The sequence below is a fragment of the Silene latifolia genome, chromosome 10 (genome assembly GCF_048544455.1).
Source record: "Silene latifolia isolate original U9 population chromosome 10, ASM4854445v1, whole genome shotgun sequence".
In the NCBI taxonomy this organism is placed as follows: Eukaryota; Viridiplantae; Streptophyta; class Magnoliopsida; order Caryophyllales; family Caryophyllaceae; genus Silene; species Silene latifolia.
In genome coordinates, this window is record NC_133535.1 from 43872316 (window position 1) to 43944404 (window position 72089).

A 72089-nucleotide genomic window follows, 5' to 3' on the forward strand; every position below is an offset into this window, starting at 1 on the left:
GGCAATCCAGCGGGTAATTCATCGGGAAACACATCTCCAAACTCTTCAAGCAACTCGTCAATTGGGTTATGTTCCTGCAAAACAACATTAGCACTCGAATTTTCTTTAGCAACAAGCAAATAAACTTGTTCTCCATCATCAATGGCACGCTCCACATCCCGTTCTCCAATCAACATAGCAAAGATGGGCTTTTGCTTTCGGTTTTGAACCCAAAGCACGGACAGCTTGTGGTGACATTGGTTTAAGCACAATCCGTTTCCCCTTGTCCTTCAACTCATACTCATTACTCCTCCCTCTATGCAATACATCCCGGTCATATTGCCATGGTCGTCCCAACAAAATATGACAAGCATCCATGGGAATAACGTCACACAACACCTCATCGACATAGGAACCCATAACCAAACCAACCCGGGCCTGTTTTGTCACTTTAACGCTACTACCATCATCTAGCCAATGTAATGCATATGGGTGTGGATGTTTAGTAGTCACAAGACCCAATTTTGACACCATTTCAGTGGAGGCCGCGTTGGTACAACTACCCCCATCGATAATTAGACTACACCACTTATCATTTACCCGACACTTGGTATGAAATAATTGATTTCTTTGTTCCGAATCAGTAGGTAAAGTCTTTACTTGCAAGGTTCGCAAAACCAGATTAGTGTCGTAAATTGGTGCCTCATAGTCCTCTACTAACTCGTCCTCTTCCTCACCTTCATTGAAATTAAACAGTTCACCCAACTGTTCTTCCTCGGCCAACAACTCGTCCCTACATTCTACCGCCTCTCTTAAGGTCACGACTCTTTTGTTTGGACACGTACTTTGGTAATGTCCGAAACCTTGACATTTGAAACAACGGACTTTGGACAGATTAGTTTCTTTGGCCGTGGTCCTAAGGGTAGCATTTGAAGATGTCGTGGCTTTGTTAGGACTCACAAATGAGCTACTAGGTGTTTCGGTTTTGGGGTTTGTTTCAGTTTTGGTCCATGATTTCTTCTTTCCCGAATCTGAACTCGACCCTCCCCCATATTTAGACTTCCCTTGTGACTCCACTTTCAAACAAAGACCACAAAGAGTATCAAAATCAGAATATGGGTATAACTCAACGGAACTAGCAATATTATAATTCAATCCACGCAAAAATCTCGACATTTTTTGTTCTTCTACTTCCTCTAATTCTCCCATCAAACATAAGTTTTCAAATTCATCAATATATTCACTAACACTTAATTTTCCTTGTCTCAAATCAGCAATCTTACGATATGTAGCTAACCTATGGGTCGTTGGCACATACCTTTTACGAAGTTTACGTTTCAGAGACTCCCAAGAATCAATCTTTTCCTTCCCCGCGCGCACCCTCTTGGCCTTCAACCCTTCAAACCAAAGAGATGCTCCTTTGCTTAATTTCAGAATTGCGTACTTTCACCTTTTCTCATCATCCAATTCTTTGAAATCAAACATACGATCTATCTTCCGTTCCCATTCCAAATAGGCCTCGGGATCAGCCCCTCCAACGAACTCAGGTAGTTCGTTCACCTTGAATGGTTCAGCCACCCTTTCAAAACGCCTTGGTTGCCACCTATCATCCCTTTCTTGCACGTTTTTCAAGGCCTCACGAAGTTGCTGCAAAAAGTTAGGATTATCAAAATCCATCGATAAATAAGGATCAAGAGTCAAGCTCGATACCACAAATGATACGAATTGAGCAGCGGCGGATTTTAGAACGTTTTGGACAAAGTCAGAGGACTGTTCGTACTAGGTACACGCAGACCTGAACTGGAACGATTTTGAGAACAAAAGAATAAAAATTAGCGGACTGTTTTTGGGCGAACCGAACGTACTAGGTACGACCAGTTCTGGATTTTGTATATAAGGGATAGTGTTTTGAACAAGTAAGACCTATTACTTGATCAAAGTGAGTGAGACCAAGACCTATTGATCAACAACTCGAGAATTTTAATTAGAATCGCGTCCTAATCAAAACCAGTTTTGTTTCTACGCAAGAAACGATTTTGTAAACACAAGTTTTCTGAAATTTCCTAGATAATTTTATTCAAGCAAATGAAGGCATTATATAGCCCCATTGAGCCGTGCAAGCCTAGCAAAGTGAAGAGTTTATCATGTACTCTTCACTTAATTACAATCATTAAACTCCTAATACAATGAACTTAGACAACCACAAATTAGACTAACATTTTATTGTAAGACATAATCTGAAATGTAACACTAAAAACGTGAATTGGTCCGTCCTCCTTGGATTGCGTGCCATCCCCATCAGCTCTTAAATTCCACACTTAGCAAATTAACAAGAGAAGGAAAATTGTAGCTTAAAGGCTGAAACTTACGGACCAACATCAGACCCTCCTCTTGAGTGTTCATAACCAACTCGTCCAGCCCATCAACTAACTCCGAGACATTAGCTTGGTCCTTAGCTTGGTTCGCATCAGTGTTTCGGTGATAATATTTGGTTAATTATATTATGGAAGGTATTTTAAAGCCTTTCATTTCATTTCTTTACATTTTGAAGGGTATTTTAAAGACTTTCTCATTTCTTTACATTTTCAAAACAAATCTATTAGTCATCAACACAAAGTCATCCTTGGTTCCACATACCATGTCGGATTTTAACCCGAGTACGATGATGAATATTGACCAATTAAAAACAAATGAATTTAAAACAATTATTTCATAATTATTTTCAAAACTATTCATGTCAAGTTTGCAAAACCGAACCCGGCATCGAATATTGTCAAAACAATGACGATTATTCAAGTCTCGTTCTTCAAATCAACACAAAAGCGGCCTAAACGGTCTTTTCAAACCAAGACGGGTTTAAATACCCATTTTTCAATACGTTTTACAAACCCTTTCAATGGTCAGAACACGTCTTCCATCGTTTGCTGACCCGCGCCTAAACAGGCCTCTCATTTTTCTATTTTCAAACCAGAGGAGACCTCCTTGCATCGCCAGCAGGCTCGCGCCTCTTCTGGCTGCCTGATGCAGGGCCTGTTTGCCTTCCAGCATTCGTCCAGGACGATCCCGACTTCGGTTAACCCAAATATACGACGGATCAGATGACGAATCTGCTCACTTTACATTATATTTGCAAAACGTCTTATTAAGACAAATGCATCACGTTATGCACCATAAACCTAATTCGGTAAATGGATGTTTAATTTCCGTCTTGCATGCAAATCAACATTAAATCCAACTTGACATCTTATACTTGATACTTGGATTAAACAAACCAACATAGAAAGCTCACATGTTAGGTTCAAACTAGTGGATGCGCATTCATGCATTTATCCGTTTTATCAATTTTTGCATTTAACCAACCAAGATCGATCAGTAGAGGTCGCTACCGCGGGCGGGATTGGGTGTCTGATTAAAGGGTTTTCCAATACGTACCTTCACCTCTTACTCATAAACTTTGGATAGTGGACGACCTTATCCAGGGCGTACGAGAGTCATTCTAGAGATAGGATGCTAAAGAGGGACGATTCCTTATCTTTAGTACCTATGTCAAACCCTGCTTTGTTCTTCGTTTGACCGAGGTATAAAGTGGATTCGAACGGGTTCCAAGCATCCCACAAATGCTTGGTGGTGACTCCAAACATCTCTTGCATCGTTTTGAGACCCTTGTTGAGACGAAACCGACCGATCTAAAACGATCCGGTCGAAAGCATTCTTACGCCGCCGAGTGTGGCTTTCAAAAAGACCGATGCCGTTGTCCACAGATTGGCTGGGCATACGCAGGTGAGCGCACGTCCACAGTTATATTACCTTAGTTGAAGATTAATTAGATAGAACAAGGCAAGAGTGAAATCCAAGAGCAAATTCAACCAAAAATCACCCAAGTGTGTTTTTGAGAGAAATTTTGAAGAATTTTTGTATAAAAGTGAAGTTGTGAGGCGGAAATAAGAGTTAAAGGGGTTGTAGGGTTTTCCGGAAATAGAACAAGTTGGACCGCAAATTTTGAGTACTCGGCCGAGTAGTCTCTACTCGGTCGAGTATTTGGTCTACCCGGTCGATTACTCAGAGATCAGTAGTTGGTTTAAATCACCATTCTGAGTACTCAGCCGAGTGCCTTTTTACTCGGCTAAATATGGCCTATTCGGTCGAGTATCAAATTTACTCGGCCGAGTTCAAATGAACAGTGACGGAATCTGAAGATTCAAAGAGTATTTCCCTGCAAAAAAAAAAACATTGTTCGGAGTTCCACTTAATCGGGGCTCGTCACATTTAGACCCTACTCCTAACATACACAAGGCAACTTTGAGTTATACTTATTCATTACGATTCACCTACGTAACACTGTTGGAGCTAGTGTCCTCCACTGTTAGTGTGATAACGTATATAAATCTCTTATAGGTTCACAGGGTATACTTAGTATTTTATCAGTTGATTAACGTTTATTAATAACGGTTGGCTTGCTAGAAGTTTGACGTTATTATCATACCGATGGCGGTGATCAACTGGTCCCAAAAAGTCACACCTAAAGAATGTATTTGAGAGATGTGACTATATGAAAATATAATCACATTGATGCCTTATATGACTAAAAGGTTAGTCCATGTATTTGACTAAAAAGTTAGTCAATGTGATGATGAGACGATTATTTAATACAATTAAATAATATCAGCTGAGACGAATTAATTGATTCGGAAATTGAATATAAACTGTTATATTTAATTAATGTATATAATGTTAGCTTAAACGAATTAAGTTGTTAATTCGTAATTAAACATAAACGGTTATATTTAATAAGCAAATTATAAATATGCGATATTTATAGTTAATGTATGTATTATACGAAATTGTCATAATAAATGATGACAGACCGGTATTAATAAATCGACTACAAACTGTTGTGTGTGGACTTATTAATACAGGACGACATAAATGACAATTGATAAATAATACACATTTTATACATTTTTGACAACAACCTAAAATAAGAAGATTTCCTCCTTATTTTGGTGGGAGGTCACACGGTCAAAGAGAAAAAAAAAAAGGAAGAAAAATATCTTCCCTATTTTCTCTCATTGGGACGGTTAAAAGAAAGAGAAAAGGGGGATCATTTTCTCACTTGATTTTTGACCTAATTCTCTCATCACAAAAACCCTAAAATATAATTAGAAATTAGGGTTCTTATTCTAGCAAAAAGAGAGGCATTTCTCGGAGCATTTTGGGTGCAACGATTAGGAGAATATCGATCTCGATATTTGTTCTTAGGCCAAATTGCTAGGACTGAAGGTTAATTCTAATCTCTATTCTTTTGTTTATACAATTCGTTTATGACTAGCAATTTCATATTTCATAATTTCGTTATAATCCGAATTTTCTTGATGAGATATACCGATATTTCACACAAGTGGTATCAGAGCATAGGCCACGAAATTATTTTATATGATTTTCATAAATGGATTAAAACAAAAAAAAATTGAAAGAAAAAAAAAACCTTTCGGCCAAATCATTTTTTTTTTGCCGAGAGGAATTCGTTTTTTTTATGCCTTATTTCCATTTTGATTTATTGATATTGTTGTTTTAACATGTTAAGATGATAATATGATAAATTTGTAGATGTTTTGATTTAATAAGAATTAAATTAAAATGTAAATGGAAATCGTTTTGATTGATGATGTTCATTTGTTTTTGCTATATAGTTTTGGCATACATGTTTTTTAAATTGTTGTTTAGAATCATGATTCATTAATTTAATAATGTTCAAATCAATTGTGATGAATCAAATATTCGGATAATCGATTTAATCATAATTTAGATATTCATTTTAAGAGGTTAAATTGAATCATCTAGTTTAAATCTATGTTTAAATTAAAAGTTGATGATTATGTCAATCTTGTTATAGTGGCAACATTAAACAAATTGTTCACATAAAAAGTTTTTTTTTTCGTGAAGAAGAAAAACAAAACTGTTTTTTTCGAAATTTTGGGCAAAATGCCGCAAACAATAAAAAAAAATAAAAAAAATAAAAATTGTTTTTTTTTTGTTTTAAGGGCTGAATGCCGGAAAAAAAAAAAAAAAAAAAAAAGGATTTTCGGTTTTTTTTTTGTTTTTTTTTGGCCAATAATTATTATACATTATATCAATAATGTATGATTGTTTTATTGTGAAAAGGTTCACAAATTAAAGATACCCATTTATTTTAAAGTGGTTTAAAATAAAGTTGGATTAATTCATATTACAAGTTAGTGTGTATTAAAATTGAAATTATTGTGAGTAATTGAGGAATTGTCACATAATTTTGATTATTTTAAAATAGGTGGTTTGGATAAATTACTCTACATAATTAAGGAATTATGTCTTGAATGGTTAATTTATAGTTGATGTATTTTATTTAGTTGTATGAATTGTTGAATGGTTTATTTACGTATTTTTGCAATCGGTTGTAATTTTGTATTACCTAGTGTGGCCTTAGTTGATTATGTTTTCGTAATGATGGAAACATAGTCTTGATGTAATTTTGAGATCTCGAATCTCCTTTGGTTTTCTTTAGTATTATGGTTTTGAAATTAGAATGTAAATAGGTTTATTTTGTAATTTTTATTTGTAATTTTGAGAAGACTAAATATGGAGATTGGATTGCTCACTTCCGCTACATGGACCAAGATGGAACATCAAGACAAGCTTCTCGGGTCCTAGGAAGGATTCCAAAGTTGTATTTATGTTCATTTTGGTAGATAGGCCACACTAGGACTTTGTTTTTGTTTTCGTTTTTCCATTCTCATTGCTTTTCTTCGCTTGATAATTAGTGCATCATATTCCGCCTAAACCAAACCACCTACTTATATGCATGAAAATTGACTCATATAGTTTGGATGTTAGTTATCATGGACATAAAGATGTCACACAATTTTAAGCCATCATCTTAGTTTATTCATTCTCGAATGCTAGATATTAGTTCACTTAAAATGAATTAAAATAAAGTTGTTGGGATCTTCCTCTAAAACTAAAATTGAGACTAGTCTTTATAGGCCAAACAACTATGAATCTCTTCTTCGTCGGTACGCATATAGGACCTTACTCTCCATGTGACCCCTTCTACGTTGGGTAAGTAGTTTGTGTTGACTTATTTTACCTCAACATTATAATCCGAAGAGTTTCTCGTGATTATGATGGACTATAGATAGAATTTACATAAATTTATCAACCAAGAATTCTAAAAGTAGAATTAGCCAAGAGGTTGGCTTATCAATTTACAGATAATTGAGTCTTGGGATCATTTATATAATTCTTGAGGGAGGTTAATTATATAAATGCTTGAGTCTTCGCATTATAACAGTTTTTGCATTAGACTTAAATCATAACGATGAGTATGCTTATTATTTTTTTCTTCTTCTTTTCGCAGTGTAGAATTCGTTTTATATTGATAATACTGCTTATAACAAATGGTTGGAAATAATGATATCCCTATGCCAAGTGCCACACTTGCACGCGAGTCCTGGCTCAAAACTTTCATGGACCACATGAATCAGTCCACACGACTGAAGAATGACGGGTCCAACTTTGCGGACTGGGAGGCATCATTACGGAATGCTGCCATTGCTGATGGTAAGCTCAAGTACTTAACTGAGCCAATACCGCCAAACCCAGCCCCAATGCAAAAGCTAACGAGTCACTTGCTTATAGTGACTTCGTCATGGAAGCGGGTGCGATAAAGAACGTACTCATTTTTGCAATGGAAACCAATTTGCAAAGACGCTTCATTGCCCAAGGTGCAAACAAGATTCTCACCACGCTCACTAATGAGTTCTCAAAAGCACCGAGAATCGTTACTTATGAGCATACCTGTCGCTTCTTTGATGCGAAACTCCAGAAGGGCCAACCGGTTAGCCCACACATTCTTAACATGATCGAGAATGTCGAGAAACTGGAGGCACTTGATTGCAAAATCAGTGAGAGCATAGTCATTGACCGTATGCTTCATTCACTTCATGATGGTTTTGCCCTCTTCAGGGAAAATTACTACATGAATGACATGAAGAAAAGTCCTCATGAGCTACACTCACTTCTCGTACAGACCGAGAAGTATATGAAATTGAGAGGGAGCATGAAGCAAGATGTTCTCATGATTTCCAACAAGAATAAGGGTAAGGGCAAAGCTCACGACGACCTAACTGTAAGAAAGCCAAAGTTTAAGAAGTCAGGAAACGGTAAGAGTGGGCCTGGTGAGACTAGTGGCTCACAAGGCAAGGAAAAGAGCAAGGGCGGTAACGTTGAGTGCCACCATTGTCACAAGACTGGGCATTGGAGGAGGAACTGTCCCGTGTATCGTGAGGACATAAAAGCAGGCCGCGTCACTCCTGTTGGTATGTCATCTTATATTCATATGATTGAGATTAACCATGCAAGTTTCGGAACTTGGGTACTTAATAATGGTTGTGGTTCTCATCTGTGTAATCATTTGCAGGGCCTAAAAAACATCACACCCCTCGCAAAGGGTGATGTGGACCTGCGAGTCGGGAATGGAGCAAGAGTTGCTGCAGTCTCAAAGGGAACATACGTAATCCAGCTCCCGAGTGGTTTTGAGTTATATTTATATAACTGTTACTATGTACCCAGTTTATCTAAGAATATTATTTCTGTTTCCGAACTTGATAAAGACGGTTTTTCATTTTCAATAAAGGACAATAGCTGTATTTTCTCTTTTAATGAAATGGTTTATGGCAAAGCAGTTTCCATGAATGGAATTTATATCTTAGATCAAACCACAGAGATATTACATATGAATAATAAGAAATTAAAGGTTGGTGACAAAGATCAAACTTATCTATGGCATTGTCGAATGGGACACATAAATGAAAAACGTGTAAAGAAACTCATTGAGAATGGGACTATCCCCACATTTTATTTCTCATCATTTGGCACGTGTGAATCATGTCTTATCGGCAAAATGACTCGAATTTCCTTCAAAGATGTTGGAATGCGCGCTAATGACCTATTAGGACTCATACATACTGATGTATGTGGACCTATGTCAATCACCGCAAGAGACGGCTATAGATATTTTATCACTTTCACGGATGATTTGAGTAGATACGGATATGTCTACTTAATGAAGCATAAAAGTGAGTCTTTTGAAAAATTCAAGGAATACCAGAATAAGGTTGAGAACCAACTGGGTAGAAAGGTTAAAGCACTCCGTTCAGATCGTGGTGGCGAATATCTTTCAAATGAGTTTGATCAACACCTTAAAGACTGTGGAATTGTTTTAGAGTTAACTCCACCTGGAACACCTCAATTAAATGGTGTGTCCGAACGGAGAAATCGAACACTACTTGATATGGTTCGATCCATGATGAGTCACACGGTAGTACCTGATTCATTATGGGGTTTTGCTCTTTTGTCACCGCTCTTATACTTAACCAAGTCCGTCTAAAGTCACTGTCGACAAGACTCCGTATGAAATATGGAAGGGAACGGTCCCTAACTTGTCTTTTATTCGGGTTTGGGGCTGCGAGGCTTATGTCAAGTGGAGACACGAGGATAAGCTCGGCCCGCGATCGGTCAAGACATACTTTATTGGTTATCCAAAAGGAATGTTTGGTCATTACTTCTATTCGCCTACCGAACATCGAGTTTTTGTTGCGGCTAGTGCAAAGTTCTTAGAGAAAGAATTTCTCGAGAACAAGTCAAGTAATAGAACCTTCGAGCTGTCGGAGATTCAAGAACCAACAACCGAGGAACAGTTGGAGGAAGATGTTCCTTCAACTAATGATACGGTTAATATTCCTCAGGAACCTAGGAGGTCGGGTAGAGTCTCTAATCCTCCAGACAGATACATTGGTATGGTCGAGGAAAATGACGTTTTGCTCCTAGAGAGTAATGAACCCGATACCTATAAAGGTGCCATGACCTGTTCCGACTCTAAGATATAGCTTGAAGTCATGCAATCTGAGATGGACTCCATGTATGAGAATGACGTATGGGATCTTGTTGATTTACCTAACAAGGTACGACCTCTTCAGTGCAAATGGCTTTACAAAATAAAGCATTCTGTAGACGGGCAACCAGATACCTATAAGGCACGACTAGTGGCAAAAGGTTTCACTCAAGTGCACGGATTGCATTATGATGAAATTTTTGCACCCGTAGTTATGCTGCGTTCCATTCGGATAATCTTAGCGATTACCGCTTTTCATGACTATAAAATTTGGCAGATGGATGTGAAAACCGCCTTCTTAAACGGTTATTTGGAGGAGGAATTGTACATGGTAAAACCTGAAGGTTTCATAGATCCTGAAAATCCTAAGAAAGTGTGCAAGCTTAAACGTTCCATTTATGGACTTAAGCAAGCTTCTCGAAGTTGGAATCATCGTTTCGACCAGGTGATAAAAGAGTATGGTTTCACTCGATCGGTCGAGGAACCATGCTTATATATCAAGTCGAGTGGGAGCAAGATTGTTTTCTTGATATTGTATGTCGATGACATACTTGATTGGGAATGACATTCCTCTCTTATCTTCGGTAAAAGGATGGTTGAAGAACCATTTTCAGATGAAAGATCTGGGTGAGGCACAACGCATATTGGGAATCCGTATCTATCGAGATATATCACGACGGATGTTATCACTGAGTCAGGAGTCTTATTTAGATAAGATTCTTGAAAGGTTCAGCATGACCAACTCCAAGAAGGGGAACCTTCCAATGACTTCTGGGATGCATTTGAGCAAGTCTCAGTCACCCAAGACACCTGAAGGGGTCGAGCGCATGAGTCGCGTTCCTTATGCATCAGCCATAGGATCAATCATGTATGCCATGATATGCACACGTCCAGACGTGGCATATGCATTGAGTATGACAAGTCGGTACCAAGGCAATCCAGGTGAAACACACTGGATAGGTGTTAAAAACATCCTTAAGTACCTACGGAGAACTAAGGATTGGGCATTGACTTATGGAGGAGATACTAAGCTATGTGCAATCGGTTACACAGATGCTAGCTTCCAAATGGATCGAGATGATTCAAAATCTCAGTCTAGATTCGTCTTTACTCTTAATGGTGTTGCGGTCAGCTGGAAAAGTTCCAAACAGGAAGTTGTAGCAGATTCTACCGCTGAATCCGAGTACTATGCCGCTTCAGAAGCAGCAAAGGAAGCTATATGGATGCGTCAATTCTTACAAGGACTAACCATAGTTCCTAGTTCGAATGACCCAATCACCATCTATTGTGACAATAGAGGTGCCATCTTCCAGGACAAGGAGCCTAAGTCTAGCAACACGTCTAGACATGTACATCGGAAGGCTCACCTGATCCGTGATTACGTGGAGCAAGAGAAGATAGTGATTGACAAGATTGCTTCGGATGACAACATCGCGGATCCTCTCACTAAACCATTGAAATATGATAAGCATGAAGGGCACGTTATTTCCATGGGAATTAAATGTGTTCCTGAGTTGTAGTAGTTGATTATGGATTCGATACATTTTCCTTTTCATATGCTATGTATAACTTCATCGTATTATTTCATATTTTGTTTTTCATGTGGATTGTACGACAACATTGAACGCCACAAAGTGAAATGAATTACATTATATTTGTTTTGGTCCGTAATCGCCTACATGAGCTGATAACTCTGGCTATTATATTATGAAGTTGATTGATGGTGGGTTCAACGAGCCATAAGTCAAACGGTTGGCTGATCGATCACAGATGCGAGTTATAACGATACCTCGTAGGACATTGTGACAACGTAATGGAGTCCTAAATGTTTAAAAACATTCGGTGCCAGGTCGTGGATTGGACGTCCATTGTGTTCCTGGAGTCGATTCTTTTGACTATCGACTGTCTCTTGAGATTAAGGCAGTTTTTGGGTGACTTTGGTTTCTTTCTCATGGTCGACCGTAACAGGAGGCTAAGCAGATTTTTACTGGGTCATTTCATACTGTGCTTGTATCTGCAGGATTCGAGTTGAAGAAAATATCCATCCTTTATCAGGTTTAGTCATTTCTCAGGGCCACTCGAGGAGTTGTAACTGAAATGCATGGCCATGCTCGAATGATGATTCGTTTATCAGTTAAGTTACTCTCTAGTCGGGAAAACCACTCTTGATATTGATCACTTGTAAAATACGACCTTTATGAATACGGATTTTGCAAATTGTTTTACATTGAGTGGGAGAAATTAAGGATATGAGAATCGGTTATCGCACATACACTTGTGAGGACAAGTGGGAGATTGTTGGAGCTAGTGTCCTCCACAGTTAGTGTGATAACGTATATAAATCTCTTATAGGTTCACAGGGTATACTTAGTATTTTATCAGTTGATTAACGTTTATTAACAACGGTTGGCTTGCTAGAAGTTTGACGTTATTATCATTACTGATGGCGGTGATCAACTGGTCCCTAAAAGTCACACATAAAGGATGTATTTGAGAGATATGACTATATGAAAATATAATCACACTGATGCCTTATATGACTAAAAGGTTAGTCCATGTATTTGACTAAAAAGTTAGTCAATGTGATGATGAGACGATTATTTAATACAATTAAATAATATCAGCTGAGACGAATTAATTGTTGATTCATAAATTGAATATAAACTGTTATATTTAATTAATGTATATAATGTTAGCTTAAACGAATTAAGATGTTAATTCGTAATTAAACATAAACGGTTATATTTAATAAGCAAATTATAAATATGCGATATTTATAGTTAATATATATATTACACGAAATTGTCATAATAAATGATGGCAGACCGGTATTAATAAATCGATTACAAACTGTTGTGTGTGGACTTATTAATACAGGAAGACATAAATGACAATTGATAAATAATACACATTTTATACATTTTTGACAACAACCTAAAATAAGAAGATTTCCTCCTTATTTTGGTGGGAGGTCACACGGTCAAAGAGAGAAAAAAAAAAGGAAGAAAAATATCTTCCCTATTTTCTCTCATTGGGACGGTTAAAAGAAAGAGAAAAGGGGGATCATTTTCTCACTTGATTTTTGACCTAATTCTCTCATCACAAAAACCCTAAAATATAATTAGAAATTAGGGTTCTTATTCTAGCAAAAAGAGAGGCATTTCTCGGAGCATTTTGGGTGCAACGATTAGGAGAATATCGATCTCGATATTTGTTCTTAGGCCAAATTGCTAGGACTGAAGGTTAATTCTAATCTCTATTCTTTTGTTTATACAATTCGTTTATGACTAGCAATTTCATATTTCATAATTTCGTTATAATCCGAATTTTCTTGATGAGATATACCGATATTTCACACAAACACATGTTATACTTCACATAACCTGTTAATACAACAATTCATGTCACAAGCACATATATCGCGTTCACTTAATTATATACCCAGCAGTACATAGGCATATCGAATTAACTCTATTTACGAACATACATGCACACCACTCTACCAGTATTTATTTCATCTAAGCACACACCTCCAATCCAAACATTCACGTTCTTGCCCTTCCGTGTCATGTCATAATACTACCATCGTTCATCCCTCTTTCGTCATACACCACTATGCATAAAACTTTAGACTCATTACTCTACTCATTCATACGTGTATACACCATATCCTTATATTTACAGTTCATCTATAACAACTGTTAACACGCATTTAGGACTTAACACGTTCCACACTCAACACACTATCACATAGACATCTACATACATGCATACTTGACATACACACTTGCCTAGATACACTCCTATACGTCTACCCATCCATGGTGGCTGGCTTAACCATGATGGGGCTGGGATTCTGAGATGAGGGCGCCTTCTCACCCAAAACCGGCATAAGGGGCTCCCAACACATATACACCAGGTTCATTTTAGTTTGACACCCTACATTCATTTGGTTCATTGGTTCAGGTTCCAAAATCGTCGCTCTAATACCACTTTGTAACACCCTCATATACCAAGGTGACTTACCAAGGACCACCCCAGTATATAAAGGTGCTGCCATCTCGGTTGCTCGAGGTAAGTAGATCAAATAAATAATAACAGAACGTTTATTAAATAACTTTATACTTTACATCATAAACCAACGTGAGAAAGATAAAACATATACAACTGGAAGAACTACTAGACATGAGTGACAGCGGCATCTATTTGGTAGCGTGATGACTCGATTCTCTTCCATGTCCCGCAAACATCAAGACTAGATATACCTGCTAAACCAACTGCTCACCATCCCCGAATGGATCACCACAGTTTTACAAAATAACAACGGGGTCAGTTCACTGAGTAATAAAGATAAGCAATGTACAAGACAATGATAACAACAACTCCACAACATTTCCCACTTCCAATCATGTCTCATAACTGACTACATACTTAAGTGTGTAATCCTGCCAGATTACTGTCTCGACAGATAATCCACACCGCCAGTGGGGGACTGCAGCCCTGCCCATCTAAGCCCCGCTTATCGCAACGAGCGACAACCCATGTTCCTTAATATGCACATCCCCTCTTGTGGCGGGTTCCAAAAGGGGTGAATCAAGGGAGTGAAGCCACTCCCGCAAGTGACCCCACTCAGTCGAGGACGCACCTCACCAACATAGTCAATCCACCACAATTCCAATCATCAAGAATACAAATCAACAACAATACTTATCATGCCAATTAAATCACAATCATCACATCTTAAATTAATTATGCAATCAACTGAGTAGGGAAACCCTACCTTTTCGCTATTCCATGAAAGTGCATCCAACAAACAAGCCAAGCAAGACTCCGATATGAATCCTTGAGGCGTAGACCGATGCCGGCAACGGCGACAACCCGACTCGATGACTTCAAGCATGAACCATCTCTCTTCTTGGGTTAGTGTCAAGGCCATGTGAGAGTGTAGGGTGATGGGGGATAAATGGGAGAGAGAGGGGGGGGAGAGAGAGAGAGAGAGAGAGAGAGAGAGAGAGAGAGAGAGAGAGAAAGAGAGAGAGATTAGGGTTAGAAATAGAAATAAACCGTCGAAAATAAAATGAGGTTTACGATCTCGCTTTTATAATAACGCGTTAACAGACATGATACTCGGTCGAGTATAGGCATACTCGGTCGAGTAAGCCCTACTCGGTCGAGTATTCACACTACTCGGCCGAGTGACCTTAACTAGGTCGAGCAACTAGTAACGTTGGTCTCCTAACCTCTCCCATATCCCTTACTACGGGTCTCCTTTGGTCAAAAGGTCAGTCAATAGGTCCTTAAACAGGGCGGGTATTATAGAATGTGTGTCTCGGAGATGTGAATTGGTTGTTAAGTATTTGCATATCTTGATTGTTATTATTATTGTAGTTGTATTCATGTTGTTTAGATATTCATACTCAACCGTTTGGTTGACAGTGTATTCTGTAAACACATGTAATGAACCAATTATTGGGGAGTAGATTGACTGACAGGTACTAGAGAATAGCTGACTGCGAGCTTGGGACGTGAGGATAGATGACGATAGACCATTTAGAAGTCTAGCTCAGTTTGACATTTTATTTAGGTACTTTACTTATTTTATTTCCGCTGTGAGATTGTATTAATTATTTCTATTCAGTTATTTGGTTAAATAAATTGTAATGAGACCATTAAACATTTATTTATTTAAAGTATTGTGGTTTGTTTTACTTTGTTATTCACTACCTCGGACAATCTGAGATGGTAACAGGTCCTTTTATCTAGAAATGCCTAGTTAAGGCTCTTAGATAAATGGGGATGTTATATCAATTATGTACATATTATGTACGTAAAAGAGCTTAACCTTATACTTACAGCAGGGTCGGTTGATTCAAGTCATTTGGGGGTTCAAGCTAGCTTTCCAAACGTACTATTATTATTATTAGCTCATTTTTGGCTCTTTTTTTCGGCTAAAAAGAGCTGAATTGAACTGAACTGAACTTAATTGAGCTAAACTGAACTGGAGTAAGTTAACTTCTAAATAGATGAGCTAAACTGAACTAAATTGAAAGGAGTTGAATTGAATTGAACTGAACTGAAATGAACAAAGTCCAAAAGAACTGAAAATTTGTGTTCTAGTCACCCCATATCAAGTCATGTTCAAGAGGAGTCATGAATCTTATTAGTCAAGTTTGATCATGTCATGACTGCTACACTATTCTTAGTTTTTAGGGAAAAAAATATCTAATGAGTAATTAAAATTCTGATTATTTAATATATTAATTAAAATCGAAACATTTTGAATCAATCCAGGTTATCTCAGTTCAAATTACTATAGAATCGGTTGGAATTATGTAGATCGCTTGAGAATTGGGTAACTTATGTCGAGTATAAGAAAGTTATGGCTAGGTTATATATTAATTTGGTACGTATCTAATTTGAGTGTTAAAATCCATCTATTCAAATCAGATTAATTTTATCAGGTCCATTATGATTCACCTACTCAAAGAACAAAATCATCCTTGATTGAAAGAGATCTTGCATGATTAATGATTTCATTCCATTATTGAGCTCACAGAATTGGGTACCTTCTTTTAGGCTCCTAATCTATTAAAATTAAAGTCTCACTGGTGCCTAAAAACAGATCACCTTCAAATTTCACCTTTACCTCAAAACAGACAAACCCACAATATACACATAAATTCTTGTTTAAGATGGATATTATCTGTCTTAAGTTTAAACGAATTAAATACATCTGTTTATGAGGTATAGGACAAAAGCAGAATGAATTGTGAAACGTAAAAGATTTGTCATATATACCTATGTGAGGTGATATTTGTGACCCGTTTTAAACTTAAAACGGATAGTGTCGTCTTAATATATCGGTGCTAAAAAAAAAAGTGAATTGACATTTGTCACCCATTTTGTCTTATTCTTATCATAATCAACCTTATATACTTCCAAATTTCACTAGACAATCACTTTAAAGTACTCTCTTTCAATCTTTCATACTAATAAAATCCCCCTTAAAACAAAACAAAAACAAATTAAGATTATAAACTTTCTTCATTGTTCTTGACATAAGTAATGGGAATTCTTACAGAAGCTTATAAACAACACCCAGTTGAGAACAAATTCATTACACCCATAGATTTTGCTTCTATCAAAGATATTCCTGAATCTCATGCATGGGTTGAAACTTCTCCACGCAAAATTTACAAAAATTCTACTAATAATAATAACAACAACAAAACTAATGAGGAATTAACCTCGATTCCCGTGATCGAACTCAATAATCCTTATGTAGTGGATCAAATTTTCCAAGCATGTGAAAATTGGGGTATGTTTCAAATAATTAATCATGGGATTTTAGGACAAACTTTGGAAAAAGTTGAACTAGAAGCTAAGAAACTATTTAACCTTCCAATAGAAGAAAAGATGAAGGTGTTAAGGTCGCCGGATGGCGCCACCGGCTACGGCAGCCCTAGGATTACACCCTTCTTTTCTAAATTAATGTGGTGTGAAGGGTTTACTATCATTGGAAATTCCTTGGTTGATCATGCAATGCAACTATGGCCTAATGATTATCAAGGGTTTTGGTGAGTATGTATATATATATATATGCATTTAGTTTACGAATTTATTAGGTACTTTAATCTCTTCATGCATCGTATTTCTTCAACTTATTATCTACGTTGTGCAAGCATTTTGAACTTATACGATTAAATTTGTTCTATTCAAAAATTTCAATTAAATTTTATTCGGAAATGTGCTTGTGATTTGGTGGTATGATGATAAATATCAATACTATTATACTTTCGTCTGAAGTTCACAAATATTATAAAATAACATAATCTCAATTTTCATTTAAAGTTTATTTAATTTAGTATGATGATACTAAAATATACTCCGTAGTAATGTAATGTGTAGTATTTTACTCAAAGGTAAATAAATGAAATTCATTGTGAGGAGTATTTTACTCAAAGGTAAATAAATGATTAAGACAGGGGAGTAATTTCTAATGTTAATTAATCTATTTTTTTTTTTTGATGACGAGGGGGTTGAGTTCCCCGGGCCCATGCATTCCAGCACCACCACATGGACCATGTAAGCCACCCCTTTTGGGGGTTGCAGTGGCCAAGTGATCATCGCTCCAGCTAGTAGTCGAACCCAGGACCTCTCAACTCCTACATTTCTGCAAGCTTCAGGGTTTAACCCGGCTACCACTGGACTAACACCACTTAGTTTGTTAATTAATCTATCAGTCTAAACTACTTTGCTTAAATACTAAAAGCATTTCTCTTTGAAACCCAATTAAGTCATATAAATTGACCGAGATCAGGAAATTAATTAAACTCGGCTATATATGATGCATCATGCAATCATTGTCAAAAAAAAATGATGCATCATGCATGCATGAAGTTTTTTATTCAACTAACTGCAAAGAATATCAAATAAGGAGAGTGTAAAGATGTAAGGTGAGATATAAAATTGGCATGCACGTCGTTGGATTATGGCATGTGAGGTACATGCATATTTCACACGTACACCATACAAGTGTGAAGTGTTCCTCTTACACTAATTAATAAACTAACTCATTTTAGCTAAGACGTACAAGTGTACATACATACTACTAGTATATAACAAATTAACATTCAACGCCAAGTCATATTTATTAAGCCAAAATTGGTTACATGTAATTTGCTCGTGTTAGTTGTGTATTGTAACTAGTATAAATCATGTACGAATGCGCGGTTTTTTACATAGAAATATTAAATAGAAAATTATACAACTGATATTTAACTCAATTTGAAATTTAATTATAAAATTTATTATTATTGATGTTTTGTATTAATTGGTGGAAAAGGAAAAATTCAGTATAATTCAGTTGTAAATATAATATAATGAAAGCCCAATTACAGATATGATATAATAAAAACTCAATTATAAATATGATATAATGAAAGCCCAACTATAGCGAAATTGATTTACGCGGGAAAATTTGGGAGATCTCTTATTCTTTTAATATAAGGGAGAAGGGAGATGGCTAATTCTCATTATACTAGACGGATTATTTTTGCAAAGTTTTTAAACAGTCTTATGTGATTATTTTTATGTTAAAATGTGATCATTTAACGATAATGTTTATTATTAACATAATTTTTGTCAAAATGTATCACATTTGATCCGTCTAAAAACTTTTTAACGAAAATAAACGTAGGAAGGAAGACGTTTTGACGTCGGAGAACTTTGTTTAGTACGGAGTACTACTATATTCCCAATTTTAATGATTATGTCCCGAGAATGGAGGGCCCAATGCCCATTACCACCATTCTTAGCATACCCCTTCCCTCTCTCCCAAAATCTGACTTCATTACCACCTCTCTTGCCCCAAAGAACAAATTCTCTGTTGGTACTACCTACTCCTTCCTCCTCGATACCCCACCCCCTTCTCTTCCCCCCTTCTCCCCTGATCTCTTTTGGCTTTGGGACTCCCCAACCTTGCCTAAAATTAAAGCCTTCCTTTGGCTTGCCTGGTGGGATAAACTCCCACATAACCACACCCTCCATGTTCGCTCCATTATTGCCTCTCCTAGGTGCACTCTCTGCGCTAGCCCCTCCATCCCCGAGTCTACCCTCCATGTCCTTCGGATCGCGATTTTGCCTCTTCCACTTGGTCCCATTTTAATGTCAAACACTCTTTCTTTCTCGATGATCTCCAACACTGGATCTTTGAGAATTGTACTGCTCCCGGTACTTGGCCTACCCTCTTCTCCTTCATCGTGTGGCGTCTTTGGACAAGACGCTGCGATACCATGCTCTCTCTTACGCCTTCTCCTCTTCTCCCTCCCTTTTGTAATTCCATTTTGTCCCAGGCGGCCTCTTGGAGTGCCGCCAACTCCGGATCCCCCTCTACCACACCCACTAGCCCTCCTGTCTCTGCCTTTCGCTTTCCTTGTAGTCCGGCCCCCGCCGCAACATTGGTGTAAGATCAATGTAGATGCGGCCTTTTCCCCCTCCTCCTTGGTCTCTTGTTTTGGGTGTGTTGTTAGGGATCCTGTTGGTTCTTGGGTGCACGGGTGGTCCAGCCGGTGTTTTGCTACTACCCCTTTTATTAGTGAGGTCCTTGCTATTAGAGAAGGGAGCCGTTTTGCAGTGTTGTCCATGGATAAATTTGTGATTGCTTCTGATTGTATTAATGCTATCAATGCTATCTTGAGCCCGGCCTCTCCCTGCGGGCCCTTTGCTAACATTATTATTGAGTGTAGGGAACTATTACAGGCCTCACCAGATTTGAAGCTTGTGTTTGAGAAGAGATCGGCTAACAAAGTTGCGGATGCCCTAGCCAACTTCTCCGCGGCGGATGATAGTCCTTCTAGTGGTTGTTTTAGTTGGGATCATGCCCCTTCTTTTGTTACAAACTTATGTATGCTTGACTTTTTAGAGGCTTGTACGCCTCTTAATCCCGACCCCCCTCCTTGATGTACTTGAACTTTGGTTTTCTATTTTAATTTAATGCTCATTTTCGACCAAAAAAAAAAATGATTATGTCCCACTATTTTTTTCCTTCTTCAGTCTCACACTCTCACATCATATAGTCTCATTTCTAGGCAGAATAATCTTTTTTTGTTTTTTTGTTTTTGTAATGCCACCAACTTTCATATTTAACTCGACCCATATGTTTCAAAAGTGGCCGAAAATTTCTCGGTTAACATGATTACAAATTCTCATTGTCCCTCTTACAATATGCAAGTGGCAAATTAAGTGGAAATTAAATAGAGCACTCCCTTGTCCTCTCACTTGTGATATTGTGAGAGAGACATTATTCGTCTTAAGCCTGTGATGGATAGTGCACGCCTTCTATGAGACATGCAGTAATATGATATACTTCCATTTTGACCTGGCCATCGGTATGACTTGGCCCGATCAACCCGTGCTATCTGACCGTAATTTCTCTGGAACGGTTGGCCCTTAATAGGCTTGTGCGGGCCCGATCCTGAACCGGGCCTATTTAAGGCTCAGGAAAAGTGAGCTTGATCCATTTGGATGTCCGCTTGAGCTCGCTTCTAGAACCGTGTAGGGTAACCTGATACGACCCAGGTATCCTTTGTTGAATTGAGCAGTTGAGTAATGACTACGCTTCCCCAATTCAAACACTATACAACCAATTATTGTACAACGGGTGGTGTAATTTATGTGATTTATAATAAAGTTTAAAATTTTATCTATTTAAACATTAAAAAGTTCAAAAATAATATATATATATATATATATATATATATATATATATATATATATATATATATATATATATATATATATATATGCTCAATTAGATGTAGATTGGTTATACAATAGCATCATACAACTGAAAGTATAATCCTATACGTGCTTCTTTGCAAGTATAGTTGTTGGTCCCTTTTTTTTTCTCATCCTATGCTTTCGTATAAGGTCCTGTTCTTTTGAACTTAAAGTCACTTAATTTAAGTTCACTTCAGATCCTATAAGTTCAGATCAGATCCTATAAGTTTAGTTCAGATCCTATAAGTTCAGTTCAGTTCAAATCCTATAAGTTCAGTTCAGATCCTATAAGTTCAGTTCAGTTCAGATTCTATAAGTTCAGTTCAGTTCAGATCTTATAAGTTCAGATCCTATAAATTCAGTTTAGAAAAGTTATATACAAAGTATTATTTTTAAAAACCGACGCAGAAACATTTGACATTATTAATTATTCGATACATATATACATTATTATTTTTAAAGCAAAATTATCACTCTTCTCATTATTTTTTATCGTAATGTAACCGTAGTATAATGTATTAACAAACCAATGTATATAAAGCAAAAAAATATTATTATTTTACCTTGTGTTTTAGACTATATTTTTTTATCAGTGTTCTCTCTTGGTTGCCCACTAATTTCTTATAAAAAATTATTTAATCTCAATAAAAGTTTGCGTTTATTTTTATAATAATAATAATAATAATAATAATAATAATAATAATAATAATAATAATAATAATAATAATAATAATAATAATAATAAAAGTTGCGTTTTTATAAAAATAAAATAAAAAATAATAATAAAAATAAAAATAACAATCAGAACAAGAACAATGATGATGATAACAACAACAACAACAACAACAACAACAACAACAACAACAACAACAACAACAATAATAATAATAATAATAATATTTAAGTTAATTTAAATTCGGATCGTGTAAGTTCAGTTCAGATCCTCTAAGGTAAGTTCAGATCTTATAAGTTCAGTTCAGTTCAGATCCTATAAATTCAGTTCAGTTCAGATCTTATAAGTTCAGTTCAGATCTTATAAGTTCAGTTCAGTTTAGATCCTATAAGTTCAGTTCAGATCCTATAAGTTCAGTTCAGTTCAGTTCAGATCCTATAAATTCAGTTCAGATCCTATAAGTTCAGTTCAGATCAATTCAGATCCTATAAGTTCAGTTCAGTTTAGATCAAATCCGTTTCAATCCAAAAGAACAGGGTCTAAATTACCCTTTCATTCTAACACTAATCTATCCACAATCTCCCAGTTCTCTAATTTATTGTATATTTCTACACTCTTCAATATAATATCTTAAATCTCCAAGCATAATTCTCTAATCATATATTATATATCATATATTATACTAAAGCAACAACCGTATACCTAAGTTGCACGGACACTCCTCCTAATCAGCGTTCCCGTGTCGGACACCCGTGTCAGACACGACACTCGTCGGACACACGTCAAAACGTGTTGGACACTTGTAAAGTCGTGTCTAACTTTCATCTTTTATTTGGGCACGCGTCTGACACGTGTCCATGGTATTTAGACACACCTCTAAACGGAATCAAGTTGAATTTAAGGTAAATAGCGAGAATTGTTATATGGTTGAATTTGGTTGGGAAATAAGCTGAATTGGAGACAAATGATGTTCTTTAGACTAGTAATGAGATGTTGAAATAGATTGATTATAAGTTGGTTTTTGGTTTTGGAAATGAGAATGAGTTATAATTAACGTAAGTTTTACTTTCACTTATTTAAATTTAATATTCAATACTTTTCCAAAAATAAAATCACACATATATAACTATAAAATATATATTTTATTAAATTTAAATGACGTGTCCCGTATCCTAAATTTCATAGGATGTCATGTCACGTGTCCATGTCGTGTCAGTGTCCGTGTCCATGTCCGTTTTAGTGCAACCTAGCCGCATACCTCATTGATCGCCACGTGTCATCGCCACATGTCATTCCCAGAAAAAATAGATAATTATTAATTACTAGTTAATATTAAATATTATATTATTCATCAAAATAATAATTATAATTATGTTAATTTTTTAAACACAATTTAAACCTTAATAAATTTGGAAACAATCCATAATTTTTCACAATCTTGATATTCAGTAACAAATCAATTTATTTTTTAAAAACGTTTCCTCTAATACGGCACAAGATTTTCTTAGGAATAATTGTGTAGTCCCCAAAATTAGCAATCTTTAACAATAAGAGAATATTTATTATTTTGGAAACAAATATTGCACGTTATTTTTTGCCATCTTCTACCCTAATTCCAAAATATTTTCACCAATATCACCAGTAATATTAGGATTTGGATTCTCTGTTATAGATCAAGTAATTGTTGCTCTTAATCACTTTGTTACTATGAAAAATAATCTAATATGTGTGTGGATTTTCCAATGTCATTCATATGGGCACCTCGATCTAAAGGGCGAGATGATTCAGTATATACTCGATAAAGTAAGATGACAGATTTTATTATGGAACCAAAATGATAAGACGTGAAAATAGGTGAGTCTTTTGACTTACATTTTACTCTATTTTGTAGTTATATTATTAGGATATACTTCGTAGTTCTTATTATTTAGTCTTTATAAAGTTCATTTTCACGCACAAGTTTATTTCATATTAGTATCATTCGACATTGTTAGGCAAGTCTTCTTCAAAAGTTTTTTTTTTAAAATCAAATGTTGCGGATCGTTATTCACTCTATTATTTACCATTTGATTTATGGCACAATCATATTTGAGGCCTAAATTTTTTTACATAAAAATAGACTGACATCCAATTACTCATTTCCTAATACATATTTTAAGTCGTCATATATAAATTAAGATATTATTTCTTTTTTATGGGTTAAGTTAGGTATTATTTAAATTGATTATTCTTATACTTATTTACACAAAAGTATGGGTATATTATTGAATGTAAAATTCTTTTTAAAGTGCCTAATTTATTTATTTTCTCAAAAAGTAGAGACGAGTTAAAAATTAAGTTTTTTTTGGGTTATAGACATATTTCATATACTACCCCATCGTATTATTTTATATATTCATTTACGTAGCTGTAGTACAAAGTAATATTTTCTTAAATTTATCATGGGGTACTCATTGATTTTTGCTTTGATTTCTGAAGAGTAGTGGTTCATAAGTGTACGAGTTTGTTACAAAAAATGGAGCAAACTCTTTGGCCAACCGAATACCTCTTCGCGAGAGCACACGCGACGAGTGGGCTATACACTATTGTCGACGATGGACACCCCGATTTACACCAAAAAATTTGATTTAATTGTTATTAAATTCAACTACCCCACCAGTTTGTCTTTGTACCCTTAAAAATTGATTACTCCGTGATTCTCAATAATTCCAATTCGATCCTACCATTATTTAGTATGGTCTTACTATGCAAAGAACCCATGATCCATCCTAATCCTAAGTAATATCTTACAATTCAATTTATTTTAAAAAAATTAGTTGCAGAATCCTAAAACAAACCTATTTATTTCTATAGATAGTCCTAATATAAATAATTTTCCCTATTTTTGTTACAATTATTATATAGGTATAGACCGTATGTTACATACGTCGATGATGTTAATAAAGGTGATAAACAATCTGAGTTGGGCTTTAGGTTTTTTCTCTAGAAGTAGAAAAGCTTGATGTTAGTAAAATTAATAGTGGTGATGAAAAAAAGCGTATATGTTACTTTATTTGATAATATAATATACTCCCTCTGTCCCGGGTGTTCGTTGTCCTTTTTTCATATTGGGTGTCTTAATCAATTGTTGTCCTTTCTATTTTAAGATTTAACTTATGAGCAATTTGATCATTCACAGTCAATTTATATTCCACATGTCATTTAGTAATTGGTCCTCTCCTTTTTCCTTGGTCTTTGTGCCAAAATCAAATGACAACAATTGACCGGGACAGAGGGAATAATTATAAGATGTACGGAAATAAGATTTTATATGGAGTCGTGTGGGATAAATTAGGATAAGATATTATTTAACAGAGATATATTGGAAAAGAATATTAATAGAACATACTCCCTCATATTCAATATAAACCTCCCTATTTTTTTTTTCGTCTATTCACAATTTCCCTATTTTTGATAAGTGTTTGTGTGGCCTAAATTTAATTTGTGTGGTCCAAATTTATTTATATGGTGGGATAATGTGTTTCCTTAATTTTTGTGGCAAAATAAAATGGGAAGTTTATTGTGAATAGGAGGGAGTATTTGATAAGATTAGGTCTACTTCAATCCTAAAGTCAAAAATACATTTTACCGATAATACTTACTACACATGAATCTCCCTAATATGGAAGTGACTTAGTGACCCACAAAAGTTGAACATAATTATCAAAAGTATTCGGTTATTATAAGATGTATGACAGCCTCACACACAAATATGCACAATTTTATCACACGTATTCGTATTAAGATAAAAACAAGTCAAATAACGCACCATTTATAGATAGGACAAGGTTTTAACAAATTTTGACTTTTGTCTCACCTATTTTATCTGGCCTATTTTAATTTAAGACGGGTATGTTACAAATCTACAATTAAGCAAATACAATTTGGAATGGGACGTGCTAAATCTCACACAACTAATTACTCAATCCTGCGCACTTTTTCCGATATTTCCAAATTTACCCCCACATTTGTTACACACATTCACACAAATACAACACTAAAAGAAAAATAAGAAAATTTTACCCTTCTTATCTCTAAACCACAAGCCGACCCTCTATCCACCCTACCATCCGACCGGTGACAGAGAACACAGAAGGTCGACGGCGGTGAAGAAGGGGAAAAGAGAATGGCCATAACGGAGAAGGCAGGGAGAAGGAAATCGACTGCGACAAAGAAGGGAAAGGGGGAAGGAGGTCGACGACGTTAATGGTTGAGGATATAAGGTGTTAGGTCGATGACGGCCTTAGGGGGTTTGTCGGCGGTGCCACGATGGGCAGTGGATTATCGGGGCTGGTTATTGTGGCGGTGTTTGGTATTAATTAATTAATTATTATTATTATTATTATTATTATTATTATTATTATTATTATTATTATTATTATTATTTTTATTATTATTATTATTATAAACCGGTATTTTTATTAATAACTATCAAAATCAAAATTATTATCATTATTATTATTAAATGAATAAATTTTATGAAAATAATTGTGAGAAAATGAATTAAAAATCCAAAAAATTAAAAATTGTCAAGTTGATTAGGTTTTAAGAGGAAGAAAAGGGAAAAACTTCTTTTCTAATTCATTTAAAGATGAAGTATAGTCTTGGAAATCAAGAGTTAAAGTGTGTTGGATATACTAAATCGCGTGTAGGATTTAGCAATTGTGATTTGTGATTGTAGAGAGATTTAATCTATGGTGGTTAAATAAGGCAGTCAAATGAGCTATACAAATGATTTTGTAAAGAAACACACTAATGAAATTCATAGCTGTTGCTAAAATGTCTAAGTTCTTTTACATTTATCGAAATGATTATGAATAGTTTATGTAAGGTAATTACTCACGATGAAAATGAGTAATAGGTTGATTTATTTTAATGAAAATACTCTTACATAATTACACTTCCACTATGAGTACTTGCTTCAAATGACCCAATTTACGTATTTTAAGTAATACTCCGTATTAGCAAAAAGAATCACGCCATTATTTACTTTTCAAAAGTTTCATCTATAGTGTACGAGTACTAATGAATTAACCTTATATTATCACTCCAAAAGCCATGTATGTAAGATTTACTTAGATTAATACTCTGCGTTGCCACCCGTGCAGTGCACGGGGTTCAAAAAACTAGTTCTTAGTAAATCTATTAAGTTTATACTTTACTTAGTCTCCCCGTCTTATTCATTTGTTTACCTTTTTCTATTCTTTCTAGGAAGTATTTTAATCAATAGCAAAGAAACATTTGAGACAGAAGAAGTATATATTAACGGACAATATTATAGATATAGGAGCATATAAATCAAACGGGTAGTTATTACTAATTTATCGACACGTTTGTCAAAAAAAAAAAATTATCGACTTTATTTTTTACAACTATGCACCTTTCATCACATTTGTTTTTGTTAAATTAAATAAAAACTAACAATCAAAAGGAATTAGCATAAAAAAAAAAGAGCACATACTCAATTACTCAAAACTAACAATCAAAAGGAATTAGCATAAAAAAAAAAGAGCACATACTCAATTACTCCTTATCTTGATCTCACTGCATTTGTTGCTGCTATTTTTATTACAAAAGTGTTGGATCATCATTGAAACTTTTATCATTTTTGTCTTATCTGGTAGTAGTGAAATTGGCAAACTTGACTTGTTAAACAAACATGAATTATATTAACTCACTAGTTTTAGTCCGTGCAAAAAATGCACGGATTTGACATATATTATTCTCAAATAATAATACAATAATTTAATATATAGTGTCAATAATGATAAGACTATGTTACAAATTATGCTTTGGATATAATTTCACGTGATTGAATATTAAAAATACTTTTAAATTCAAAAGTATCGAAAATAAATGATGCATAATTATTATTTAAATGTTTGTGACATGTTGATATAAGTCGTTATGTAAATTAATACTTATAAGCCCAAAGTAAAATGAACCATAATCTGAACACCCATAATGAAAACCTAAACCCACAAAAATCAATATATATATATATATAAGTATTCATGACCCCAAATAATTAAACTAAGCATAAATAAACCCTAAACTAACCAATCATAATGAAAATCCAAACCCACCCCACTTTAATGCTTACGGAGTACATTTTTTTATATCAGAATCAATTTACTCACTTTCTCCTTCCCGTCTCCTAGCTCCCTCTGCCTACCCATCTCACGCTTACTTTCCTTTCATTTTTTTTCAATTTTCAATTTTCACTAAATCTAATCATCTCATTTTTTTCACAATTATCTACCTTCATCATCCATCTCTAATTTTTGTTCTATTTTTTTAGCACCATATGCGATTTACATAAAAAAGAACTTCAATAATTATTATAGATTCATGTAAGTATGCTACAATCAAATATCTGAGTATTTTTTAAATTTAAATTAACTATTTACTCTCAGTTGTTTTATAAATCGATTTTTCACAATTATATTTTCTGTTGTTTAGTAAATCGATTTTTCACAATAATAAATCATTTGCATGTGATATTTAGTAAATATATTTTCTATTTAATGCTTCATATTAGTAGATGTTATATTCTGCTAGAATTTTCAAACACTACTACGGAGTATCCTATTACTTTTTTGATAATATTGTTATTTTTAATGTCATTTATCTTTTAAATTTTTTTGTTACAAATATTCCTTATAATTATTTTGGAAACAATAACTACAAAAGATTTTTTTTTAGAATTATTTATTTCGATCAATAGTCAGATATGATAATTTATTTTATAAATATATATCATGATTTTATAAAGAACAAAAATAAATGTTCAGTTATTGGATTTTTTTTCTATTTTTATCAGATTATTTTTTTAAATTGACTAATTATTTAAGATATTTTTATTTATTATTTGAAACATTTTATCTTTTTCGATTTAAAAAAAAAAGTCAATTTGTATGTACTTCATTTTTATTTCAATAATAAATAATTTAATACTTACTTCTTGTATATATATATATATATATATATATATATATATATATATATATATATATATATATATATATATATATATCAAACTTTTAAATGATTTTTTTTTTCAATTTCTGGATTCAGTTTTAATTATCCATTTTTTATGTTAGAAATTAAATCGAGGAAGTAATAATAAAACTATAAAAGTATAATGGAGTGTAACATATTTACTTGATAAAAATATGATAGACTAATTAAATATGTACATAGAACATCGGGGGCCCTACCTAAAAAAAAAAGAAAATCATTCTCCTAAAATCAAGGAACCAATAGGATTGCTTAAATGGCTTTAGCTTTTATAGATAGAGGATTCTAATTACACGTTCCAATAAGTTTTAACTTTTTGTTATTCCAAAAAGTTTTCCACCAATGCCTCCCACCACCCCATTATCACAAATTCTTGTTTCAGACCGTCACTATCCGTCTTAAACTTAAGACGGATAGTGGTCTCTCACACAAATGCAAATGGGAGGCAAGTGGGTGGGAAATGGATATACCCACTTGCCTCCCACTTGCATTTGTGTGAGAGGCCACTATCCGTCTTAAGCTTAAGACGGATAGTGACGGTCTTAAGCAAGACGGACTGCCCCATTATATGTACCATCAAGGCATCACCCAACGAATTCTGATTTAAGACATCTATACCCGTCTTAAACTTAAGACGAGTCAAACATTAAAACAAAAGTCGTATACACAAGTAAAAATAACCGACTTTTCCACATGTGAGATGAAAATTGACCTGCTTTAATATTCAGACAATAACACATTGTTTACGACATTATGTAATTTGTCTTATTTGCACATATTAAGGGAGACTAACTCCGTATTAACACGATTTACATTTCTCTCTCTCAAAAAACTCTCTCTAAAAAATCCTAGCCTCCAACAAGTTATACAGGGGCTCCCATCGATTATCAATCGATCGATGGTAAGCCCCAAAATTATTTCAAATTTTAATCAATAGTATGCATACCTATCTTCTATTCAATAAAAGTCTCCCTCTTGGTGAAAATTGTTTTTCCGTCCCTTTTTTCGGGGGTTTTCTATTTATTCGTGGTTTTAGTTTCATCAGTAATATAGTCAAGAGTAGTTCGTTGATGATTTGCAGCGTGTTCTTTGAAAGGGTAAAGGTGATTTGTCAACGATCTTTGGAACCAGTTAGAGGAAAATTTTATCTCATAAATCAAACGAAGGATCCCCTCAAAAGCTACATGAAGATAACGATAATAGGACGAGCCGAATTGTCAAATGCTGTTTTGAGGTCCCTATTTTATAAGAAAATTATTTTTCTTTGGTTTTCATTAGATTTATTTTCGCTTATGCTTATTCTTTGTAAGTGCCGTATAACGTTTTATTAATGAATTGTTTTAAAAAAAAAAAAAAAAAAAAAAAAAAACCTCCATATTAACACAATTACACAAATGGATACAAGTATTAGATAAACTTAGGGACATAATTTGACTTTGCTTATAAAACCTTGTCTTATTCCTTATAAAAAAAAAGGTATGACATCTATGGAATTATGGCAAAGAATTTCAGTACCATCATACGCATATATTCTACTAATAATTTGTAAAAATATTTTATTGTTGTCTATTTTGTATGTGTTTAGTGATGTAATGGAAAAATATGAAGCACAATTGAAGCTCTTAGCAGACAAACTAATGGGCTTCATGCTCAAGTCACTCAACATACCCAAATCCGAAATGAATTGGGTCAAGCAGGACCCGAATAACATCTCCACAGCCTTGCAACTAAACTCATATCCATCATGCCCTGATCCGACCCGTACAATGGGCCTAGCCGAACACACCGATACCTTCCTCTTCACTATCCTTCACCAAACAGGCAACGCAAGTGGGCTTCAAGTGTACAAGGACGGACTCGGTTGGGTCTCAGTTGACCCTGTTCCGGGTGCCCTAGTTGTAAATGTAGGGGACCTATTGCACATCATTTCTAATGGAAGGTTCCCAAGTGTGGTTCATAGGGCAGTGGTGAATAATGAGAAACAAAGGATGTCAATGGCTTATTTTTATGGACCTCCATTGGACTACATTGTCGCTCCTTTTGTGGGCTATTCAGGTTGTGAAAGCCCATGCTTCGAGTCCATGACCGTGAAGGAATATGTGAGCATCAAGTCCAAGCTTCTCGATTCCGCACTCTCGTCAATTACAAAGTGAGATTATCGGGAAGACAAATTCGTGTGTTAAGCAACTTTAGAAATACTATCTATCAAGTTGTAGACCAACTCTAGTAACTTGTTAATGTGACGAAACTGGTTGCGTAGTAAATTCACAGGTTAACGAAATCCTATAATCACATCAAATATAAGCTAATCATCAAATTATTAATCAACGTAAACCTTTTTATTTTTTTACATCAAAGAGGCACAAGACAAATACTATACAAAGAGATTGGATTGGAAGCTCCAATCCAATCCATCCATCGTAAGCTAGATCGTACTGCTAGGTTTGGAGTTAGGACCTCTTCGGTAATAGTTTATGTTTATCGAGTCATCAGATCTTGATTGGTGAATAGCAGCTCGTTAGTTTCGTATATTTAGTGTAAAAAAAGAACAAAGTTCACTTACCATTGGTGACAATCTATTCTAATTAGGAACGTGCAAGACAGGAGTTAAGATAAGAAGAAACAATACTTACCGTATGAGGTGGCACTGCAAGAGACGCGATAGATTCTAGAGTGTCAAGATACAGCTCAGGCCCGGCCCTAGGGGGTGTCATGAGGGCATTTGCCTAGGGCCCAACCTTGGAAGGGGCTCAATATGAAAAAAAAAAAAAAAAACCCTCAAAACTCAGAATCTGCTTTAGTGCCCCTGCTCCTAGGTATGTAATCTTCAATTCCTATGTACAATCAATTTTCTCAAAATCTTATCCATTTCACCATCTTTGTCTTCAATTCCTTTGTACACAATCAATTTTCTTCAATTCCAAAGCAAATTCATTTCAGATTTTCCATTAATTTGGCTAATTCCTACGCCAGACAGTGACAAAAGAATAGAAGGGGGGCGACCTAAGAAGATGCGATTGATGATCGGAATGGTGGTGTCGAACCGTCGACTATAGAGGAAGTGGTGCAGAGGAGGCAGGAGTTTAATGGGGAGTTTTGTGCTTGGTTTTTAGGTTTTCAATTGTTCTTTTTAGTCGTGTTGGTATGCTAATATGGAGTAACTTGTTTCTTTTGTTGGGCTATCTTTTCCTATTAAGCCCGTCATATGCTATAGAACGGGCTTATAGAAGAGTAGTTTTTTTTTTTATATGTTGATTTGGGTCTTAGACTCTTAGCCATAATTTTTATTCTATTTTTATTCTAAGTTATTTACCAAGATATTAATTGTATGTATATTTATTTGAAACTTTGTATATTTTAAAGAAAAATTCAAACTAAAACATTATTTATTTAAAAAATTGTAGTGTGTATAACAAGAAACATTATTAAGGTTTTCGATATTTTTTTACGCTAAATAAAATTATTTAGAGGAAATTTTTTTAAAAAAAAATTCAAGCCAAAATAATTTATTGGGGAAAAAAATTGTTCCCCATGCCTCAAATTCTACTTCCGCCACTGAACATACATTCTATTTTTTTAAAGGGCCCCAATTCACGATTTTGCCTAGGGTTCCGAGAAGTCTAGGACCGGGCCTGATACAGCTCACCCATGATAAAGGCACATGTGAGTATCCCACATTGGATAAAGAGGAGAGAGTTGTCTATCATATAAACTAAGGAGTTACTCCACCCATTGCCAATTGATTTTGGGATAGAACCTCCATGGACTTATAAGCCGGACTCACATGGAAGCTGGTTCAAAATCAACCTCGCTCAAAGTAAATCAGCATGGAAACTCCCTAAAAATGGCCGAATTCAATGTTAGAGCAATAGGAATAGTGGTTTTTATTCTTCCCAATAAACATGACTTTGAAAATTGTGAATACTAATTACATATTTACTATTTTCCATTTAAGAAATAAGTTTTTAAACATTAGAATTAATGAAATGTGACATGACATGATAAGAACTTTATGTAGAGTTCTTTTATTGCTATGTCTCTTAAGAGACAATTGTTACTTGAAAATAACCTACAAAAATTCCAATTAATCACGAATCCATTTCTACAATTATCCATTACTTGATCCATTTCACATAATTAGTTAGCCTTGTTCTTCACAATTTCTTCAAACATAAATTAGTTTTAAATTGCTCAATTGAATGATAAAAATCAATAATTACCATAGAATCATCCTCAAAAATCAAAAAGTATAAATATATAGCGAGGATTACAAATTGTCAGCGGATGCAAAGAAGTTCCAGAAGGTATCAAAGTTGACTCGGTGGATTCTACGCGGAATCTGTCATATTCGTCTTCGTCTTCGTCTTCAACGGCTATCATACCGCTTTTCTTATTTCGTTTGTTTGTTTTAACTTTTTGGGAACGTTGTACTCTAGTTTCTATCACAAAATCTCAATTTAGACATATATTGTCTGTCTAAAGTTGTAAACGGATTAAATATATCACTATTTTTATAATAAGACAAATAACAAGTAGGATGGTGGGTTGTTTTATCATGAAAAAAGTTGTGACATATTTGACCTGTCTACATGTTTAGACGGATATACCCCGTCTACAATGAGACTAACTGAGTTTCTATAACATGTTGTCCTCATATTCTATAGTTTCTTCCCTATTTCTTTAGGTTATTCGGGTTTTGTTCCCTATTTTCTTTTTTTACGATGATTTGTTGGGCCAAATTCAGTGATATGTAAGATAGTGTATTTTGTGTAGTCCATTCATTTTCTTATTTCTTGTGCAGAAAAAAAAGTTAAAGAAAATATACAGTAGGAGAAATTATATCACAAATAGACTAAACTACAAATATTAGGCCACCATGAGAACAAGAGTTAAGGCCTTGTTTTTTTGTACTGAAACCGTCTGAATTGAATTGAACTGGATTTAATGGAGTTGAACTGAACTGAATGGATTTGAACTTAACTGAAATAAATAGTTAATTTGTGAAGAGAAAAACTGAACTAAATGAAGCTGAACTGAACTACAAACTGAATAGAGCAGAATCAAACTGAAAGGAACTAAGATTAAGTCTAAAAGAACAGGGTAAGAGAGCTCTCTTACCCTAGTCATGAAGTTGGGGTTCAATTCGCAAATTTTGAAGATTTTCGTATTGTTTTAGTAGATAGATGATTCTAAATTAACACTAATTAATTTTTCATCCTTATATTTTAATTTTAGAAAAAAAAATGAAATGACATAATTAATCAAGGGAATTAAATATTGTTGATTGGCACGCCCAATCGACCCTTCCCGACGTTGATTCAAGTCACACAATAGGTGAGAAACATTAAAACTCAAAATGATGTTGCTATAATCATATCATGACTTTCTTAGCTGTTGGACCATATAGCTTATATGTTTATGTTTTGATGATGTCAAGGTGTTTTACATTCTATATACTTGTTGTGTGTAATCGTTTGTTGAGTATCTTAGAACTAACCTATTACAAGCAACAAAGAAGATTGTGACAATTGCATGAGAAGTTCAAGCCTTCGTTCAAGATCAAACAATTCAAGATTCATTCAAGTATTATGTGAAGACGAAGTTCGTCTAAAGATTAATCAAGCTTGGATGATGACGTAGCCTATACTCGAAGATCTCTTTGAAGATTAGAATAGTATAGGTGATTATCTTGTAATGATAATCAAGAGTGAGTTTCTTGATTTAGTAAAGTTATAGCTTTGCAGCTATAACATTACTAGTAAAAGAGCTCAATGTTATAGCTCTTCTACTATAACATTGAAATGCTGAGTTTTTATACACGACTTATAAATGTTTCGAAAATTGTTTTATAATTGTTTAAAATTTATTTTAAATGTTTTAATGAAAGTATTTATTTAATAAAGCCCGGTTTAGTGAGGAGTCCGGTTTATTGTAAATGTTAATTGGTAGTTATGATGGATCAACTTATGAGTTGGACTTTACTACTAATTAGGGTTTCCATATAAGCCTCTCTTAAACCCTAAATTCTAATTATATATTAAGACTAGGGTTTGCACGATTCACGAGCTTATGGGCCGTGATATCTCGTGTTGCCTAGGAGATATTAGGTGAAGATTTTATTCTATAATAATATCTTTACATATCTTATATATCTTACTTAATATATTTATTTATGATCAAAGATATTCTTGTTTTAGGAAATCTTATCATAATCTTAGAATTTATAGTAAAGATAATATTTGGAAAGATTATATTCTATCTTTTAGAATATTCTTTATTATCTTTCAAGGCTTTTAGGAAAGAGATAATAAGAAGATATAATTTGTAATTATATCTTATTATTTCGGCTATTAGGGTTTGTGCAAAAACCGTGTAGCCTACTTCTTCCTTGCCTATAAATACTTTGCTATTTACAACATCTAAAATAGAGACCTTAAGCATAAAAATTATTTTCATCTTTAAAAAGCAAACCGTGTGTTTTAAGCAGAAAAACCGATTTGCAATTTTGAAAGGTCGTGTGTCACAAAACTCGCATACTCATTCTTCATTTATCGTTATAAGATAATAGTGCTTAGTTGAATTCTTAACTTGTTCATTAACGTGAATCTTTGTTAGAATCATTAGTGCTTTCTTATTAGCGTAAGTTAGTCACTCGAGTATTTAACGGTACTCATTGAGTTACAGCTAGAGTTAGTTGTACGAGTTGGGTTAGTAAATTTGTAATCCGTAGAAAGGTACTAAATTTATTAATCGAGAATAGTGGACGTAGGTTTCGACTTGTGAAACTGAACCACTTCAAAAATCCGTGTGTCTCTTCTTGTTTCGTTCTTTCGTTTATTTCGCTTATCATCGTTAGTTGATTAGTTAAAGTTTAACCAATAAACTTTAAATAATCAATTACATACGCACAATCGAAAAAGCTTTAAAAAGTTTCAAATCCTCAATTCACCCCTCCCCTCTTGAGTATTTTGGATCAATAGACTCTTCAATTGGTATCAGAGCCTCGTGCTCTTGATTGCCTAACCGCAAAGAGGCTGATCTATCTTGTTTTTCATTTATCGTATTGTTTTATATTCCGCTGCCTATCACGTGATAAATGGATTCCAAATATCTCAAGTGTCCCGTCTTTGATGGGAAGAATTACGGATTGTGGAAAAACATGATGACTCACTATGTGAAAGGACACGATTGGGAGTGCTGGAGGATTATTCAAAACGGACCACACAAAATTCTTGTGGCATCCGAGGAAGGCACTACCTATGAAAAGAAAGAAGAGGACTATGTCGAGGCCGACTACAAGAAGGCCGAAAAGAACTCCAAAGCAATAAGTCTTCTGCAAAACGGAATGACCTCTACCGAGTTTGATCGATTCTCTTCATGTTCCACGGCCAAGGAGATATGGGATGGGCTCGAATTAGCTTATGAAGGTACTTCCATTGTTAGGAAGCACCGAATTGATTTGCTTATGCTAAAATATGAGCTATTCATCATGGAGCCTAATGAGTTCTTAGATAGTATGTCCGCAAGGTTTTCAAGTATAATAAATGAATTAAAAAACCTAGGTAGGAAATTCTGTACCGAGGACATTGCTAGGAAGGTTCTTAGGAGCCTTACTAAGAAGTGGCGTGCTAAGGTCACTGCAATGGAGGAATCACGAGATCTTGAAACCCTATCCTATCAAGAACTCATTGGTGCTCTCATGGCCCATGAAATTACTCTTAACAAAGACGACGCTGAACTAAGTCGCAATAAGAGTATGGCCTTAAAGAGCGAAGAAGTGGACTCTGACCTAGAGGATGAAACTGTCTTGTTTGCACGACGTTTTAAAAATAAGATTTTTCGAAATAAACAAACAAAATCATCCTATAACAACAATAACAACAAGTCATTCAACAAAAAGGTTAATGACTCAAAGTCGTCTTTCGCAAATAGAGGTTGCTTCAAGTGTGGAGAATCTGGTCATATGATCAAAGATTGTCCAACATGGGAGAAGATAAAGGACAAGACTAAACGTGAGAAGACAAAGAGAGAATTCAAGCAAGTTATGATGGCTTCGTGTTGGGGAGACCTTGAATCAGAAGATGACGAGGAATCTGAAGACGACGAAGTAGCAAACCTTTGTCTCAGCAGTGTGAGTCTTGACCTAATCTCCGACAGTGACGATGAAAGCACAAATTCTCACTCAAACTATTGCTTTCTTGGAGATTCAGACGAAGACGACGATGAAGAGGTAAGTTATCTTGAGCTTAAGAAACGTGTTAGGAAATTGTCTAAAAGTGCTTTAATTGAATTCTTTGAACAATCTCTTGATAAGTGTCACGAACAGGTTTTGGAATTGAAAGATCTAAAGGAACAGATTCTCGAAATCGCGGAAGAGAATCATACTCTCAAGACTAAAGCTAAGAAGTTGAAATCTAAAGTTATAGCTGAGAAAGCTACAACATTAGATTCTACTATGGCTGAAAAGAAGGAATTAGAGTCCAAAGTTATAGCTAATGAAGCTATAACTTCCGACCTAAAACTTAACATCAAGCACTTTCAAGCCAAAGTTATAGCTAATGAAGCTATAACTTTAGAACTTAGAAAAGTCAGAGAACTTTTGGAAACTAAGGTCACATCTAATGAAGAAGTGATCTTAGATCAAAAGAAAGAGATAGATTCTCTTTCAAAGCAATTGAAAGAATCTAAGACCGATATGATTAATGTTAAGAAACACCACACCGATGTTGTGTTCATTCTTAATAAACGATTCCAAGACTTTCGTGATAACTTTAAAAAGGACAATGATGTAGATCACACGAAATGTCAAGAGGAAATTAAAACCCTAAAAGACCTTCTTCTACACGCTAGAAAGGTCCATGACAAGTGGGAAGGTAGCACAAGAGTCCTAAACTTCCTAACCGAACAATCTGACAATAATATGAAGATGGGGTTAGGACATGAGTGCTACAGCCGTAGAGATCACTCCAAATGCAAATCAACACCTTCGGATTTTGATTTTAGAAAAAGGAAGTATGCTGATCTTCCTGAATACTTGATTTGCAATTACTGTGGTCATACGGGTCATATCCAAATCAATTGTGTCAAAAAGGCTCATGATTTACGAAAAAATACCGAACATGCCAAAACTGTTGACACAATTGTCGAGGATAAGGAAATCCCCACTAACGAACCTAACGAAGAAAGGAACAATAAATTTCGTTGGTTTTATGACATGGCATTTGACTACTCTAAGAAACCTAGCACTTCACAAAGCCCTTGTAAATCTCAACCCAGTAAACCTATTCACAAGGCAAATAGTCAAGAGAGACCTAGAGAAATTCCTAGACCTAGAGAAAACCCTAACCCTAGAACTCCTCCCAAGCCAAACAAACCTAAAGTTAGAAAAACGGTCATTAGACGTGTTTGGGTTCGAAAGGATTTAGTATTTAGAGTAACTAATCATAAGGGACCCAACTTAGCTTGTGTAACATCCCGTTTGATGTCTATGAGTGTCTTGGTATTGGAATTGATAGTTGATGATATTATGGAGCTAGTAGCATTAGAGGATGGTAGTTGGTTATGTATGGAGTTGGTGTCGTGAGAGATATATATGTGGTAGATACGATATAGTGAGTCATGTTGTGGAAGTAAACATAGTTGGTGGAGTGGGTGTTAAGAGTTCATGTTCTATGTTCGGTCGAGTTCTTGAGTCCTTAGCTAAGTTGTTGTGTCTTGGTCGAGCCTGTATGGTTGTTTTTATGTATGGGTTGAACTTCGGGGACGAAGTTCCTTTTAAGGAGGGAAGACTGTAATACTCCGTATTTATAAGTCTTGGGGTACTCTATCGAGTAGCCCTTACTCTGTCGAGTAAGGGTAGGTTGCGAGATAAAATAGTTTCTGATCTGTTGGGTACTCGATCGAGTAGTCAGGGTACTCGATCGAGTAAGGGGTACTCGATCGAGTACCTTGGGTACTCGATCGAGTGTGTCCTGGTTTTACGGGAGTTTTCTCGGGTTTTGTTAATTATGCGATTAAGGTATTTAAACATAATCGTCATTGTTTTAAATCACTTTTGCAAAACCTAAAACCCTGTTTAAGAGAGAAAGCAACCATTCATCTTCCTAATCGCATTCTTAGCAATTCCGGAGTTCGAGACGGTCGGTTCTTGTCGTTATTCGTATCGTTGAGTTCCTTGCGTCGAGGGTAAGCTTTTAATATAATTTTTATAGTGTTTTGTTAAGTTTGGTTAAACCCTAATTTAGAGATTGGGGGTTTTGTGTGTAGTATGTGATGTGTAGTCTCTATGTGTTATATGATAGGAGGAGGGTTCGTAGAAGAGGCTTTTTGATACAAAATTTGTAGATACCGTCTGCTTGTTGTGCTTTCCAGGTAGGATTTCCTACTCGGTATTAGTCCCATAATGGGATATTGGTGATGTCTTTGTAGTTAGTTGTTTGATATGATGATTGTGATTGTGATTGTGATTGTGGTTGTGTTTGTTGATGGTTCTCGAGATGCGTTCTCGGCTGAGTGGGGTCACTTGCGGGAGTGATCTCACGCCCTAGTTTCGCCCTTCGTGGAACCCGCCACGGAAGGGGATGTGCACATTAATGGACGGGGTTATCGCTGGTATGATGAGGGGCTTAGGTGGGAACGGCTGCGGTCCCCCAGCGGCGGGTGGTCCAAAGGACGATCGATATTGAGATGATGGGAATTGGTGTGTGTGTGTGTGTGTGTGTGTGTGTGTGTGTGTGTGTGTGTGTGTGATTCGGTTGACTTTGTCTGTTTATCTTATTGTTGATATATGTATTGAATTGTGTGATTAGTATCGACCCGTTTAAATGTTTTAAAAACTGTGGTGATCCATTCGGGGTGGTGAGCGATTATTGAGCGGTGTGATATGACGCGTATGGGATAGCTGGGATGAGTCATCACGTGGTAGTTAGAAGTCTTCCGCTGTGTCAGACGAAGTCGAGTAGCTTTGATAGTTTTAGCTGTAGACCGTATGAGAACCTTGTAATTCCTTTTATTAGTTTTGGTTTGACCATGTAATCACTTAATCTATAATTACTTTAAAAGTACGTTTCTTTATTGTCTTATGATATTCAGTACCTCGGGCAACCGAGATGGTGGCATCCTTATACCTGAGTGGTCCTGGTAAGGCACTTGGAGTATGGGGGTGTTACAAATGGTATCAGAGCGACGATTTTGGAACCTGTAACAAATGAACATAATGAACATAGGGAGTCTAATAAAATGAACCTGGTGTATGTGTAATGGGAGCCCCGGCTGATGCTAGGTTTTGGGTGAGTAGGCGCCCTCACTTCAAAATCTTGGCCCCATGATACTTAAGCCAGTCACATGGTATGGGAACGTGGAGTCCGTGTGTATATGTGGGACGTGTATGTTAATTGTGCTGTATATGGTTTGTTGAAAGCATGTTGCATGATAGTTGGTTGACATGTTGGTTGGAATCGTTGGAAAAGTATATGAGAATGATGAATGATATGGTAGAAAAAGAGAGTAGTTCGTATATGATGATGTGTGATGAAGTGGATTTGTAATGTTGTTGTATTAGCAACATGGAAATAGGATTTGTAGTGTATGGGTGTGGTTTGTGTTATGAAAAGTTATGAAAATTTAAAACATGCGGGTAATACATGATTGAAAGTTGAATGTTATATAAGCATGATAGATGGTAATGTTTGGCTTTTGGTAAGTAGTAACATGAAGAATAGAGGTTCAATGATATGTGTTTTGAGTAACGAATTGGATGAAAAGCATGATGGCTGTTTATAACGTGGCACTTAATAACACGAAGTAGATTATTTTGTTGATTGTATGAGGAGTCGCGCAGATTTGAATGCGTAGTTGTAATCATAATGTTGAAATAATAATGAATGCATAGTACGTTGGGGTATGTGAGATAACATTCGGGTAGTATTCACGAGTCTGCATGACTCGATCGAGTGGGTTTGATTCGATCGAGTGGGTATTTGTCGTTATTTTGACCAGAATCGTGTTTTTGGGCACTCGATCGAGTACCTCGGGCACTCGATCGAGTATGGGGTCACTCGATCGAGTAGCCGGGCTACTCGGTCGAGTAAGTCGAGATCGAAGGTCTGTTTGGGTTAAGAGTCGGGGCACTCGATCGAGTATGTTGGGCACTCGATCGAGTAGCCTCAACTCGATCGAGTAGGTTCTGGTACTCGATCGAGTGGGGTCTGTGCAGGTCATATGCGTATTTCGGGTCATATGTTGTCTTTTGACATTCGTTGCATGTTATGTTTAATTCAAGGGTGTTGTATTACTTCTTTATACATTGTTTTACGTATGTGTTGGTCCTGAAGCGTAAGTTACCCAATCTTATGATGTAAAGAGTGGCACTATGATGAGTATGAGTTCGGTGGGGAGGACATGAGTTATATGTGATTATGATAGATGGTGGAAAAAGAAAAGGAAGATTGGTATAGTTTATTGAGGCATGGCGCACGTTTTGCGAGACGGGATGAGTGATATGATTGTGTGTTGATTAATGCAAAAATAAGTGAATATAGACAAGGGATGATGTGAGTATAATGAACGTGAGAATGAAAAGATTGAAAGTAAGAATGTGGATAGTGGCAGCTTGAGATGTGTAAAGAGTTAAGGAGGGAAATGGTTAGGAGTCGCGTGGGTTATGGATTTATGTAGTGAAAGTTCGTTTAAAGGGGTTGAGAAGAGTAATATATAGTGAACTTTGTGGAGACATGTCGCGAGGTGTATTTGTAGGCAGTGAGTGAGTTTGGGAGGTTTGGTTTATTAAAAGATGAAACTACTGTGTGATTTCCTTGGGTAATTAACGGTGTTAGATGAATTCTGATTTCTAGAGATGTAAAAAGGGAGATGCAATTGTTTGAACATTAAACGTTGGTTCTATGGATAGATTAGTGGCAAGTATGAGTGATAGCATAATAAGAGGAGATCCATGGTAAGAAAGAGCGAGATGATGTCGGTAGAAAATAATGGAATTGAGTTTTGGAGCAACGAAGGGGTAACTGGATTTCTAAAGAGTTAGCTAGAAGGAATAAGGAGTTGAATTATTAATTGGTATTATTGAGTGTAAAGAGAAAAGAAGGATAAAAGTAAGCTGAGGAAAAGGTTCACCGGAGCTATGTGATATAAAGATAAGGAATCATCGAAACGTTTGATGGTATCACGAGGATGTTAGCTAAAGGTTATATAGGAGTTTCAGGGCAACATGATTAGTAATGAGTTTCGAGGAATTAAGGGAGTAAGAAGTTGGTGGAGTATTGGCACGATACGAGATATTTGGTGGAGAGTTGGATGACAATACAAATAAGATAGCATTGGGAATAATGTTGAGGTAATTTTGTGGATGGGTTTGATATTCGTTATTTGCAATGTTAACCAAAAATGGTAGAAAAATCATGTTATTTTGATATGAGTGTAAGAGATTTGATATACGAGCAGCGGTGGCATTGTGGTGTTGTCACTAGTGGTTAAGAGTGATGGTATATTAGAAAGGTAGCAATCCTAAAGAGGTTGATTTGGTAGGGACCTGGTTGTTGTGTATGATTGTGAGAGGGTATAAGATGTGGTTAGATGAGGCGGATGCTAATAGTTGAATAGTAAAGGTATGGTTATATTTGGCAGGAAGTAATGGTTGTGCGAATGGGGGAATATGTTATGAGGAGCTTATGAGTTAAACTCGGGCGGCAGGTAACCTTTATCGAGTGGTAACTTACGTGGCCAGGATTGACTAGTTGGTTGTGATTACGGGTCTATGATATGTGTAAATGTTTGTGTGAGGTTCTGACCTCACAAGAAGTGGTATGGTGTGATAATTATAAAGTTGTTTTATGAATGTTCTGTAATATATATGTTGGGCACGGTAATTTAATTGAATGATATCCAAAAAGGTAATAATTTGATTAATTTGACATGGCTAGTTATAATTTTATGTGTATTAATAACACACGTGTATTCCGTGAAATGGTAGAGATGATGTTCATGAGATGCTTATCTGTTTATTCATATAATATGTTGCGTTGTGATTGAGTAAAGTGGATTTGAGTAAGTTTTCTTGTCCGAAAGGTTATTTCCGAGTCAGTATTTATGGAATTGTATGTAGTTGTGATGTCTATCGATGTGGTTGCGGTGCCTCGGGTGGTGATCCGGGCTCGATATTTAGTGTTGTGATGCGGGTATTGTCGCACTACGGTGTGGCTGTTGGTGGCGGTGTTGTGATGCCGTCACCGGTTGTGGTGGAGTAGGCGGGATGATTATGATACGAGTTTTCGAAAGTGCATACCAGTTATACATAGATTGTTGTTTTGTTTGCTGTTGTTCTTTGTGAGTTTTGGTTGAACATGTAGACAGTTGTCTTGCTTATTGATGTTTTCTTTACTAGGTTAAGTTGGGAATGAGGTAGGGTATGATATGAAATAGAGTTGTATATGTTTCGTTGTTGTCATGAGACAGTGATAATCTGTTGATGGGACACGGTTGTGAGAGGTTGTTACAGTAATTTTGATCTTGTTTTCAGATGAGACATCGGTAGACATGGTAATGGAAAATGATTCGTGGAACATGTGTTGTAATGATCTGAAAGCGGCAGGTAGTTCATAATCTTTTGGTTGAGACAGTGAGTGTAGGGTGTTGGGGAAATTAGTGTCATGTTAAGTTGTGTATGAATTTTGCGGTAATGAAATAAAGAACTTGAGGATCTAGTGTGCGTGTACGTAACGAGTGCGGATCCTGAGTTAGGCTTCTGGGAGATAAGGGCCTTACATAGAGAGGTATGTTGTTTGGCAGTAATAATGAAGAGTGGGTATGGTGATTTGCTACGAGTTTATGGTATAGGTTAAGTGCTATGCCGAATGAGTTGAGGAATGGGAAATGTTTATGTATGGGAGCCTTGGATATAAGAATGGTGAGTGTTTGGTTTATAGACGGTTATCTTTGACATGTGGTGGTACAGAGGGTAATGAGATATAGATATGGTTTGGTATTAGTGAGTTACGAGGACGTAACATTTGTCTTAAGAGGAGTAGGATGCGATAAAACAGATTTTGATGTTGAGGGTTGTACATATGGTAATATATTCGGAAGTTGAGTCTTGATGTAGAATAAAAGATCGATTCGTGTTGTGGGTGATTTTATTAAAGGTCATGACCGTGCTTGTAGTAGCGTGATGTTTAGGAGTGTGAGAATATTTCGCTAGTATTGACAGTTGGATGATGAGGTTACGAGTGTGAGTAAACTTCGAGGACGAAGTTCCTTTTAAGGGTGGTAGAATGTAACATCCCGTTTGATGTCTATGAGTGTCTTGGTATTGGAATTGATAGTTGATGATATTATGGAGCTAGTAGCATTAGAGGATGGTAGTTGGTTATGTATGGAGTTGGTGTCGTGAGAGATATATATGTGGTAGATACGATATAGTGAGTCATGTTGTGGAAGTAAACATAGTTGGTGGAGTGGGTGTTAAGAGTTCATGTTCTATGTTCGGTCGAGTTCTTGAGTCCTTAGCTAAGTTGTTGTGTCTTGGTCGAGTCTGTATGGTTGTTTTTATGTATGGGTTGAACTTCGGGGACGAAGTTCCTTTTAAGGAGGGAAGACTGTAATACTCCGTATTTATAAGTCTTGGGGTACTCTATCGAGTAGCCCTTACTCTGTCGAGTAAGGGTAGGTTGCGAGATAAAATAGTTTCTGATCTGTTGGGTACTCGATCGAGTAGCTGGGGTACTCGATCGAGTAAGGGGGTACTCGATCGAGTACCTTGGGTACTCGATCGAGTGTCCGGTTTTACGGGGAGTTTTCTCGGGTTTTGTTAATTATGCGATTAAGGTATTTAAACATAATCGTCATTGTTTTAAATCACTTTTGCAAAACCTAAAACCCTGTTTAAGAGAGAAAGCAACCATTCATCTTCCTAATCGCATTCTTAGCAATTCCGGAGTTCGAGACGGTCGGTTCTTGTCGTTATTCGTATCGTTGAGTTCCTTGCGTCGAGGGTAAGCTTTTAATATAATTTTTATAGTGTTTTGTTAAGTTTGGTTAAACCCTAATTTAGAGATTGGGGGTTTTGTGTGTAGTATGTGATGTGTAGTCTCTATGTGTTATATGATAGGAGGAGGGTTCGTAGAAGAGGCTTTTTGATACAGCTGTAGATACCGTCTTGCTTGTTGTGCTTTCCGTGGGGATTTCCTACTCGCATTAGTCCCATAATGGGATATTGGTGATGTCTTTGTAGTTAGTTGTTTGATATGATGATTGTGATTGTGATTGTGATTGTGGTTGTGTTTGTTGATGGTTCTCGAGATGCGTTCTCGGCTGAGTGGGGTCACTTGCGGGAGTGATCTCACGCCCTAGTTTCGCCCTTCGTGGAACCCGCCACGGAAGGGGATGTGCACATTAATGGACAGGGTTATCGCTGGTATGATGAGCGGGGCTTAGGTGGGAACGGCTGCGGTCCCCCACTGGCAGGGCTGGTCCAGTGGACAGTCAGTATTGAGATGATGGGAATTGGTTGGTTGTGTGTGTGTGTGTGTGTGTGTGTGTGTGTGTGTGTGTGTGTGACAGTTCAGCTGTCTGTTTATCTTATTGTTGATATATGTATTGAATTGTGTGATTAGTACTGACCCCGTTTAAATGTTTTAAAAACTGTGGTGATCCATTCGGGGGTGGTGAGCAGTTATTGAGCAGGTGTGATATGACGCGTATGGGATAGCTGGGATGAGTCATCACGTGGTAGTTAGAAGTCTTCCGCTGTGTCAGACGAAGTCGAGTAGCTTTGATAGTTTTAGCTGTAGACCGTATGAGAACCTTGTAATTCCTTTTATTAGTTTTGGTTTGACCATGTAATCACTTAATCTATAATTACTTTAAAAGTACGTTTCTTTATTGTCTTATGATATTCAGTACCTCGGGCAACCGAGATGGTGGCATCCTTATACCTGAGTGGTCCTGGTAAGGCACTTGGAGTATGGGGGTGTTACAGCTTGGGTACCTAAAAACTGTATCTAATCCTTTCTGCAGGAAGAAGTGAAAGAAAACAATCAATGGTATCTTGACAGTGGATGTTCAAGACACATGACCGGAGATAAGAATTTGTTTCTTTCACTCAAGCCCTTCAACGGAGGAAAAATGACGTTCGGGGATAATAAAAAGGGAAAAGTTATTGGCATTGGCAAAATCGGAATCTCTAAGTCTCACGCAATCAGTGATGTTTATCTCGTGGATGGTCTAAAACATAACTTGCTAAGCATATCTCAACTATGCGACAAAGGTAACAAAGTAGTTTTTCATACTGATAGTTGTCGCATTATTATTTAGGAACTAGCAACGTTATTCTTGAAGGCCACCGAAAAAGGAATATTTATATGGTAGATTTAAATGCTGTGCCTACTAACTCTTTTTCGTGCATGAAAGTTACACTTGATGATCCTTGCCTATGGCATAAACGTTTTGGTCACATTAGCTCACTAACCTTGAATAAACTAAAGAAGTGGGACTTGGTTGAAGGGTTACCTAAGATCAAGTTCGACCAAGAGAAGATGTGTGACACGTGTGCAAGGTGCAAACAAGTAAGATCATCGTTTAAACCGAAAAGAGTAGTAAGCACAAATCAAGCCTTGGAACTGGTACACATGGATTTATGTGGACCTATGAAGGTAAGGAGTAGAGGAGGATCCAGGTACGTCTTTGTTCTTGTAGACGACTACTCAAGGTATGTATGGCCTATCTTTCTTCACTCAAAAGATGAAACTTTTAATGAATTTGATTGTCTTATGAAACGTGTTCAAAAAATATATAAGACTAATCTTGTATCTATTCGTACGGATCATGGCACCGAATTTGACAACCAAACTTTTATAGAATATTGTAGAGTTAATGGTGTAGGTCATAACTTTTCTGCACCAAGAACTCCTCAACAAAACGGTGTCGTTGAACGTATGAATAGAACTTTAGAAGATATGGCACGTACAATGCTTCTGTGTAGTGGTTTACCTCGTAATTTTTGGGCTGAAGCCATAAGTACTTCTTGCTACATCCATAATCGTGCTATGATCCGACCTATCCTCAAGAAAACCCCCTACGAACTTCTCAGAGGTCGAAAACCTAATATCTCCCATCTTCGTTGCTTTGGGAGCAAGTGCTTTGTGTATAACAACGGTAAAAACCGTTTAAGCAAATTCGACCCTAGAAGTGATGAGGCGATTTTCATAGGATACTCAGATCATAGCAAGGCTTACAAAGTCTTCAATAAAAGAACTCTTTGTATTGAAGAAAGTGTCCACGTTATTTTTGATGAAGATAACGTGTTTGATAAGCCATTACAGGATGAGGAAGAAGACTTGGATGAACCCGACTTTCGTCTCTCAAGAGACGATCCCCCGGAATTGGAATTAGAGGATAATGAGATTGAGGGAATAAACGATGAACTTGATCGTTCCTCAAAAGATAAAAAGGAGAAAGACAAATTTATAGTTGATGATACTATAACATTGACTCAAGATAAGAACTCCCAAACCAATGTTATAGATGATGTTACTGTAACATTGAATCCAAATCAAGGTGTAGAGTCCGAGGTTATAATCGGCTCAAACACAACACCCGAATTGGATTCAGGGGGAACTTCCTCTAATTCCGAACCAAATGAAGTCGGGACAAGCTCAAATAACGATGGAGAACCAAGCATTTCAACGAAGTGGAAATACAAGAATTCACACCCCATGGATAATATTCTTGGAAATATTAAGAAGGGTGTTCAAACAAGACGTTCCTTAAACAACTTCTGTTCCTTCTACTCTTTTCTATCCATGATCGAACCAAAGAATATCAATGAAGCTCTCGCTGAATCAGATTGGATTATAGCTATGCAAGAAGAGCTTCAACAGTTCGAAAGAAACAAGGTTTGGCATTTAGTTCCTAGACCAAAAGATCGTACAGTCATTGGAACTCGGTGGGTCTTCAGGAACAAATTAGATGATGCCGGAGTCATTGTCAGAAACAAAGCAAGATTGGTGGTCCAAGGATATAATCAACAGGAAGGAATAGATTATGACGAGACTTTCGCACCTGTTGCTCGTCTTGAAGCTATTAGACTTCTGATACCATTCGCCGCACACAAAGGAATGAAGCTCTTCCAGATGGACGTCAAGACGGCATTCTTGAACGGTTATTTACAAAAGGAAGTCTTCGTTGAACAGCCCCCTGGTTTTAAGAATATCAAATTTGAGGATCACGTTTTCAAATTAGATAAAGCCCTATACGGATTGAAGCAAGCACCTAGGGCTTGGTACGACAGATTATCCAAGTTTCTACTTGACAATGGATTCAGTAGAGGATCCGTCGACAAAACCCTATTTCTAAAAACTGAGGATTCTGACCTTTTGGTTGTTCAAATATACGTCGATGATATCATCTTTGGATCAACCAACCGAAGCCTATGCAAGTACTTTTCTGAGTTAATGACTTCCGAGTTCGAGATGAGTATGATGGGAGAATTGAAATTCTTCTTAGGTCTGCAAATACAACAAACAGATGAAGGCATTAAGATCCATCAACAAAAATATATCAAAGAGTTGATTCGGAAGTTTGGAATGGAAAATTCACATGCTATGCCTACTCCAATGGTCGAGAACAAGAAATTGACATTGGATGAAAATGGTAAATCAGTTGATGAAACTACTTACCGCGGGATGATTGGGTCACTGTTATATTTGACCGCAAGTAGACCCGATATTATGTTTAGCGTATGCGTTTGTGCGAGATATCAATCATCTCCCAAATAATCGCATATGACGGCCGTAAAACGGATTTTACGTTATTTGATTGGAACGGCCAACTTATACCTATGGTATCCAATGGAATGCAATTTTGACCTAGTCGGTTATTCTGATGCCGACTACGCAGGATGTTCTCTAGACAGAAAAAGCACGTCGGGTGTCGCCACGTTTGTCGGACCGTGTATCATCACGTGGGGTTCGAAGAAACAAAATTCGGTTGCTCTCTCAATCTGCTTTTAAATATATTGCCGCAGGACTGGTATGTACTCAACTTTTATGGCTTAAGTAACAATTACGTGATTATGGTGTTGATGTAGGATGTATTCCTATTTTATGTGATAATACTAGTGCGATAATTATTTCTAAAAATCCCGCACAACATTCACATACCAAACATATTGAAATTAGACACCATTTTATACGAGACCATGTTGAGAAGGAGAATATAAAACTTGAATTTTGTAGTACTGAAAAACAATGGGCAGACATTTTGACAAAATCATTAGCTAGAGAACGATTTGAGACTTTACGGTTGGAAATTGGTTTAATCAGTGGTACCTAAACTTCTATATTTGTTCAATCTTTTTATGACTGACTAGTTAAGTTAAGATTGTATGACTGTGTCTGTATATTGCGTTGCATGAATAATTTCGTTTATGGAAATATTTTTATCATAAGATTCTATTTGGTGTTTAGAGTTTAATTGATATACAAACTTATTCTTTATCACAATAAACAAAACACACCATATTTTATCTTTCCAAATCACAACAAAATCTTCCAAATAGCTCACATATACACGGCTCATATTTCCTACATCAAATCAACTTCCTAATTCTTGTCTTATCACCATAAATTCTTATACTTATCACAATACCTATTCCTAATTAAAGACACTTACCATATTTGACCTTCACTTGTTAACCCTAAGCCTACACCTATATCTACCCTTTGCGTGTTACTCGCCCACCCATCCCCACTTGCATACCTTTCTTTCTTCCAAATTTTTACCATCATCACAATTCATCTCCTTTACTCAAACCATCACTATCACCTCCTTTTTCAACAATCACCATCATCATGCATACATCTCATGCAAAAAATACCCGATCCTCAACCCGTCACCACCAAAACCGCCTTTCCTAACCAAACATCACCTTTACCACCACATAATCCTCATTCCATGAATTGTCCTTCACCACAACCAAACCCAAACTCGCCCCTGTTTCGTAGTCGGGACGAATCGGTGTCCGAAGGCAAAAGACGCCGTCTTTTCAAGGGTAAAAATAAAGTAGTTGTTGATGATAGTGAAGCTGTGGAGGAACCCGAGGTGATAGTTCGGAATGGTGTTGCTCGTACTTTGCTTAGGGATGCTTCGAAAGCCGCGACCAAGGAAGGGTTAAATCGTGTTCGGCTTACTCATGATGAAAGCATCTTAGTTAATCGAGTTTTGAGGTATTCCATTCATGGTGGTAGGTACTATCCGAAATCTTGGTTGGTTAGTGTTCCCGCTCTTACTTTCTTTGTTAATTTTCTTGATTTTCAAGGATGGAGTCACATTAGTCAGTTTTCGGGTCCTATTTACGCAGTTGAGGTGGTACAATTCTTTGCTAGTGTCTCAATCAAGAAAGGTGTCTTGCATGCGGTTGTTAATGGCGTCGATGTTACCGTCTCTGTTTCGGATTTTTGCTCTGCTTTTTCGGTTCCCGATGAAGGGATCGAATTAAATCCGAGTCTTGAATGGTCTAATGTTGTGAGTGAAAAGGAGTTGTTAGTGAAGAAGTATTTTGAGGAGATGACGGAGGGAGTTAATATGGTGGTTCATCCTCTCTCGGGAAAAATCAAGTTCCTCTTGAACTTTTTGTGGAACACAGTGGTGCCGAGGAGAGGAGGCCGTGATAAGGTGTCGAGTTATGAAGCTATAATGGTTTATTCTTGGTTGGAAGGTCAGAAGGTAAATTTGGGTAGTGTTGTCTTGCATCGTATAATTCAGACAAGTCTTACGGTAACTAAGGATAAGTTAAGCACCACAATCGATTTGCCATATGGTATGTGCATATCTCGTTTGTTGGAAATAAAGCGAGTGGTAGGGCTTGACAGTTACGGTGTTAGTGCTCGGGATTGTATGTGTGACAAGTTGATCAAGCTAATAGGTCTTGTTGTTGATGGACCCGAGTTGCTTCTTGCAAAGGATGTTGAGAAAGCCCCGGTGGATTCGGGTTTAGGAGCTGTCGAGTCAAAGTTGGAGGGGTTTATGAGTGGTTTAATGGAGAAATTCGAGGAGCATTCGACTAATTTGGCTACGGTGTTGTCACGGGTTGGACCATCTCGGTCTTTAGACTCGGGCTTGGATGCTACTCGGGTGTACTCTTGGATGGAGGAAGTGGACAAGCGGTTAGCGGGTTTTGAGAGGGAGTTGAAAGCAATTCGTGGGGAAGTGTTCCCACACGGTGATCGTCTCACTTTCCTTACGAATCAGGGTGGAGCTTGGTGATGCACGAGAAAGCAATGGCGGGTGATCAAGCTCTCACGTTGGAGGCCACAAAGGCTCTTTCTTTGAAAGTGCTTAATTTTGAAAGGAGCATTGGTACTCTTTCGCAGTTGGTTCGGAGCTCGTTTCACCGTCTGGATGCTTTGGAGCACCGCACTAGACCCGACTACGTGAACCCGTATAAGACCTGCAACATTTGATTTCCTCTCGTCCTACCCTCTCTAGCCTTACCTTAATTAGCTTTTCTTTTTATTTTTCTTAATGGTGTGTTAAACAAACTCTTATTCGGCCCATTTGGCAATGCACTTGTGGTTATGGCCAAAGTGTTCTATTAGACATGTGTTCATTCGGCCCACTTTGGCTTTAACATGTTTAATTCTTAGTTTGTATGCAAATTATCTTTTGGATGCTTCTAGTCTTGCGTGTTATTATTATTTCTTATGGCGTTTTTATCTCTTGTCTCGTCTTATATTATTCTAGTCATTTTTGATTTGTTCTTAGCTTTTCGATGATGTCAAGAGGGGGAAAGAACGTCTATAGTAAGCATCTACCTAAGCTTGCTCCTTATCAAGACCGATTGTCTCTTAAAGTCCTTAAAGTTTCGGTTTTTGAAAAATTGTCTTGATCTTGCGTTTATCTTTATTATCAAGATAACGGTATTATATTGAGGGGGAACTTTTTAATTAGTCACAATTTTAGGAGACTTCCCATCATCAGAAAGGGGGAATTTGTTGGACCATATAGCTTATATGTTTATGTTTTGATGATGTCAAGGTGTTTTACATTCTATATACTTGTTGTGTGTAATCGTTTGTTGAGTATCTTAGAACTAACCTATTACGAGCAACAAAGAGGATTGTGACAATTGCATGAGAAGTTCAAGTCTACGTTCAAGATCAAACAATTCAAGATTCATTCAAGTATTATGTGAAGACGAAGTTCGTCTAAAGATTAATCAAGCTTGGATGATGACGTAGCCTATACTCGAAGATCTCTTTGAAGATTAGAATAGTATAGGTGATTATCTTGTAATGATAATCAAGAGTGAGTTCTTGATTTAGTAAAGTTATAGCTTTGCAGCTATAACATTACTAGTAAAAGAGCTCAATGTTATAGCTCTTATACTATAACATTGAAATGCTGAGTTTTTATACACGACTTATAAATGTTTCGAAAATTGTTTTATAATTGTTTAAAGTTTATTTTAAATGTTTTAATAAAAGTATTTATTTAATAAAGCCCGGTTTAGTGAGGAGTCCGGTTTATTGTAAATGTTAATTGGTAGTTATGATGGATCAACTTATGAGTTGGACTTTACTACTAATTAGGGTTTCCATATAAGCCTCTCTTAAACCCTAAATTCTAATTATATATTAAGACTAGGGTTTGCACGATTCACGAGCTTATGGGCCGTGATATCTCGTGTTTCCTAGGAGATATTAAGTGAAGATTTTATTCTATAATAATATCTTTACATATCTTATATATCTTACTTAATATATTTATTTATGATCAAAAATATTCTTGTTTTAGGAAATCTTATCATAATCTTAGAATTTATAGTAAAGATAATATTTGGAAAGATTATATTTTATCTTTTAGAATATTCTTTATTATCTTTCAAGGCTTTTAGGAAAGAGATAATAAGAAGATATAATTTGTAATTATATCTTATTATTTCGGCTATTAGGGTTTGTGCAAAAACCGTGTAGCCTACTTCTTCCTTGCCTATAAATACTTTGCTATTTACAACATCTAAAATAGAGACCTTAAGCATAAAAATTATTTTCATCTTTAAAAAGCAAACCGTGTGTTTTAAGCAGAAAAACCGATTTGCAATTTTGAAAGGTCGTGTGTCACAAAACTCGCATACTCATTCTTCATTTATCGTTATAAGATAATAGTGCTTAGTTGAATTCTTAACTTGTTCATTAACGTGAACCTTTGTTAGAATCATTAGTGCTTTCTTATTAGCGTAAGTTAGTCACTCGAGTATTTAACGGTACTCATTGAGTTACAGCTAGAGTTAGTTGTACGAGTTGGGTTAGTAAATTTGTAATCCGTAGAAAGGTACTAAATTTATTAATCGAGAATAGTGGACGTAGGTTTCGACTTGTGAAACTGAACCACTTCAAAAATCCGTGTGTCTCTTCTTGTTTCGTTCTTTCGTTTATTTCGCTTATCATCGTTAGTTGATTAGTTAAAGTTTAACCAATAAACTTTAAATAATCAATTACATACGCACAATCGAAAAAGCTTTAAAAAGTTTCAAATCCTCAATTCACCCCCCCTCTTGAGTATTTTGGATCAATAGACTCTTCATTAGCTACTAAGAAAGGGCACATACCACAGCACGGTCTCAGCCATCCACCATTACCACCACTATCGTGCTAACTTGGGCATAAGAGAATGGCTCCTTAGGAGCCTCCGAGGCTTGTTTGTTACGTGTGCACGAACCATCTGAAGAGGGCAGGCATTAATCCGAGATACCATCCGAAAGGAGAGCGTCGACCATATTCGGATTCAAATAGCTGACTTGATTAATTTACCTGAAACAATTTGATGCCTTATATGGGATCCTTACATAAAAGCCCTGAAAAAGATTACCTTCAAAATGCATCGCTCAGAAGATGTTGGTGAAGGACAATCACGTCACGTAAGGCATCAACATAACCTCGCGCGATCGGAGTCCCCGGTAATCCAGTTAGCAGGATAGTTGTTTGTTCAAACGGTGGCACCAAATGCGACTCAGTCACGTCTAACCAAGGATAATCGGCTCAAGGGAATCCTAATCGAGACCAACACGCTAGCACTATCAAATAAAAACGATGTGCCCCACAAAGCGCCTAATCTAAACAAGTTGGATACAATCATTAAAACCGTAGGTGTGAGCCAAACTCCAAGGAGTTCAAAGGAGCCATAGCAGTGGCAGATCTAAAAAAAATCTCAGCATGGAGCAAATGGGTAATGGTGTAAGAGGAACTAGAAAAAAGTTGGAAATTTTAACTAAAAACTTTGAAATGCTCGCCCTGCTAGCCTTCTATCCACCATTGAGGCCTAAAAGCATTGAGAAGGGACTAACTCACATCACCTCTCGTCACCTATTAAATGGGCAAAATCCCAAGAAGCTAGAAGAAAATGACAAACTTAACTTGGTTGGTCCATACCATCTAATAATCAACTGTCAGCAAATGACAAGCGTACCTTAGTGAAGAACCTTTCAAAGAGAAGCAGGTCGTCCAAGAAGTCCAGGCCTGTGTTCTCTCGCCTATCCGAGAAGAGCTAGAAGACGAAAAGAGGGATGACCAGTCAGTAGCCCCGCTAGCGGTCGCAAGAAGGAAAACATCCCCATATACCCAATCCATTGAGCAAAGCGATTATGGGGTTAAAAGTCCTAAAGATGAAGATGCCCACAATCCTGTCGTCCGAGACGATCACCTTGTCCATTATGAAAGTCACATGGAGATGTGGGACGTCGGTAAAGTCGTCCGGTGCAAGTTATTTCCAATCACCCTTGTGAAGCTGGCGCAATCCTGTTTAAGGGGCTTTTTTTTTTAATCGAAAAAAATATATTTGAAAAAAATTAAAACACATTGAATATCAATAGTTTAATTATATTCCATTAATTACATTTATTATATTGAAATAATCATACAAATTAAGTTATTTTAATAACTATCTTATTATTATTAAATGTGATAAAAGATATAAAAATGATTTGTTTAATTGTGTGTGTAATTTAAAGTACTAAAAATAACACGGAGTAAGATAAAAACTACGCTCTCTCCCGTCTTCCTAGGGTTTTCTATGGGAGTTTTGTCTTAGTTTAATCTTTGTTCCTTCCTTCTTCGCTCAAGGTTACTCTACGACTAGGTTTGTAGGGCTGTTGATCGGTGTTGCGTGGTGTGTTTGTGGCTGGTTTCTGTTCTTTGGTAGTATTAGGGTTTCCTAGTAGGGTTAGGAAAATAAGTGATATAAGGTTTTGGTGTGTGATTCGTTTCTTTATAATTAGGGTTTGGCTGTGTTTCTTGTTTCTCTGTGATTTCGTGTAGTGCTTCGTATGGAACACGATAACTGCTCTAAGGGGAAAGGGATTATGAGGGAGGAAGTAGGGGATGGTGGGTGTGTGTTTGAATGGGATGTCGGAGATACGGAGGCTCAGGAAACAAATATGGAGCGAATTCTGGTGGGCAAAGTTTGGGCATCGAAAGCCATTAATGCGCGTGCTGCTGTAGACACGATGCTTAGGCTGTGGAATCCTTCAGGGAAAGTTATGGGTAATGCCTTAGACGCGAGGGAGAAGACATTCATATTTCGGTTCGAGGAGGAGAAAGACAAGATTAAGGTTATGAAAGGACAACCGTGTGTGGACGCGGGCCACGGGGGCGCTTGGGAAACAAGCGTTTGCATTTGTGGAGTCGCCACCAATTTATTTTGGAAAATTGGAAACCGTTCGAATTCCTCGTGCCATGTCAAGACACAAAGTAGTGACATGAACACCAAGAACTCGTTACCCTTAGCATTCTATGTCTAGAATGACTCTCGTGGATGCCAATGAACACGGATGTTCACAATGATCTGGAGTAAGGGGTGAGGGTACGTATTTGGAAGCTCTTTTGATCGAACACCTAATCCCGCCCGCCTCGATAGCGGCCTCTACTAATGATTAGGGAAAATCGTCTATACTCGATATATTATCGATTATATGCATGCAATACAACATCCAATTTTTAATCCTAGCATGTGAATTAACTAAGTCGGTGAACAAGTAATATAACATACAATTGAGTCGAAGTAGGGATTTAGATTCAATTACATGTGAAGGCATACAAATGGTATAATAAAAGAAATACAATAAATATAATAAATAGAAAATTACAATAATTACATCGGATTTAATGATTTATGTCGAAAATACTTTTAAAACGGATAATTTGAGAAAGAATGAACGAACGAATTAACGAACAGGAATTAGGGTGATAATACGATTAGTAGTTAATTAATACGTAAACTAATTAAACTAGGTCAAGGCAGGACGGAAGTTCAGAGACAGAAATCAACCTGAACAGCGCAGCGCAGATCGCGCCCTGAAGAGGCGCAGCGATTCTTTGCGTCTGTTCCAAGGCTGAGTTCTGGCTGTGAAGCCGGAACTGCAAATCGTTAATATTCGTGGGTGAATTTAATGATTGATTATGATATTCGACTCGGATGAAAGTGATTGAATACATTAATTACATATGAATGAGTCATAAAAACGATAAAACATGGATGAAACGAATGTAAACGAATTAATTACATGAATGAAAGACTGATTAGTGACATGGGTGAACTAATTAGGTTACATATGACGAATTAATGAAGAACTAATGACGGACATGATAATAGACAGATGGGAATATACCAAAGATCGAATTCCAGAAACTCGATATGAATGAATCGAATCTCTACAACCCGGATTGATTTTAATGACGAAAACCCGCAAATATTAGATTATAAGGGATTTAAGTCGGGATTTAATGATGAATTAAATGATAATGAATTACCTACATGTTAAAGTTATACTTAAAATTATCATGTTTAAGAAACAATGAACAATTGATAACGAAACAAAACAATCGAATTATCAAAAGACGAAGGAAGAAGAAAGGAAGCAGGAACTGCGGCAGCCTCACGAAGAGGCGCAGCAGTTGCTGCGTCCTTTCTCGACGTCTGTCTCCTGATAATCCGTAAAAAGGGTTTTAAACATGGTTTTACAAATCGGTTTTAGAAGTACTTTCGACATAAATCTTACATGATGATTACAAAAAGTAAATAACAATAAATAAAGAAGGATTTACACCCTCAGACTTACATGTTTGACGAAACGAGATAAACTAAGTTTATGTTTTAGTGATGCTCGACTCGAATGTAACGAAAGTGCCCTCGTAAGAGGAAAACGACTAAGATTAATTAAGTTGATTATGGTGGAGTTGGTCAAATTGGTCGGTCATGCAAAACGAGGCTGGTACTCAGAAGGATCCGAGCTTACGTGGTCGAAATTTCAAGCACGTAGGCGCCAAAAAGTAAGAACAAAGGTCTAGAATGCAAAGGAAGAAGAGAAGGGCGGACACTCGCGTGAGAAATATGAGGACCGAAGGCTCCTATTTATACTAATCACGTGAAGGAATTAGGGTTTTCGGAGAGACTTTGGAAGTGAATCTCGAAAAGATATGAAAAGATACGAAAAATACGCAGAAACGGACTTGGGAAGAGGCGCAGCAGGCACTGCCTCGCTTGGAAGAGGCGCAGCACCTGCTGCGTCTGTTCCCAGGTGGTTTCCTCCCGCGGAAGAAAGATTTCCGTGTTTAATTTATGGAATAACGGAATAATCTTATTTTACTTAATATTTTTTATGAATATTACGGGAAATTCTTTACCAAAGATTAAAAGATTGTGAAATATGGAATAGAAATATCCGGAACATTCCAGAACATTCTGACTCGGGATTTAGCGGTTATCAGAAAATGAATACGGTTTTAGGTCCGGACTCCAAATGTACTCTAATTACTGTCAAAACGACCGTATCGGCGCGTAGATGACAATTAAGAGGTAGACATTAGTGTTTGAGCAATCACTTGACAATAAACTCACGAACTGTCACAAATCGTTCCGCGTACCAAACATGCGGCCCAATCATCACCGGGTGGTTTGCGGGAGGTGCAGAAATGAGGTATCTACAGAGCCCCCACTTTGACTGAGGCTTGGACAAGGTGAAAGTCAAAGTATAGCCATCAGGTCAATCAAATATTACAACCTGACGACTATGGCGACGCGAGGTGGCTCAAGGGGTCTGAACCAAGGACTTGTCGTCGGTAACATTTTAGAGTCTGTCGACTATCGGGGAGGGTCGTTTAAAGTCCATTAGACTACGTAAGGAGGCTCGCCAGCCATAAGAAGAGACCATACCTGAGATTCCTTGAGATGCTTTCGGAGTTGCGTAGGAGCTAAGGTTAAGCGTAGGAGCTAAAGGTAAGCGTAGGAGCTAAGGGTAAGCATAGGAGCTAAGGTAAGTGTAGATACCCGTATCCGTCGATATTGGAATTTATAGAGAACCCGACAAACACCCGATGATGATAGGACACTGTATTTATTAGTTGTCATTGTCATTATTTGGGTTCGTTTTACGATGTAGAATGAGCGTTGTCGACGGAGTATTTTAATTTAAATGATATTTAAATTAAAGCTTTTTTAAAGGTGAATTCATTTTACTTTATTCTGAATTTATTTTCTCATGTTTATTTTATTGAAAATAAAATAAATATTTGATTTGAAAAATCATTCTATGAGTATATTTGATTTGAAAAATCATTTATTTTAATGTGTTAATTGATTTTAAAAATCGATTTAAAAATCGAAAAAACTCGTTTTAAACACGCGTTTTGGAGCTTGATTATAGCTCGGTTTTTGAGCCCGTTTTCTTTACGAGTTGGCACGAATCTCGAGTACACTAACCAACCTAAGCCTCTACCCATCCAACCCCAGTTCGAACCCCATAACCACGGCCCAAATCCCTTCCCAAATACTCCCCAACAGCCCGCATAAAACACGAGCAGCTCCCCTGTTTTGCGTGCCAAATCCCGAGCCCAAAACCCGCTCCAAATACCACCAAAACCCGTGCCCATTAACCCTAACCAATACCCTAGTATCCTACCCATATTACCTTAGCTTAACCATCAAGAAAACCTCTCACAAAGCCTCTCAAACCCTCACAAAAGCTGCTGGACAGCAGCTATGTGCAAACCGAGCCCGTCTGCCTCTCCCCTCTAAAACCCTACCTTAACTCCTTATAAATACCCCCCCTTCACCATACATTCATTCCTATAAGTTCTCCACACATCCTAACATCACTCACAAGCTTTAAACCCCAGAAACAAACCCTAATTGCCTCTCAAAAACCCTCGACAAAACCGACTTACAAACTGAGAATCAGTTTGTGTGTCCTCTTTGAAACCTTTCGTTCTCCCTTCAAACCTCCATCAAAATTCGAGTTTCTTGTTCCAAATTAACCATACAACATCCATCTACACATTAGACAAAGATTTACGAGCCAAATTGCCCTTGAGAGTACACGAATTCCCTCGAAAAACAGAGTGTTATACACTCTGTTTTCGCGGCTTTTCCTGTCTGTCCAGTTCTGTTTGTGCTTGTTTTTCGTGCCCAATAACTCAAAACGAGCAGGGGTTGTTTTAAGATCCCTGTTCTCCTCTCTTTCTAGTTTTCAAAACATCTTTTAAATCGAATTTTCACCGTGAAACGAGAGAGAAATCGCAGTTTGAAAGTTGCTGTCCAGATTTGCAAAAAACGTGTTGTTTGCTTTGTTTCTTCGTCGACGACGGCCTCTCGAGATAAAATCTACCATCGATTACGACCCAAGATGGTGTCAACGATACATGTAGGTTGAGGGTGCATCAAATCCTCCTCTTTCTCCCTTTTATTTCGTTTTTTATGTTTGTTTTCTTATAGTTCGTTTTTGTTTGTTTATCGTTTTTGTTTATCGATTGTTATCATTAACTATGAAACTAGTTTAGTCCGAGTATGAGTTAAAGTACCACCATGAACACCCGCGTTGACTTGAGATGGGAAAGAAACCGTTACATCAGTCGGTCGTAACCCCCGTCTCATTTACATATCCTCGTGTTCAAGGTAGGGCATTAATAAAACGAATTCTAACTTTGCTCTTCGCTTTTGACCCCTCTTTTGTTTCGTGTAATTCGACCCACCCTAGGACCATTCACATGTTAGTATGACCTCTGATTGTTAACATATAACTCGTTTAGATGACATTAGATCAGTTTAATAACCTAATTAGACACGTTAGGGTACATCGACATAGCTTTAAAAATCAACTAACAATTCTGTAACTTAATTGAATGCATCTCTCTCTTTCACCTAATTTCTCGCTAGTATAAGAGTGCGTGATTAGCACCGTCTTATTAACACTCGATGAGTTAAATTAATTAGCGAACTTGACCTAATTTGACCCCTTTAGGCCGTGTAGAATACACATTTACAAGACATCTTTTCAATTGATCAACGCCGTTTCTAACTTGTTTTCTAGCCCGCTTTCGAACTTGTTTCGCAATCAATTGATCTAACAAATGAACCTGACCTAGGACCTAGGGTAGCCGTGTCTAGAGTGGCCATGGCTTGGCCGTGTCCTTTGGTCTTTCTTGTTTCGTTTGTTTTACATCGTTTGTTCTTTATTGTTTTGTCGCTTGTAATTTATCGTTTGTTCATCGAGTTGTAATTTTCAAGTTAGCTTTCTTTTATCGAGTCAAAACCTCTTCCAAAAACCTTAGTCTTGTTTGGTTAGATGGTTGTGCCCCAATGCATGTAAGAGCGTAGTAAATCGCATGTTGTTTAAAGCAACATGGCCCGATTTATGCTAATGCATGCTTTGGTGCGTAGCCCTATGTCTAATTCGATGAGATTAAGTGAAAGCACACATTACGAGGAGTGACCCAAGGCCGTGAGTCATGTAAGCCGTGGGCCACCCCTTTGTGCACGGTTTCCTAGGCCGAATGGCCGTGTAATGCGTCATGTACGGTTTTGTGTATAACGTTGTATTTTAGATCGAGTTGTATCTTTAATTTATCGTTGTGTCGGCATGAAATGCCTGGGTTGTAATAGGATACATCCCAACGGCTCCCCCATTCCCCCTAAGCCTTGTTTGCTTTGTTTTGTATGTTGTTAGATCAATCAACCCACATGCTAAATTACAACTTTGACAAAGTTAGTTTAGTTGCATCTAAATCGACATAGAAACTTCACATGTTAGGGTTTTGAAAACGATGTTTGCATATCATATATCGTAGTAGCTATGACCTTGTTTGAAATCCGACACTTGACTTAGTAGAGGCCGTTATTGACGGGCGGGGTTAGGTGTCCTTATGGGCTTCCTAACACGTACCCTCACCCCTTACTCAAGATCTATGGTTTGTGGATCCGTCTAAATACCATTGGATTACGAGAGTCATTCAAATCGAGTGATATAGGGTACAAGTCTTTATCTTTAATCACTCGTAGTCGATTGGCTTTATGCTTTTCGATGAAAGGTGTAAAGTTGACTTGAACGGTTCCAAGTTCCCAAAAAACTTGGTGGCGACTCTAATTTGTCTTAATTCGATTCGAAAGAACCTCGAGTCGATTATGCCTAGTGTGGATCCCGCGGACGCAGCTTCCCGAGGGCCTTGTCCACGATTTGGCGACTCCTGGGGGGAAAAGAGGACTAGTTACACTTTGTTTCTAGGGTCTTTTCCTCCGAGGTGAAACTTGAAAAGAAAGTATTGGAAAGTAAAACATTAATCATAGTGCTACGATTCATGCATAAACCCTTAAGGACTTTCCCGGGCCGTCCCAGCGTTTATTTGTAATGCGTGGAGGGCGACGTCCCACTATGCCAGGAACTTGCACATTGCTTGCTTCCGCTCCTCCTCGTCGTGGTTCTTGATGGTGGGGATGCTCTTCTAGGTACTCTACCTAAAGGCCCTTGCTCTATAAGACCCAAAAAGGATGGAGGGCATAGACCTTCTTGTAGAAGACTTGCCGAGACTTAGAGATGTCTAGGAGCATACATCCTTATAACATGAGAATGACAATGTGCAAGGTGTTTTTCCCGAGTCTTTTCAAAATTTCCATATCAATTTCAAAACCGAACTTTTGAACAACTTACTTTCAAAATAGCATGGTTTTAAAAACGCGGAATGCTGCCCAAATAGAACTAGATTTTTTCGGCCCAAAATAAGCTTTTATAGCCGGCATGCTGCCCATTTCAAATCTCATTTTCAAATCGATCTTTCGTTCTTTTCAAATTCAATCCAAAATATTTCTCGAACCTTAACCAAGCATGAAATGCGTCGAGTCGCGTCCGGGCCCTGGCCGTGTTAGGCTAGGCGTGTTTTGCCCCGAGAGTCTAGAACCCGACCTTGTTGGGTCGCCCAAGCTCACCTCTTGGGATTCGAGTCATGTTGGTCCACCTTTTTGTCTAGGATAGTCCACAGAAACGTCCAAGCTAGGCCATTGTGGACGTTTCATGCGAACCTATGGACTATGTTAGTCCAATCACGGGTTTAGTCACACCGAGTCCGGGTTAGAACCAAGTTTTGATGGTTCGGATCATGTCGTTTGTCGAGTCCAAAATGAATCAAGGTCTAAATCCAACCGTGAGTCGAACCTTTTGGTTAATCAGTCTCAAGTCGAGTTTTTGTTTGAGTCAAGTTGGTGTCGTGTCCTTAAGTGTGCAGGGGCTCTTACATTCGAATATTGACTCAGTTCGGGGTTTTCTTGTAGAAAGGCCGCCAAAAACCCGACGTCAAGCAATGGAAGATGCTGTTAACAAACCCACCGAGGCCGTGAACCTCATGATGACCCGAATGGATGCAATCGAATCTAAGCTGGGTGAAGATTCCTCTTCATCTACCCCACCTCTGACTGATCTGGAGAAACGATTCAAGTTCATTGAGGACCGTCTGAAACTCTCCCAGGGGAAGAACATCCATTACGAAAATGCTAGGGCCTATGCCCCAATTCAGGATAAGTTGCCCACGAACATGTTACTCACTGATATCCCAAAGTTTAAGGGCACAGAAGATCCAGTCCACCATGTTAAGGCCTATAAGGGGTACTTAGCACTGAAGGGAGTACCTACTGACATGCTCTCTGAAATTTTCGCCCAATCTCTGGATGAACACCCGAAGGCGTGGTTCTACAATATGGACCTTAAGAACTTCCCCACTTTCGAAGATATTACGGTGGAGTTCTGTAAGCACTATGCTGACAATGTCGAGATTCAAACCAACATAAGAACATTGGAGGTGATGACACAGAAAGAAAAAGAAGGCTTTACTGAATTCCTTGCAAGATGGCGCGCTGAAAGCGTGAAGTTAGCCAAGAAGCCCGACGAAGTTGAAATGGTAGATAAGTTTGTAAAGAATCTACGACCTGTTTATCGCAATGCTCTGAAATACCAGAATTTTGGCTCTTTCAAAGAATTGATAAGAATCGGGATAAAGGTAGAAAATGATGTCATAAGGGCAGAGGCTGAAAAGCCGAAAGGGTACCAAGGGGCCTCATCGTCTAAGGGCAAGGCCTCAACAACGACCCATATTGATGAAGCCATCAATCTCTTAGAAGGGCAATCGAAGAAGTCGCAACGCCAAACACCTAGGGCATTCACCGATATCGGATGCACTTATACATACGCTCTCCAAAGGCTCATAGCCCAAGGAAAGCTGAAGCCTATTGGTCCAACTCCGGACCCTCCCGCTGATCAACAAGGTAAATGGTATAAACCAAATGCCTACTGTGCCTTTCATCAAGGGAAAGGCCATGATACTGAAAGGTGCTATCGACTGAAGCACGAAATCCAAGACATGATTGAGAATGGAACACTCCCGATCCCAACTTTTAAACCCAATAACATCACCAATCCATTTGGCGATCACGCCAACTTTGTTTCTGTCGAAGACAATGTCGATTATTCCCATCTTATCCGCCCATGTCACTTGAAAGGGGTGTTTATCGGGAAAATATTGTGGATTGCTTTGAATTCTTGCCAAACCCGAAGAATGAAATTCAAGTCGGGAGTCTTGCTCTAGAATGTACTCCTCTCATTAACGAAGTTAATAAAAGAGAATTCGATTCACCAACCTCCATCACTAGCGTAGATCCTCAGAGGACTACCTCGGGATGGAGGCAAACCATCACAGGGATCAAGGACAAGAGCCGAGCATCTAAGTTGACAACTAAACAAGGGAAAGCTCAAAAATAGATTTGAAAATTATGAGTCGGGATCTGTTTTCTTATCTTAGTCGAGTCGAGTCTAGGACTTTCTTTTCTTGAAGTTGAGTCGTTTGTTCCGCGATGACCTAGGGTGTGTCCTAGGAATCGTTCTTTCGAGTCTGTTAAGCTTTTGCCATTCCAATAAAAGGTTGCAATTTCATTTCCCAATATGTCTTGTTTTCAATCCTCAATCATTCCGGTAACATGATAAAATGCACAACACACTCAAAGGCATCCCTGGGGTAGAAATATGTCCCGTTTCAAAATGGAAGGTACACTAGGATCCCGTGTTTGATTCCTTTACCTATTCCATGTCTGGCGGTAGAAAACCTCCATCAAAACCAGTCTTATGACAAGCTTTTAGATGATTCTATAACAAACCCGGACTAGCTCCTTGTTTCCCCTATCGATGATGGAAGGTAAGCCTTTTCCCCAACAAAATCATCCCATCTCGAAGAGAGAAGATATCAACCCGTTCTAACAAGGAATTGTTAGTTCCTACCCAAATTAGTTGGCGAAGCCCAGTTTTCAAGGTGTATCCATTTATGACTAAGAGAATGAATAGAAGATCATTTTCAAAGAGAGAAAAAAAAATGAAAAAGAATGAAAAATGAGAAAAAGAGAAAAATTAGAATAATGAAAAAAAAAATGAAAAAAAAAAAGAAAAATGAAAAAAGATGAAAGAAAAAGAAAAAAGAAAAAAAGATGTTGAAGTTATTGCGGAATGCTTTTTGGTTGAATGTCGAAGTTACGGAAGCCAGAATTCAAGTCAAGTACCCATAGTTGAGGTTCAATGGGCGAAGCCCAAAAGCGTAAGTAGTGACCTCTTTACCCTCTAAGTCCTTCCCGAGACAGTTACAAGGGGATAGTCAAGAATTTTGAGAATCATTCCGCTTGTGCTGTTACACCCAGCCTCTAGGGTCCAGACATGAAAATTTGAACCCACATCGTTTTCCTACCCATTTGCACTCGGATTTCGTCAAAACCGAGACACCTTTCCAACCACGATGTAATCCATAACCCGTTAGCCTTAGCACCACAAAACGAACCTTCAGAATGATGGTTTACCTTACGAACCTATTTTTACCAAGCTCCACATCCCAAAGAATCAAAACCTTTTGTACCAACCCTAGACACGGGATACAACGGTACCTTACAGGCTAGAATGGGATACGATATGATACCTTAGGTGAAACCTTTGAGGGTGTACACATAATCAAAATGCCATGTTTATGCACCATGATCGAACTACGTCGGATTTGATTTCGCTCCACGCGAATACGTACGCAGTCCTTCTGAACAAGGGATTCAATCCACTCATCAACCAAGTTGTCATCTTGTCAATTTCTTACGGGTCCTAACCAAGTCCAAATAAAGCCACCTTTGTTTGAGTCGGTCTTAGCACTCAATGTAGGCTAGGATAAGGATATAGGTTCGGATGAATAGTATCAAGTCTCAGAATGAGCTTTATCTAACGGATTAGGCAGAGATGTTGAGTCACATAGATGTGGGTTTGTGTTGGGAACAGAAAATATGAAAAACCCGCTGAAAAGAAGGCGTGGAAGAAAAATATTTAAAAGCCCGCTGAAAAGAAAGAAGGCGGTGGCAATAAATGATGAAAACTCGCTGAAAAGAAAGGAGGCGAGGAGAAGAGTGACAGAATGTTCCCGACAAAAGTCATGCGTGTTGTCTAAGTGTTCTCATAAAATCAGTCTGTGTTTAGTGTCTGGGCGAAGCCAACGTTGTTGCTCCGTGAGTTTAATCCACCTTGTGAATGCCAAGTGATCTTGATTCCCGTGTGCCCTCGGGAGCACGCCCATGCCATACGATATCTTCGTCCCAAGTCGACGACCTTGTGATTCCCATTTGCCCTCTTTTGGCGCCAGAGTGGCCAATTTACATTTCTACCCCCAGCGAGTCAATAGTTGAATTAAAACTCGTGCACACTTACGGTTTATTTTCCTTTTTTGTTTTACGGTAGTGGGCTACGCCCACGTTGTTTACGGGTCATATAGAGTGTCTGAGTCGTATTTCATGCTCACCCATCAAGGTTCGATTTCAAAAAAAAAAATTCAAAATTTCAAAATTCCAAAAACGTTTTGCGAATTATGGATAGATGATCCAAGTAGTGGAATCTTTTCGGGTCGATGACCCCAATCTTTCGAAATTCAAAATTTCAAATTCAATTTTTGAAGGGTCGATGGCCCAACAGTCCAAGTGATGTCAAATTCAAACTTCGGGTCGATGGCCCAGTTTTTTTAAAATTTTTAAATTCAATTTTCGGGTCGATGACCCAATCTTTCAAATAATCCAATTTTAAGATCGATGATCCAAATGTGCTTATGTGATGATTATTGCTAGTACATTTTTTATGTTTCAAATATAGCAGGATATGCTTCAACTGGGGTCTCTAAAGTCTTCGACTTTAGAGCCATCACAAACTGGAGGCTCTGAAGCCGTTGGCTTCAGAGACCATTATTCAGATGTAAAGGATGACATCCGCCAAGAATTCAATTCAATACAAGAGTATGAAATGGAAGAATTCCGTAGCTGAAAGAAAATGATGAAAGCGGCGGCAACCTCCTTGGAAAGTCCCGTCCCATTCGGACAAGCACAAGCAGATGATAAATTTTGGGCAAATGTCAGCAGATGATGAATTTTGGACATACGCCAGCAGATGATAAACTTTAGGCATGTGTCAGCAGTTGCCGAACTACGACGCGGGTTTGATTCCGTCAGAAACGGATACGTAGGCGCCTAAGGATAAGGCTCAATCCATCATATATGCGATTTATGGGTCGACGACCAACAATGACAATTTGACGCAACAGAAGTAAGAGTTAATCCCCAGCGAAGTTTCAGGTATGATCTCTTCTTATGGCTGGCGAGCTTATATACGCAAGTCTAATGGACTATAAACGACCCGAAGAATCCTCAGGTCGAGAGGGACCTGGGGTATACTTTGACTTTCGCCTTGTCCAAGCCTCAGTCAAAGTGGGGGCTCTGTAGATACCCGTATCCGTCGATATTGGAATTTATAGAGAACCCGACAAACACCCGATGATGATAGGACCATTCACATGTTAGTATGACCTCTGATTGTTAACATATAACTCGTTTAGATGATATTAGATCAGTTTAATAACCTAATTAGACACGTTAGGGTACATCGACATAGCTTTAAAAATCAACTAACAATTCTGTAACTTAATTGAATGCATCTCTCTCTTTCACCTAATTTCTCGCTAGTATAAGAGTGCGTGATTAGCACCGTCTTATTAACACTCGATGAGTTAAATTAATTAGCGAACTTGACCTAATTTGACCCCTTTAGGCCGTTTAGAATACACATTTACAAGACATCTTTTCAATCGATCAACGTCGTTTCTAACTTGTTTTCTAGCCCGCTTTCGAACTTGTTTCGCAATCAATTGATCTAACTAATGAACCTGACCTAGGACCTAGGGTAGCCGTGTCTAGAGTGGCCATGGCTTGGCCGTATCCTTTGGTCTTTCTTGTTTCGTTTGTTTTACATCGTTTGTTCTTTATTGTTTTGTCGCTTGTAATTTATCGTTTGTTCATCGAGTTGTAATTTTCAAGTTAGCTTTCTTTTATCGAGTCAAAACCTCTTCCAAAAACCTTAGTCTTGTTTGGTTAGATGGTTGTGCCCCAATGCATGTAAGAGCGTAGTAAATCGCATGTTGTTTAAAGCAACATGGCCCGATTTATGCTAATGCATGCTTTGGTGCGTAGCCCTATGTCTAATTCGATGAGATTAAGTGAAAGCACACATTACGAGGAGTGACCCAAGGCCGTGAGTCATGTAAGCCGTGGGCCACCCCTTTGTGCACGGTTTCCTAGGCCGAATGGCCGTGTAATGCGTCATGTACGGTTTTGTGTATAACGTTGTATTTTAGATCGAGTTGTATCTTTAATTTATCGTTGTGTCGGCATGAAATGCCTGGGTTGTAATAGGATAGATCCCAACGGCTCCCCCATTCCCCCTAAGCCTTGTTTGCTTTGTTTTGTATGTTGTTAGATCAATCAACCCACATGCTAAATTACAACTTTGACAAAGTTAGTTTAGTTGCATCTAAATCGACATAGAAACTTCACATGTTAGGGTTTTGAAAACGATGTTTGCATATCATATATCGTAGTAGCTATGACCTTGTTTGAAATCCGACACTTGACTTAGTAGAGGCCGTTATTGACGGGCGGGGTTAGGTGTCCTTATGGGCTTCCTAGCACGTACCCTCACCCCTTACTCAAGATCTATGGTTTGTGGATCCGTCTAAATACCATTGGATTACGAGAGTCATTCAAATCGAGTGATATAGGGTACAAGTCTTTATCTTTAATCACTCGTAGTCGATTGGCTTTATGCTTTTCGATGAAAGGTGTAAAGTTGACTTGAACGGTTCCAAGTTCCCAAAAAACTTGGTGGCGACTCTAATTTGTCTTAATTCGATTCGAAAGAACCTCGAGTCGATTATGCCTAGTGTGGATCCCGCGGACGCAGTTCTCGAGGGCCTTGTCCACGGGAAGGAGGTAAGGGTAAGCATCGACGGGAAGGAGGTTAAATATAAGTTCAACCTAAGGGGTAACTAAGGCTTGAGTGTAAGAACTCTGCCGGTCTGGGAACTTCTAGAGAACGACACCTTTATCGCACTCCGTGGCGAAACAAGAAATATTGTGAGTAGCAGGACACAGATGGGAACTGCTGGGAGAAATCTGCTTTGGTCGTCTTCAAACAAACTTCAGAAGAACTTGAGAAGGACGATTGTATGTCGTGAACTCTCATTGGGGAAACCTTATCGGGAACTTATCTCCATGTCTCGAGAGGGATTGTCTATCCGCTTACTCTCGCTGGGGGAATATAATGAAGGCGTGTCGAAACACCTGTCAGAGAATACTTGCTCGTTGTGACAAGCAAGGTCTTGGAAGCAATAAATAATGTACGATAGTCTGTAGTTGGCTTAGAAATGCGGGTCTGAGCGAAGAACAATCGTCAAACGGACCAGAAAGATAAAATGGCATCGGGGAAGAGGCGCACCAAAGATGGGCCCACAAATAACGAACTCATAACGAATTTTTGAAAATTCGTATGAAGGGAAGCTGAGGAAGAGGCGCAGCAAGAGCTGCGTCTCTTGGAAGAGGCGGAGCACCTGCTGCGTTCATTCCTGAGCGTGGCAATTCTGCGTGAAAACGCGATGAAACAGGGGTTTCATTTCATTATTTCGAAACACAAATCATCAATTTCTCTCTCAAATCTCAACCATTTCCTCCAAAATTTGATCCAAAAGCTTGCATTTGCCATGACTAATCGAGGTACGTATATCATTCTTGCATTAATCTTCTATAATGGACGAATTGGATCGACAAAATTTAGGGTGTTTAACCCTAAAATGTCGAAAATTTGGGGCTTTTCCCCCAAATGATCTTGCCTTGTAAAATTGACCTTGTAAATGGATAATTGGTAGTATAAGGATCATAACCATGTATTTGTTTCGAATTTTCGTTGAGTTTTGGGCATTTGGGTGAAACTGTGACGGTTTCACAGCTAAACCGTAAATTGCTTCGAACATAGCCTTAGGATTGCTCATTTGTGATGAAACTTGATATTTGGAATACTTGGATGATCGGTAAACTTCATACCATCTCGAAATTTTGGTTTGTGACGGCTTTTTCAGGACACTTTTCTAGGGCATAATCGCCGTTATAACGAAATGCTGTCGAAATTTCGACTCGAACCCATGACTAGGCTTCAAATTAGGCTTGACTTAACCCAAATTACCACATGAGTGATCGGGTTTGTGGGAATACGGCCAAATATGGCGAGAAAAGAGCGACTTCGGGGCTTCTAAAACTCGAAAATCCCCTAATCAAGGTTCGCCGTCACTTGACGCGGCCTAAAATTACTTTAACGTTGCAGGTGACGAGGATTCTACTTCTGGGAGAGCTCCCATGGACATAGACACAGCCGTTGATGCTTCTCGTGCTCTCGAGGAGGCAATTGCTGAGGACGAGGTCCTCGAGGAGGAGGAGGCCCCGAGGCGGGCCAACGTTGGGCGAGGTGGTCGTCTGCTGAGGGGAGCACCTGCGTGGGCTGAGACCTGGGATAGCAGGCACTTGATTTGGACTGTGGAGGGTCACCTGTCCTATAGGATGGTGAAGAGCTTGGTAACCTTGAATTCATTACTCATCATTCATCTTTTTTCATTTCATTTGCTCATATCTTTTTCAATTTCATTCAAACTAAAGATAGTCTTTGTTTCAAATCACAATAGGAGACCGGGAACATCAGATCGTTCTCGGGTTACACGACGGCGATGGAGTGCTACGAGAGGCTGTCGGCGGAGGAGCGAGCCATGATCGAGCGGGGAGCATTCGGCGCCCTGGTGCAGGCTTGGAGGGATATCATGAAGAGGAAGCTGCGGGCTAACCTTAGCCTGGTCCGCACTTTCTTGGACCGATTTTGGGACACGACTTCCACTTTTCACATGCCTTTTGGTTGATGTGGGAGTCACGTTGGAGGACTACGACATTATCTGTGGTCTGCCGTGTGGGACCGAGGCAGTGGAGTGGCCGGAGACTGCCATGAGGGTGGACTCGGCCGAGGCTAGGAGGTTGATCGGCTGGAACTTGGCGCCGAAGGCTGCTGCAGTGCCTGGTTTGGTGCCTAGTTCTTACGTCCGAGACTACTTTGCGGGGAAGACCCCGACGCGGGTGGTGATTGACGGAAGGGAGACGGCTCCTCCTCCTGTCTGGTGAAAGCGGAGGGCCCGCTTGTGGCTTTGGTGGTTTCTGTCTTCGATCTACCTCGGAGACAAGGGAGAGAGGCTGTCGACGAAGCTTCTTCCCTTCCTTTATGACCTGAGCTCCCTAGGACGTTGGGACTGAGTCACTGCTGGTTTTGCAGTCCTCATCCGCTTCATGAGGGCCATGGTTCGTCCGGAGTTGATGGAGAAGGGGACTTCTCCTGGCGCTGTCGACCCTGGACTACTGTTTGAGGTATGAACCTCCATCACTTCTTTTCTTTATCGAATTACGAAAGATCGTTATTGACTACCTTGCTTCACAGGTGTGGGTGTAATCCTACTTTCCGAGCCTCTCGCCCAAGAGGACGGAGCCGCTGGAGAAGGCCTATCCCGTTGTGAGGGATTGGGTGATGTGTTGCACGAGGAGCAAGCGTTCCTCTCACGGTGTCTTCCGCCGAGACGTGAACGCTCTTCAGCTGGACAGCGTGAGCATCTCACTTATATTCGTTTTGCTCCTTTATTACTTTTTTAACCGATCATAAGAATGATTTCTTGCTTGTCTTTTCCCAGTGGGTGCCCAGGCCTTGGGTGGAGTACGCTGGCGCTCCTCTTTTTGTGGCTGAGGTCCTTCGACCTAGGAGCTCGAGCCGGTTGCTGTTGAGGACGTCGATGGGTCCTGTGTGGTACTTGGGCGAGCACCTGACTCGTTAGTGCTCTCGGGATGTCTTGACGGTTCCCATTGATCCTCCTAGGACGATGTTTAGGGAGCCTTCTGAGCCTGAGATGGAGGCTGACTTGGCTGGCGTTGATGGTGATGCCCTTCTGCTTCCTGGTGAGGACTACTCGGCGTTCCTCTACGGGAGGTTGGCGTACTGGCCGGTTGTGGTGAGCATTTACTCCCTTTATGACCATTTCGAAAGTATGATGAATGATCATCGATTTAATGGCAATCCTTTGTCTTCGCTGGAGGTTGAGGCGACGGGCATCGAGCCCCCAGAGTACCCCGAGACCCTCGAGTACACTGACGCGACCGGGAGGACGACCATCTCCGAGCTGCGTGACTTTGACATGGCTGTGACAGATGCTGGCTTGGACGATTGGCAGCATCTGATTCGGAGGGTGAGCCTCTAATTTGTATGATTTTTTGTGTAAGAACACATTTGATTTGAACTTATCTAATTATTGAGAACTTCTTATTTGAAAATGCAAGTTGCGCCGTCTCGGTTTGTGGCGTTATGGAGGACAGCCAACCGGCTGCGAGATACTGCCGTCGAGGCACTTGTCGGCGGTCGAGTTCGTCAGGTATGAACCTTTCGTCTAC

The 72089-nt window shown here is 37.8% G+C and overlaps 1 protein-coding gene across 1 annotated transcript; it reads left to right on the forward strand.

Moving 5' to 3' along the window:
• Window positions 1-16972: 16972 nt before the first annotated feature.
• Window positions 16973-31537, forward strand: LOC141608965 (gibberellin 3-beta-dioxygenase 1-like). Its single transcript, XM_074428260.1, has 2 exons — window positions 16973-17484; window positions 30505-31537. Exons 1-2 carry the CDS (start codon window positions 16973-16975, stop codon window positions 31070-31072), a joined length of 1080 nt encoding a protein of 359 aa, XP_074284361.1. The 3' UTR covers window positions 31073-31537.
• Window positions 31538-72089: the final 40552 nt, after the last annotated feature.

What these genes read in the sequence shown, in the direction of transcription:
- LOC141608965 (XM_074428260.1), top strand. Translation starts at nt 16,973, where the DNA reads ATGGGAATTCTTACAGAAGCTTATAAACAACACCCAGTTGAGAACAAA. An exon ending in AATGATTATCAAGGGTTTTG is followed by an intron (nt 17,485 to 30,504) that starts GTGAGTATGTAT and finishes GTATGTGTTTAG; the next exon opens with TGATGTAATGGAAAAATATG.